This window comes from Lepidochelys kempii, chromosome 24, assembly GCF_965140265.1.
Source record: "Lepidochelys kempii isolate rLepKem1 chromosome 24, rLepKem1.hap2, whole genome shotgun sequence".
NCBI classification, from domain to species: domain Eukaryota; kingdom Metazoa; phylum Chordata; order Testudines; family Cheloniidae; genus Lepidochelys; species Lepidochelys kempii.
In genome coordinates, this window is record NC_133279.1 from 14,980,178 (window position 1) to 15,045,414 (window position 65,237).

At 59.1% G+C, this 65,237-nt stretch overlaps 2 protein-coding genes across 7 annotated transcripts; one reads left to right on the plus strand and one right to left on the minus strand.

Moving 5' to 3' along the window:
• The first annotated feature begins 1,779 nt into the window (after nucleotides 1–1,779).
• Nucleotides 1,780–16,492, plus strand: LOC140902949 (B-cell receptor CD22-like). The gene is made up of 7 exons (XM_073323533.1): nucleotides 1,780–2,058; nucleotides 3,186–3,410; nucleotides 10,448–10,747; nucleotides 12,175–12,329; nucleotides 12,821–12,927; nucleotides 13,714–13,804; nucleotides 15,681–16,492. The coding sequence occupies exons 1-7, from the start codon at nucleotides 2,013–2,015 to the stop codon at nucleotides 15,786–15,788; spliced, it is 1,032 nt and encodes a 343-aa protein (XP_073179634.1). The 5' UTR covers nucleotides 1,780–2,012; the 3' UTR covers nucleotides 15,789–16,492.
• Nucleotides 16,493–20,432: 3,940 nt separating this feature from the next.
• Nucleotides 20,433–41,998, minus strand: LOC140902810 (sialoadhesin-like). Of its 6 annotated transcripts, none has more exons than XM_073323296.1 (11): nucleotides 40,438–41,522; nucleotides 38,572–38,627; nucleotides 37,366–37,434; nucleotides 35,866–36,219; nucleotides 34,288–34,551; nucleotides 33,590–33,871; nucleotides 32,484–32,747; nucleotides 24,759–24,855; nucleotides 24,336–24,375; nucleotides 23,229–23,319; nucleotides 20,433–20,956 (listed from the first exon to the last, which is right to left on the minus strand). In XM_073323296.1, exons 3-11 carry the CDS (start codon nucleotides 37,403–37,405, stop codon nucleotides 20,529–20,531), a joined length of 1,860 nt encoding a protein of 619 aa, XP_073179397.1. In that variant the 5' UTR covers nucleotides 37,406–37,434; nucleotides 38,572–38,627; nucleotides 40,438–41,522; the 3' UTR covers nucleotides 20,433–20,528. The 6 variants fall into 6 exon arrangements, 5 of the variants coding, with proteins under 5 accessions (XP_073179397.1, XP_073179398.1, XP_073179393.1 ...); XM_073323297.1 differs by having other exon boundaries at nucleotides 41,432–41,508; XM_073323293.1 differs by lacking the exon at nucleotides 38,572–38,627 and adding an exon at nucleotides 21,242–21,285 and having other exon boundaries at nucleotides 20,807–20,956; nucleotides 41,432–41,998.
• Between the last annotated feature and the right edge of the window lie 23,239 nt (nucleotides 41,999–65,237).

Sequence of the window (65,237 nt, forward strand, 5' to 3'; positions counted from 1 at the left end):
ACCAGTGGGGCTCCTCCTGCAGTCAGGGCCTCTGGCCCAAGGGCCAGACACCAGCTATCGGCGGGGGGCGGGGGGGCTGAACTGAGAGGGGATGAGGGGTGCACTGAGGGGCGATATGGGGACCTGAGTTGAGGGGGGATGGGGAGGTGAACTGAGGGTGGCTGGACTGAAGGGGGTGGAAGGTGAACTGAGCAGGGTTTTTGGGGGACTGAACTGAGAGGGGGTGAACTAATGGGATGCAGGGGACGGACTAGATGGAAGGGGGGCTGGGCAAATGCGGGGAGGGGGTCAGCCTGGACTCATGGGAGAACTCGGGGGGGGGGCAGGCATGATTTGGGGGCCTGGTGTGATTAATTGCTGGGCTGGAAATGGGCTGATGTTGGGGGGGGGCACCTCCAAACTCTCCTTCCCCAATTCACAGGAGAGAGCTGGCTGGGCTCTCTTTCCCCTCCAAATCCTCCCCAAACCCTACCCCCCCTTTCCTGGGGAAGGCTTGATAAAGATCCTCACCAATTTGCATAGGTGAACACAGACCCAAACCCTTGGATCTTAAGAACAATGAAAAAGCAATCAGGTTCTTAAAAGAAGGATTTTAATTGATGAAAAAGTAAAAGCATCACCTCTGTAAAATCAGGCTGCTAAATACCGTACAGGGCGATCAGATTCAAAACAGAGAGAATCCCTCAACCTGAAGTTACAAAAAGACACAAAAACAGGAATCTCCATTCCATTCAGCACAGCTTGGTCAACACCTCGCTGTTAATGCAGCCTCACTCCACAAGGCAGCAGGAATGGAGGGGGGCGAGGGGAAGACAGCAGGGCAGAGAGAGACACAGAGACACACACCCTGTGTGTGAGGGAGAGACTTTGAGACAGCAGCTGCTGCCAGCAAGCCCCCTCCATTCTGAGCCCTGCTGTGTCCTGTCCCCCCCGTCCTCTGTGGAGATGGGGGGGCAGGAATGGGGGAGGGGGACACCCTGACTCAGCTCCCCTCTTCCCCCTCCTCACCTGCACATAGGGTGACCAGACAGCAAGTGTGAAAAATCAGGACGGGGGTGGGGTGTTATAGGAGCCTATATATGGAAAAGACCCAAAAATCGGGACCGTCCCAAGAAAATCGGAACATCTGGTCACCCGCCCTGCAGAGCGAGCAGGAGGCTCCCGGAGCAGCTCCCCGGCAGAGGGCAGGGGCAGCACAGGGCCGTGTGGGCAGGGACGGCTGAACTGCCGGCAGTTGGGAGCCTGAGGGGCGGCGGGTGCACAGGGAACTTAGGGGAGCTGATGGGGGGGCTGTCGGCCCACCCTGGCCCCACCAGCTCGCTCCAAGGGGCTGCTCTTTCTGCAGGCAGTGGGCAAAGCCGGCGGCTGCCAAACAACCCGACAAGGGAGCATTGGGCAACTTTAAACCAGCATGTTCTCGAATTTGGAGCTTCTCAAACTGTGGTCCACGGACCACCAGTGGTCCGCGAGCTCCATTCAGGTGGTCCGCGGCTAGTTCCCTCTCAGGTGCACTCCTGGGTGACCGCACAGGAGAGAACGAGGGGCCACCCCCTCATTAGTGGAGCTGCGCAGGCCTGGCTCCGCTAATTAGGTGCGTGGACCCTGGACAAGATGCACACGTAAGAGAGGTGGTGGCCTTGGGGGGAATAGGGGGTTGGTAGGAGGGGGCAGTGGTGTGAGAAGAGGGGGAGAGTGGGCCCCTCACCCCCTGACCTAGATCCCTTCCCCCCTCTGGGCCAGGTCCCCCCACTCTGTCTCTCTCCATTCACGCCCCGTGTCTCCGTCTCGCCCCCCAGATGCCCCCACAGGTGTCCGCATTACGGCAGCGTCGGGCACCAGCCCGCAGGCAGGAGAATCGGTGACGCTAACGTGCAGTTACACCAGCAGCCTCCCCGCCCCCAACTCCTACACCTGGTACCGGGGCGACCAGCAGCTGGAGGGATCCCGGCGGGAAATGGTGTTGAAGAGCATCACGGTGGAGCAGGCTGGAGAGTATCGCTGCCAGGCCAACAATGGGATCGGCCAGACCCGTCCCCCCCATCAACATCACCGTCCTCTGTAAGTGCCGGGGACCTGAGAAAAGAGACCTCTGGGGTGGGGGAAGGGCAGGGGTTGTGCCTTTGTGCCGTTGGTCCAGCGGGTCTCTCTCTCCCGACTTTCGCCCTCCGTTGCCCCAAACGTGCCCAGGGTCGAGGTTTCGTGGCCGGCAGGGAAGGCAGCGCCTAGGGGAGGCGACAGTTTTACCCTGCGCTGCCAGGCTGCTGCCCTGCGGCCCGTCGCCGGGTACGTCTGGTCCCGCGGGGACGTGTGGCTGCCAGGAGCCGGGCAGGATTTATGTGTTGAGAAGGCAGCCGTCTCCGACGGAGAGAGCTGCGTGTGCGGGGTCTGGGTGTCCTGCCCCAGCTGGGGGTATCTGAGCCTCTCTGCGAGAGCTGGTGAGAGCCTCCTCCCTCGCAACCCCCGGTACTCCCCACACAGCATCCTGGAGCAGCCCCACGTGCCCCCACCTTGTCCCCCCTGCTTCACCCCACCCCGCCCATCTTAGGAGCCCCTGCCTCATATTCCGCCCCCGCTTCCTAATAACCGGGTTTGCTCAACCCAGTGCTGCTGGCTCTGGGCTGGGCCTCCTGCTCCTCTGCATCGCTCCGGTGGCTGGGCCCAGCAGAAACAAATTCAGTTTGCATCCCCATCCCACCTGCCCCGGGGCCCCAGCCCCCTTTGGGCCACTGCTTATCCCCCCCACCTGCCCCGGAGCCCCATTCCACACTGAGCTCGGCCCTGTCCCCTCCCACCTTCCCGGGTGTCCAGCCGCCTCTGTGCCAGGCCCTGCCCCTCCATCTGCCTTGTGTCCCCAGACCCCTCTGGGACAGTCTCTGCCCCCCCCTCAGCTTCCCCAGATCCCCAGCCCCTTATGGGCCAGACCCTGTACCACCCCTCACCTGCTACAGGCCCCCAGCTTGCTCTGGGCCAGACCCTCTCCCCCGCAGCTGCCTTGTGCTCCCAGAACTTTCTGGGGGACTCCTCCCCCTTATCCCCATGCTGCCCTGCCTGTTCTCACCCCCTGGAGCCACATGGGCCAGGCCCTGCCCCTCACCCCCTGCCCTGGATCCCTTCCCCCCTCTGGGCCAGATCCCCCCACTCTGTCTCTCTCCGTTCACGCCCCGTGTCTCCGTCTCGCCCCCCAGACGCCCCCACAGGTGTCCACGTTACGGCAGCGTCGGGCACCAGCCCGCAGGCAGGGAAATCGGTGACGCTAACGTGCAGTTACACCAGCAGCCTCCCCGCCCCCAACTCCTACACCTGGTACCGGGGCGACCAGCAGCTGGAGGGATCCCGGCGGGAAATGGTGTTGAAGAGCATCACGGCGGAGCAGGCTGGGGAGTATCGCTGCCAGGCCGACAATGGGATCGGCCAGTCCAGGTCCCCCCCCCATCACCATCACCGTCCGGTGTAAGTGCCGGGGACATGAGAAAAGAGACCTCCGGGGTGGGAGAAGGGCAGGGGTTGTGCCTTTGTGCCGTCGGTCCAGCGGGTCTCTCTCTCCCGACTGTCGCCCTCCATTGCCCCAAACGTGCCCAGAGTCGAGGTTTCGTGGCCGGCAGGGAAGGCAGTGTCTAGGGGAGGCGACGGTTTTACCCTGCGCTGCCAGACTGCTGCCCTGTGGCCGATTGGCGGGTAGGTCTGGTCCCGCGGGGACGTGTGGCTGCCAGGAGCCAGGCAGGATTTACGTGTTGAGAAGGCAGCTGTCTCCGATGGAGAGAGCTGCGTGTGCAGGGTCTGGGTCTCCAGCCCCTGCTGGGTGTATCTGAGCCTCTCTGCGAGGGCTGGTGAGAGCCTCCTCCCTCGCAACCCCTGGTACTCCCCACACAGCATCCTGGAGCAGCCCCACGTGCCCCCACCTTGTCCCCCCTGCTTTGCCCCACCCTGCCCATCTTATGAGCCCCAGCCTCCTATTGCGCCCCCGCCTCCGAATAACTGGGTGTCACGGAGTCCCCGGGCGATGCTCTGGAACTGCTCCCTGTGAAGCCAGTCAGGACTCTGGGGCAGTCGCCTTCCTGTGAGCAGCCTGTCTGCAGGACGCACAGCTCACACGGCTTCCACCTTCCTGGGTCTGACCTCGGAGCATTCAGCGTCCTCTGCCCCTCCGTGCGCTTCCAACAGCGAGTCTGCTTAGGCGGGGTCCTGGGGAAGCCAGAGGGTCCTGCCCCCCAACTCTGCAGTCAGATGTGACTCTCAGCCAGCCAGTGAAACAGAGGTTTATTAGACGACAGGAACATGGTCTAACACAGAGCTTGCAGGTGCAGAGAACAGGACCCCTCAGCTGGGTCCATTTTCGGGGGCAGTGAGCCAGACAACCACGTCTGCCCTTCACTCCATGTCCCAACCAGCCCCAAACTGAAACTCCCTCCAGCCCCTCCTCCTCTGGGCTTTGTCTATTTCCCGGACCAGGAGGTCACTGGATTCCTTTGTTCTCCAGCCCTTTAGCTCTCACCTTGCAGGGGGGAAGGGCCCAGGTCATCAGTTGCCAGGAAACAGGGTGTCAGCCATTCTCTGTGTCCAGACTCCTTCACACACCGGCCCTCTAGGGCTCTGCAATGATCATACACCCTTACCCCACCCCCTAGATACTTAAGAACTGCATAGGGGAAACTGAGGCACCCGCACACTATTCACAGGAAACATTAAGAATAGTCCCACTTCGTCACATCTCTCCCCCCTTCGAGATCAAACTGAGCGGGGTCACTTTAGCCGGTGACCTGGGGAAGTTAGAAGCCACCAACATTCCTATGGATGCCCCAGCATCTCTCCCATTCCTTGCTAGGAGTTACACCAGGTCCTTCCAGTTTCACGCCCCCCCTTAGGTCGGGGGTGGTCGATAGCACTTGCTGGCCGCATGTGGGAAGGTTTATGCAGCCTGTGCCCTTTGGCCACCCCAAAACCCCAGGGGGTCAAACTGGGATCGGGTCTTCTCCCCAACAAGCTGGCCAAGCACAGCCACTTGGTTAGAGGGCTGTTTAACTTTCTTAACAGCTTTCACTTCATCTGAGACCTTCTCAAAGCTCTCCACACTGGGTCTTTCAACAGGAAAGTCAGTGGATCCATTCACAACCGAAAATTTCTGGCTGTTAGGAACTGAAACTTTCTTGATTAAATCACTTTCACACCCTTCAGTTGCAGTCAACTGCTTGCAAAGACTCCCTGAGGATTCCTTGCCCTAGGGCTTTTCTATGCAACAATTCACCCCTCACAGAAATTCTGCTCTTACCCTTTTTACCTAGGGCTTGCTGTAGAGGAACACTTTCCTGAGCAACAACAGACTCTTTCTGGGTCTCCCTTACATCCAGAATTACCTCTGGCCCATCCAGCGGATTCCTCCACAATCCCCTTTCAGGCAAACTTACAGACTTCCTAGAGAAAAGGTCAGAAGCATTCTCCTTCCCTTTGCCACACACAAGTTCAGGAATCTTTTCCTTCTTGTTACAGGTTTCCACACCCTCAGCAGGTAACACAATCACATCATCTTCATGCTCTCCTTGTGCCCTGGCTAGGATCTCACCCTGATTAGACAGAGTTGCTCCACCCTTTCCCAACAACACACTAGCAACAGGCAAAATACAAGCACCAGAATTGTCTGCTCTCTAGGATTTTACATAGACACTAACTGGATGCGACCTAGTTACAGGGCCATTCTCCCGAGCAGACACAAACTTAGGACCCTTCCCTTCCTGGGCTTTAGCTGAATCCAGAGCCAGCTCTGAGACAACTGTATTACCCTCAACCATCACAGGCTGAAAGGCCCCTTCTGTCTGCTCCACAGACAAAGAAGAGCCGGACACACTTTCTCCTTTCCCAGACACACAGCTTGGGATCTCTTTCCCCTTGTCCCAGCACACAAGGCTGGTCACAAACAACTGCTTGGAGATCAGGGTAGCTCCCTCCATAGGCAAGTCAATACCCCTGACAGACACGGGCACGTTTCCTTCACTGTCCCAATTCTCCACCCAGCTAACAGGTAAGGTCCAGGGACACTCGTCTTCCACTCTCCTCCCCTTCCCACCCTGCTGACTAGACACAGCCATCAGCTCACAAGGCTGCCTAGGCTCAACCAGACTTTCCTTACCAAGCACCTTGCCACTCCCAACAGATCCCCTGCCCTGCCTGTGTCTCCCCCCACTGAGCTGGGGTCTCAGCTCCCACTGTGCTCAGCGCTGCCCTTGCTGTCCCAGTGGGGGTAGGCAGCGAGCTCGCTGCTTTCCTCACTGCATCAGAGCCAGCGTGAGCCCCCTCTCAGGTGTGCAAGGGGGCGGGGAGCATCTCTCTGTCCCACCCAGCCCCAGGGGTCTGGTTACAGGCAGGCAGGTAGCCTGAGCCTAGCCGCTCCTCCCTGCTGCCAGCCAGGTCATCTGCATTTTCACTGACCATTTCCCTCTCCGCCGATGGGTTCCCTGGATTCAAATTCAAACCCTTGGCAGTTACCAGAGCATGGCCTGGATCCTGCCCCAAAGAGACACAGCCACCCCACAACAGGGTCTCGCAGCTGGTGTCCTGGAGAACCCCAACGGCCAGCCAGCCCCACCCCTCCTGGGTCTGGGCCATAGGCAGGGTGAGGGGCTTCGTCCCTGGGACCCTCACCCAGCTCACACAGCCCCTCAGCATCTGAGGCTGCACCACCCAGGGCCTGACAACAGTTCTCTCTGTCCCAGGATCTCGCCACCCCAGGAATGTCTCCCCATTGACCATCACCGTCCGCTCCCACTGGAGGTCCGAGGGGCCTGGCCCCAGGAAACTCCATACAGATGTAAGCAGTGTCAGGATGAGCTCCACCCTGACATCTGGTGGTGAGGTGTGGCAAGTTGTGGAAAAGAACTTCAGGGGCCGATCTCATTTGCATAGGCACACCCACCACGCCTAGAATGAGACCATAGCTGCCCAAATGGTCACTTTGGCTGCTGTGGGATCCCCAGTGTCTCTGTTATTGGGGCAGGAAGAATAAATTGTTATTACCCTGATTATGGGAACTGTGCTTGGAACTGTACTGGGCCTTTTGTTATGATGGAGGGATTCACCATCAACTAAGTAGCACTCGCTAGGCAAGGGTCATGGGTTCCAAAACTGTGTGACTAGAGAGAGATTGGGGATGAGTATTAATACTTGGTAGTATGGGCCCCTTGGTGAGGGCCTTATATGTTAATTGCACTTCCTCCTCTCTCCACTGTGGAATATCAGAGCTAATTTTGATTTCATTAGAAGTCTAGTTATAGGCTGCTGAGCTCACTTTGGGCTGACAGTGCACCAGCACTGGGGCTCCCCTATTATAAGCTGAATTCACCTAAGAGCTGAAATCACTGAGTGTTGTGTTAAGTAGTGGGGGAGCCTGAAGATATATTGTGGAGCAGTTCGACGCGGAGCAGTGTGTGGATGGCAGGAGCTGCTTGTGGGCCGTGGAGCTGAGCGAAGGAGTTTGTGGGGCGGCTGGCGGAGCGGGGGGCGGCTGGCGGAGCGGAGCGCAGCTGAGCGAAGGAGTTTGTGGGGTGCCTGGCGGAGCGGAGCGCTGCTATGGAGCTATGGGGTGGTCAGCTTCAGATCATGTAAGGTGCCTCTTACCCCCGTCCCATTTCCACCCAGGTTGGGAGGTAAAGCTCTGCAGATAAACTTTTGAACTCTGGGGCTGCCCTGACCAGAGACAGAGACTTTTGGGGCATTGGACTTTTGGGACTTTGGGTGATTTGGGGTTGCTGGACTCAAGAACCAAAGGGAAAGGGCATGCCCCAATTTGCCTGGGGTGGGTTTTTTTTTGCTCATGGGTTGTGTTATGAATCCTGTTGGTGGTGTTTCCCCAACATAATGCCACATTGTTTCTCTCTGTTATTAAAAGGCTTTTGCTACACTCAGACTATGTGCTTGCGAGAGGGGAAGTATTGACTCTTGGAGGCGCCCAGCAGGGGTGGTATATATTTGTCCCAGGTCCCTGGGTGGGGGCTCGAGCCGGTTTGCATTGTGTTATTGGAATGGATCCCCTAGATATTGAACCCGGCCCTTGTTGCTGCCAACTCTGATGGGCAGAAGGGTTACACAGACATACAGGTTGGGGTCAGGAGTGGGAGCCTGTCCACCACCCCACTCATCTGGCTGACGGAGTCTACAGCTTTGGGACCCAGCAAGGGAGCTAGACACCGGGGCTCTTCCGCAGGGTCCCCCTGGTTCAAATCGCCAGCCTGCTCAAAGGCAGTGAGGTGGCATCCACATCCCCCACCTCCCTTAACCGGGGCAGCAATTTAGTCTCGAGGTTCCCTGCAGAACTGGCCCCCCAAGGTCTATCCCCACTCACCCCTGGGAGGTCCCCTAGGCCTCTCCGCTCCCCCATCGCCAGTTCATGCTGCTGCTGCAGCTCTTTCTCGGGCTCTCGCTGTCTCTCACAGTCCTCTTGCTCTCTCGGACTCAGCTCCAACCCATCCATCTCCGATCCCTGGATGGGGATCCCGGTCCTGAAGACCCTCATCTGGTCGGGGACAGGAGTCTTGGGAATGCCTGGCTACCACTCCAGCTGCTCCCAGATCCTGCTGTAGCCCCATCTGGGTCAGGAATCTGTTCCTTAGAGCCGTCATCCTCCTCCAGCTGCACGATGAACTGTGCCTTGGTGAACTTTCCAATGCTCAACCCTCTCTTTCTGTACAGGGTTACAATGTCCTTCTTAAGGAGACGGTGACAGGCCATCACTCCGCTCTTCCCAAGTTGTTGTGGACTCACAGGCCTGTGTGCTCTCTCGAGGTCACCACCTCTTTGCCAGGGTCAAGCGGCAGACTCCTCCGCCCCTTGGACTGCTTGCTGCAATCCCCAGGGGAACCCTGTTACTGCAAAAGTCCTTCTCTCTCCCAGGGCCAAGCCGCAGGGTCCTTCGCCGCTGAGACTGCTCACCGCAGTCCCCAGGGGGACCCTATTACTGCACAGTCCTTCTCGCTGGTCACACACTCCCAGGGGTTAACCGCCCCCCGAAACCGCTCCTCTCTGACCCTTCAGCACTCCTGGTCCTCGTCAATCCCCCTTCGTTTTACTGTTCCCCAGTCACTTCCTGCAGGAAGCGCCATCCACGGGGTGCAGTACATCCCACCGCTGACACCAGTTGTCACAGGGTCCCTGGGTGATGCTCTGGAACTGCTCCCCATGAAGCCAGGCAGGACTCTGGGGTAGTCGCCTTTCTGTGAGCAGCCTGTCTTCAGGACACACAGCTCACCCAGCTCCACCTTCCTGGGTCTGACCTCGGAGCATTCGGCATCCTCTGCCCCTCCGTGCGCTTCCCACAGCGAGTACGCTCAGGTGGGGCTCCTGGGGAAGCCAGAGGGTCCTGACCCCCAACTTCACAGTCAGACAAGACTCTCAGCGAGCCAGTAAAACAGAGGCTTATTAGACCACAGGAACATGGTCTAAAACAGAGCTTGTAGGTGCAGAGAACCGGACCCCTCAGCTGGGTCCATTTTGGGGGCCAGTGAGCCAGATAACCACGTCTGCCCTTCACTCCATGTCTCCAACCAGCCCCAAACTGAAACTCCCTCCAGCCCCTCCTCCTCTGGGCTTTGTCCCTTTCCCAGGCCAGGAGATCACCAGATTCCTTTGTTCTCCCACCCTTTAGCTCTCACCTTGCAGGGGGGAAGGGCCCAGGACATCAGTCTCCAGGAAACAGGGTGTCGGCCATTCTCTGTGTCCAGACCCCTGCACACACCTCCCCTCTAGGGCTCTGCAGTGGTCATACACCCTTCTCCCACCCCCTAGATAGGGGAAACTGCATAGGGGAAACTGAGGCACCCGCACACTATTCAGAGGAAACATTAAGAACAGTCCCACTTTGTCACACTGGGTTTGCTCAACCCAGTGCTGCTGAGTCAGGGCTGGGCCCCCTGCTCCTCTGCATTGCTCCCGTGGCTGGGCCCAGCAGAGACAAATTCAGTTTGTGCCCCCCACACACACCTGCCCCGGGGTCCTAGTCCCCTTTGGGCCACTGCTCATCCCCCCACCTGCCCCGGGGCCCCATTCCACACTGAGCTAGGCCCTGTCCTCTCCCACCTTCCCAGGTGTCCAGCCGCCTCTGTGCCAGGCCCTGCCCCTCCATCTGCCTTGTGTCCCCGGACCCCTCTGGGACAGTCTCTGCCCCCAGCTGCCCCAGCCCCCCAGCCCCATATGGGCCAGGCCCTGTACCACTACTCACCTGCTCCAGGCCTCCAGCTTGCTCTGGGCCAGACCCTCTCCCCCGCAACTGCCTTGTGCCCCCAGACCCTTCTGCGCGACCCCTCCCCCATATCCCCATGCCGCCCTGCCTGTTCTCGCCCCCTGGAGCCACATGGGCCAGGCCCTGCCCCTCACCCCCTGCCCTGGATCCCTTCCCCCCTCTGGGCCAGATCCCCCCACTCTGTCTCTCTCCGTTCACGCCCCGTGTCTCCGTCTCGCCCCCCAGATGCCCCCACAGGTGTCCATGTTACGGCAGCGCCGGGCACCAGCCCGCAGGCAGGGGAATCGGTGACGCTAACGTGCAGTTACACCAGGAGCCTCCCCGCCCCCAACTCCTACACCTGGTACTGGGGCGACCAGCAGCTGAAAGGATCCCGGCAGGAAATGGTGTTGAAGAGCATCACGGTGGAGCAGGCTGGGGAGTATCGCTGCCAGGCCAACAATGGGATCGGCCAGTCCCCGTCCCCTCCCATCAACATCACCGTCCTCTGTAAGTGCCGGGGACCTGAGAAAAGAGACCTTCGGAGTGGGGGAGGGGCTGGGATTGTGCCTTTGTGCCGTAGGCCCAGCGGGGGAGGGTCATTGTGGCGATCGCGGTGGATCACGAGCTCACCAGGAGCTCCCAGTGCCGCGGTGGCCAGCAGGGCTAGTGCCATCCCTGGGTGCAGGGACAGGGCAATCTGGAATCGAGCAGAGAGGGGATTTTACCTCTGGATCTTGCCCTGGTGCAACCACGTCTGGGATCCTGTGCCCAGTTCTGGGGCCCACACTCCCAGGAGGTGCTGATCAGCTGGGGAGGGGTCAGAGAAGAGCCATGAGAAGGAGTCAGGGGTTGGAAAACCTGCCCTAGGGTGAGAGACTCCAGGAGCTCCGTCTGTTTAGCTGAACCAAGGGAAGGGGAAGGGGTGACGTGAGCCCCATCTGGAAGATCCTACACGGAGAAGAGAACATTGATAATGGGCCTGGCGGCCGAGCAGACAGAGATCCAGGGGCTGGAACCTGAAGCTAGACAAATTCAGACTGGCATTAAGGTGCAAATGTTGAACAGGGAGGAGAATTTGCCATTGAAAGAATGATCTCCGGACGTGGTGGATTCTCCGTCCCGGGGAATGTTTAAATCACTCTGGGATGTTTTGCTAAAGGATCGGCTCTCGTTCAAACGGGAATGAACTGATGGGAGTCCTGTCGTTCAAATGGGAATGAATTCAGGGGAGTCCTGAGGCCTGTGTCACCCAGCTGGTCCTTCTGCCCTTAGATTCTATGGATCCTCCTTCCCTTGGCCCATCATTGCCTTTGCCGAGGTCTTGGGGAGGCTGGCTGTGATTCCTCCAGCACTTTAGTCCAGCCCTATCATCAAACAGGGAGGGGTTGGACTACATCTCCCATGATGCATCACAGCCACGAATTCCACTGAAGCGCCCCTCCCCGCACCAAGAGGGGACCAGGTGGTGCATCGTAGGAGTTGTAGTTCAGCCGGACACCCCGGCCAACAGATGAGACTGAGAACGTGAGGCACAGGAACTGCAAGTCCCATGATGCACCACACCGAAGGACTCCTATGACACACATGGAATGATGGGATTTTGTGAGATCTTGGTATTCATTTAAAAAAAACAAAATTTCTAGTAGAGCTGGCCAGGAAATGGTTTTTTTTTTCCCAAGTGGGAAAGCTTCACTTTTCATAGAAATGTCAAAAACCGAAATATTTCAATTGAAAATGGCCTGATGGGAGTTGTAGTTTGAGTGCCTTGTGCTTCCATTCCCTTCTGTGGGCCAGAATCTGTAGCCGGACTATATCTCCCATGATGCACCTTGGCGTAGGATTCCTGTGATGCACGCCCTTCCCCCACCAAGAGAGGAGCTGGTGGGGCATCATGAGAGATGTAGTCCAGACAGACACCTTGGCCTATAGTGGAGAATGAGGATACAAGACTCTGAAACTACATCTCCCAGGATGCACCTTGGCTATGGATTCCTGTGAGGCACCCTTCCCATCACCACGAGGAGAGATAGTGGTGCATCATGGGAAATGTCATCCAGCTGGGCAGCACAGCCTACAGAGGAGGCTGGGGGTGCTGGGACGGGAGGGCTTCGCATCTGAGCATCAGGTCTGCTGACTCCAAAGCCACCACGTGTAATGATCCAGCCCCATGCAGCCTCACTGTGGGCTTGTTACCCGGCTGCCGTCCCTCAGCAAATGAGGTTCAAAAATCTGCTGCAGGGTTGATCCAAGAACCCTCCTTTCTCCTTTCCAGCCACCCCCCTTGTGCAGGCTGCCGCCTACATCCTGGGACCTGCAGAGCAAGAGGTGCTGGGAGCCAGGACTCCTGGGTTCTATCCCCAGCTCTGTTGCTGACTCACTGCATGACTTTAGATGAGCTCTGTCCCTCAGTTTACCCCTCCATAAAAGAGGATTATAAAATTCCTCTCCTTGTCCCCTTCCCATCCCCGTCCCCGAGCAGGACAGAAGGTCTTTCCAATCCCCTGGGTAGTTTATCAGGTGTGGTGGGGGGGTCTGTGTGCATTTTCCTTTGTTGTTAGACATCACCGAGCAGTCCCAGAGCCGTGGCTCGCGGCCTCACTTCTCCCTGCCTTGCAGGACCAGCCGGGCCCGGGGGAGACCCCGATGTCTGAACGCATCTATGAAAACACCCAGCACTATGGCATGGGGAAGCCAGCCTGCCTGGCCCCACCTGGGGCCCCCAGGTAACAGCCGGGCGTGGGTCTGAGCTACTGTGTAGGGGCTGGGTGTGGGGCGGTGCCCACATGTTTGGAGAGCGTGGCCAAGGCTGAGCTTGATACGCCTCCTGCTGGGGTGTAGGTCAGTTTGTGTGTGTCCCTGGCGCCCCCTGCTGGAGGGATGAGCCCTGTTTGGGGCAGGGGCTGGATCGGAGCCAGCATTCCCTCGACAGGGGTCCACAACCATTTTCTGTTGCTCCCTCCCTTACCCATAATGGAAACTGTCCGTTCCCACCCCCATCCCCTGCCGGGAGTGGGGTCAGAACTGCAGTCGGGAGCTGGGCTTGGGACCAGGGCTGGAGCTGCGGCTGGGGCAGAGTGGGGCTGGGTGGTGCTCCCTCCCTGCCCCCCATGGGGGCTGGCCTGGCTGCACTGCCCCAAAAGTTCCTCCATGCCCTCCTAGGGTGGTGTGCCCCACAGTTTGGGGACCGCTGCTCTAGAAGCGAAAGGCCCCTTCTCTGCCCTCCTCCCTCCCGAGGAAGCCAGTCCCCCACTCCGGGGCTGGACTGGAGCCAGTGTCCCCTAGAGGGGAAAGGCCCCATTTCCCATTCCCCAAATCCATGACTCATGTCTGGTCTGGGGTGCTTTAGCCCAGGGGTCCACCCCCAGCCACTGACCCACAGGGGTTGTACGCTGTTGACCGACGCAGCCTGACCAATCTCCAGCCACGGCGCTGCAGCCGACCGAACACTAGCCACCCAAATGCCCTCGCGCCATCCCCAGCCCCCATAACGTTCTCTCTTTCCGTGGCAGCGCGCCCACCGAGGTGTGCCCGGGCTCTCCGGATAGCACCAGGGAATCCCACATCTACAGCCAGCCCATGAACACTGGCAAAGTACCACAGGTGAGAGACTCATTCCTCTGTAAAAAGAAAAGGAGTACTTGTGGCACCTTAGAGACTAACCAATTTATTTGAGCACGAGCTTTCGTGAGCTACAGCTCACTTCATCGGGTGCATACCGTGGAAACTGCAGCAGACTTTATATACACACAGAAATCATGAAACAATACCTCCTCCCACCCCACTGTCCTGCTGGTAATAGCTTATCTAAAGTGATCATCAAGTTGGGCCATTTCCAGCACAAATCCAGGTTTTCTCACCCTCCACCCCCCTACACACAAACTCACTCTCCTGCTGGTAATAGCCCATCCAAAGTGACAACTCTCTTCACAATGTGCATGATAATCATGGTGGGTCATTTCCTGCACAAATCCAGGTTCTCTCACCCCCTCACCCCCCCTCCAAAAACCACACACACAAACTCACTCTCCTGCTGGCAATAGCTCATCCAAACTGACCACTCTCCAAGTTTAAATCCAAGTTTAACCAGAACGTCTGGGGGGGAGTTTGTGGGGGGGGGGGGTGGAGGGTGAGAAAACCTGGATTTGTGCTGGAAATGGCCCAACTTGATGATCACTTTAGCTAAGCAATTACCAGCAGGACAGTGGGGTGGGAGGAGGTATCGTTTCATGATCTCTGTGTGTATATAAAGTCTGCTGCAGTTTCCACGGCATGCATCCGATGAAGTGAGCTGTAGCTCACGAAAGCTCATGCTCAAATAAATTGGTTAGTCTCTAAGGTGCCACAAGTCCTCCTGTTCTTTTTGCGAATACAGACTAACACGGCTGTTACTCTGAAACCTGTCATTCCTCTGTGTATATGCGGCCCGGGTCTCCGAGGTTCTGTCCCCAGCTCCAGGAGTAGGGTGGGGTCCAGTGGTTAGAGCAGGGGGGCTGGGAGCGTGGACTCCTGATTTCTATCCCCAGCTCTGGGAGGAGAATGGGATCTAGTGGTTACAGAAGTGGGGCTGGGAGCTAGGACATCTGGGTTCTATCCCTGGCTCTGGGAGGGGAGCAGGGTCTAGTGGTTAGAGTGGGGGCAGAGGGCTGGGAGCCAGGACTCCTGGGTTCTATCCCGGCTCTGCCCCCTGTGAGATCAGCTCTCAGCGGCAGCGAGACCAGGCTGGGCTGGGCGCTCTGGGTCAGGGTGAGCACAGCTGCGGGGCAGGGCAGGGGGCATCGCCCAGCAGCTGGAGGGCAGAGCGGTGGGCGGGACGCTGAGTGACGGGGCTGGGGGGGTGACATGAAGAGGCGAGTGCTCTGCGGGGGGGCCTCTGTGTCGCCGGGGGCAGCGGGACAAGCCCTGGGCAGCTGGCGTGTGCAGCAATATCTCGTCCACTGGCTGGGACAGGGAATGGGGCCTGGGGCCTTTCCCCTGTAGGGGGGCCAGCTCTGATCCAACTGCTGGTGCCTGAGTAGCAGCATTGCCGTGAGCTGGTGGAGTTGCTCCATTCGATGGCAGGAGGAGCAGAGCTGTTACCCCCAAGGTGGAGCTGAAGGAGTTGCTCCATTACCCAGCAGCAGTGGTAGGGCTGTTATCCTCCATGTGTATCTCCCATTACAGAGGTGATGCCCTCAGCCGATGTGTTTTGTGTCGATATAAGGGGTCTCCAGAAGGCCCGACGTAATGATCATCAAGGCTAAAATTGTGGGGGGGAGGAGTTGTTTTTTAGGAGACAGTGTTGCCTAGTGGATAGAGCACTGGCCTGAGACACAGGACGCCTGGGTTCTCTTCCTGGCTCTTCCACCTGCCTGTTGGGTGACCTTGGCTAAGTCACTTCCCCATCCGGTGCCTCAGTTTCCCCAGCCGTGCTTTGAGCTCTGCTGATGTAAAGCTCCCCGTCAGAGTCGGGCATTGTCATTATTATTCTTTACCCTAGAGTGACCCAGATGAGGTCCACTACGCGGCCGTCCAGCTGCAGCCTCTCACCCGGAGAGCGGAGCCTGTCGCCGACCTCACCTGCGAATACGCTGTTATTAAGAGCTAGGATCCAGCTGCGGCTCACCTGGCACTTCCCCCTACAGCCGCCAGCCAGCTGCACATGCTTGCTGCTTGCGCCGGCTTCTCAGCTAGGGATCCCGTGAGGCAGCGGAGGGGCAATGAGGAGACACGAGACAAACAGATTTCCAAGGCCAGAAGGGGCCAGTTTGATCGGCTGGTCTGACCTGGGCCAGAGCCGTCCCCCCACATTCAGAGGCGACCTCCAGTGGAATCCGACTGCGCGGCCCCCCAGTTCCAGACTCACAGAGATCACTTGGGGAGGGGTCAGAGAAGAGCCAGGAGAATGACTCAAGGATTGGAAGACAGGCAGGAGTCAGACTCCAGGGGCTCAGTTTATCCAGCGTCACACGGAGGAGGTTGAGGAGTGACTCAGTCCCCTCTAGAAATATCCCCCCCGAGGAACAGACATCTGGTGAGAGCGGGCCCCTTGATCTAGTAGGCCAAGATCCAGCAGCTCATGACCCGGCTCTAGGAGCAGGAGGTGGGGAGTAGAAACAAGTGAACGTGTTCACACGAAACATTTTGTGATCAGGAAACACAGGTTCGGCGCCACCAAATCATCACACGATTTCAGGAGGGTTTTGCCAAACTGTCTCAGGAGGAGATAAAACCCCCGAACCCTCGAATTGGTTCAGTCCAAAACGATTCTTTTTGTTGCAAAAAATCCTTTCATGTGTTGTTTTTAAATCAAAACCATTGAAAATCAGTCAGACTTGACAGGAATTTTGTTTCCGATTTTTCGGCGTTGCTGGCAAATCGGTTATTTGCCCAGCTGTGATGGGGGCTGCCCCACCCTGACCGTCCATTCCTGGCAAGGTCATTCCCACTGGTGCAAAGATGCTACAGAAGCTTGAGCCAGCTGCCCTGCTGAAATTGGAAAGGGACCCACAAGCGTCTCCGCTCTGCATGGATTAAGCCCGCGCTGAGCCGTGATGTTAGACTGAGGCCTGGCTCCTGTGTTAGGTCCAGCCACTGGGCGGTAACAGGGGCCCAATGGCAGGATCGGGGTCAAAGCGTCTCCTCCTGGCTCCGGATTAAAACGCTGAGCTGTGGATCCTGAAGGGGAGTGAGGGATCACAATGCTAGGAGAGCTAGAGGGTTTGGTTTATCAATCCACACATCTCAAGGGACTGTTCTGCACGGCCAGTTTGCCCTCGTGCCTAGCCTGGGCTGGAGGACTTCCCCCAGGGGTCCCTGCACCCAGCCCAGATCTGTACGGGTGGAGGGTCAAGCTAGAGCGCCATTAACTCCACCCCTTTGCATGTGTGTCCTTAACTCTGCCCCCTTTGCAGATTTCAAGCCCAGATCTGGGGGATGGAGCTGGAGCACTGCTAACTCCGCCCCCTTGACACTTGTGTCCCTAACTCCGCCCCCTTTGCAGATTTCAAGCCCAGTTCTGGGGGTCGAGCTAGAATGGGGGCTTTCAGTGAGACACCTGATCACCATGGAAGGACTCAAAGGTTTGGAGAACCTGCCCCCTCCCTGGGGTGGTTGTTGCGAGGGTCAAGTCCTCTCCTTGGGAAGAACCTGCCCCTTATGTCCGGTCTGGATTTGTCTGGCTTCATCCCCCAGCCATCGGAGCTCACTTTGCCTTTGTGGGGTGGGTTAACCAGCCTCTGCTCCCCAAAATCCCCTCCCCAGACAGGTGCTAATAGACCCGGACCAAGGCATCTCTCTGCCGCCTTAGAGAGAAACCGAACAGCTCCGGCTCCTTCTGTCTCTCACTCACCTACAGGAGTGTAGCAACAGCAGGCAAATTATCCCTCAGTTCCTGGCTAGTCCCTTCCACTGGCTTATCTAGTGGGGAGAGACGGGTTTCTCTGGCTCAATGAGTTCATTGTCCGGGGCTAAGATTTCCGCTCTAAGCAGCGTCCGGCTCACCCTGTCCTGCAGGAGGCTGGATCCCCTGCAGGCTGTCATTCTTCCCGCTTCCGCATAAAGCGCCAAAGGGGAGACACGGAGCCCGGCCCCAGTGTATTTCCTAACCCCCGCGTATTGTGTATTCGGTGTATGGGGGTAACACGTAGGCGCACCGCACGTGAGACAGCGTGCCAGGCGCTGTACAAACACAGAGCAAAACCCTGCTCCCCTGCCCCGACGAGCAGCCCAGCGAGCCCTGGGGCTGTCTGGACAGGAGAAATTGCCCCAGGATTTTCCGCAATCCTGGGGGTGGTTTAATTTGTGGGGTGCTGTACTTCAGCGGCTGCAGAGGGGCTCGGTTTTCGGCCGTTGGGGCGTTTGCTCCAAATCAGGCCTGGAGGTGGCGCCTCGTGTGGCAGCACCAAAATAATCGAATTCCCAGACCCCTGGGGGAGGTGAGAATCCAGGGCTGGTGAGCAGCTCAGCGGCACCCTCTGCTGGTCCCGGCGCTGTGGGAGACCCTGCTTCAAGCCTTTGCTCTGTTTGATTCACACTGGGGCATGGGGGCCAGCCCGGAGAGCCAGGGGAGAGCCCCCCCACACTCCCTGCAGCATAGCACCCCAAAGTGAAATTGACGGTAGATCTGAGGACCAGCTGGGGGTACCATTGATGCCTTCCAGCCTCACCCTCCCACAGCTCATCTCTGTCCAGTATCCCACAGACTGAGCCCTGGCATCGGGGGAGCTGGAATGGGGGAGGAGGGAATGGGAGGCCCAGAGGACCCCTGACCGAGGGGTTAGATTGGGGGACCCTGGTGCAGAGAGGAAACGGGGGGCACAGAGAGCCCCTGCTAAGGGGAAAGAGGTTTCAGGGAGTCCTACGGTTCTCCACCCCAGTGCACCCCAAGGCGCGGAGACTGTCTCTCACCGTGTCTGGGTGGCACTGGGCACAACGGGGCTGCACGGAGCTTGGAAAAGAACCCAGGAGTCCTGGCTCCCAGCCCCCCCGCTCTAACCACTAGCCCCCACTCCTGCCGGCTCGAGAAGGTGCAATTACCTTATAGTGCATCGTGCAGCCGCGGCTCCAGCAGCCGATCTGGCCAAGGGGGAGCTGAGCGATCAGTCCGGCACCTTTCGAAGGCGAAAGGGGAAGTGGCACCGGGGGGGGAGGGGGGGAGATTTCTGTGGGTCCCTCTGGGGTGAGCTGGGGGGGCAGGCGCCAGAGCTCCTTGAAGGGCAGCTCTAAACGTCCCCCTTTAACTGCAGGTGCAGGGGGTTGTTTAGCAACATCTGAGTCCTTTCACTTCCCTCTCTCTGGCTAAGCAGGGGCGGGCACGATCTGGGCACGGATGGGAGATGGGCAGGGAGCCGGGGTGGGGGCTCCCCCTGGCAGGCAGGGCTGACTCCAATGCCCCAGCATGGCACTAGGGGGCGCTGTGCCTCAGGGGAATAGAAAGGTCACTAATTGCTCAGCCTGGACCCGCAATCAGCCTGGGGCCCAGACAACAGGGGGCGATCGTGGCCTGGGCACGGGGGTGGGGTGGAATATACCATCCTACCTGTAACCTCAGCCCCGTTCCATTCAGAGGGGTCCTTCTCTGGCCCCGCGTCCACGTCCCCCCGACGTGGGCACAGACAGAATTACAGCGAGGGTCTGCCTGGCCTGGGCTGTCGGTTCCTTAGTACTGCCGGGCTGCGGTCTGGTCCCAGGACAGTGCTGACCCCTAGGGTTTGGGTTTCGCCCTGGCGGGCCGGTCCCCCTTTCCCGGCCCTGGGAAACCGCTGGCTGAAATGTGGCCGGAAAGAAAAACACCGTCTCTGGTTCTGTCTATTGGCCCCTCTCCCGGCCCAGCCCTTCCCGCCTCCATCAGCAGATGTCCTGGACCAGCCACAGATCCCCTGAGCATGCTCACGAGCAGCAATGCCGGAAACCTGGATGAGGAGCGTTTCTAGCACGACAAGCCAGACAGCCCTGCCCAACGCCCGGGGACTGGAGAGCCACGCAATGGGATCAGAACAAAGTACCCTGCGCTAACCACTAGACTCCCCTCCCAGCACCCAGGAGGCCTGACTCTTGTCCCTCCCCCAGCCACGGACAGAACCCAGGAGTCCTGGCTCCCAGCCCCCATGCTCTAACCCACTGGACCCCTCTCCCACCCCAGAGCTGGGGACAGAACCCAGGAGTCCCTGCTGCCAGGCCCCTGATCCCACCGCTCGTCGCCCGACTGCCCAAAGGGGCAGACACACACACACCTCAAGCTGGGGGTGTGATCACTGGTCTTCAGACTCTTTCCCACTGTGTGTCTTTCTGCGTCCCCAGCAGGAAATCCTGCGCTCCGGGGATACTGCCAGCCCCTCGGACAATCCTGGAGACTATTCGAACAGCCTGGGGACTATTGTAACAGAGCCCGGCTGAGGTCCCTGCGAGCCGTGGTCCCCTCTGCGCTGCCAGGACCCTGAACCCCATGAGACTCCACCGTCAACGCCCCGGCCTGTGTTCACCCTCCTCGAGGAGCCGGGAAAACCCTCTGAACCAAGCTCACGCCCACTGCTCGGCCCCCAGCTGCCGGGTTCTCCTAACTTTGACTTGAGCCTGGAATTTCCTGCCTGTCTCCTCTCTGGGATTTGAAATCTCCCTTGTTCCCCTCTCCTTTGCTCCTGGGAATTGCTCAGCACGTCTCACTTTTAACCCCAAGTTAACCGCTGTTTTTTGTCTCGGGATTGCCACTATTTTTACTAAAGTTGGTCTCGAAAAAGAATTACCCAATCCCTGCATTGCGGAGCTATTTATTCCCAGTCGAGTTCTCCAGTAGAGTGATGGCCACATCACCCCAGCTGGGGGTCTGGCCCCATTCATTCCAATGGAGCTACGGCCGCTTGACCCCAGCATAGGCGTCGAGCACCCACCGGCAGCCCCCCGTCAGTGCTTCCCCCTCCCTCCCCGCTCCTCCTGCCCACCGGGGCACAGGGGAGAGGAGCGAGGACGCAGCACACTCGGGGGGGTGGGAAGAGGTGGGGTGGGAGCAGGGCAGGGGTGTGGCCTTGAGGGAAGGGGTGGAGTGGGGATGGGGCCTGGGGCAGAGCCAGGGTTCGAGCACCCCCTGGCACAATGGAAAGCCGGCGCTTGTGGACCCCGCTGGGATCTGCCCCATTGAGCGATGGCTTCTCTTTGTGTTTAAGGTCCCGGCCGTGCAGAGGGGTCCCAGGCTGGTCAGAATTTCGGCGGAGCTCAGTGGGAACCAGCTTGGGGATAGACCAACTCGCTGTAAATATCCTGGGTCGGTCCTTGGAGTTCCTGTAGGCCCAAACAGAGAGCCAGTGAGATCCCTGCTCAATGGGCCCCAGGGCCAGCGGGGTGGGTGCTGCCAGGACCGGACACTCTGTGGCTGGGGGAATCTCCCCTGAGCCGGTAGCAGGACGGGGTCTCACACACACACTTAGGCAGCGCCGGTTCCACCCAGCAGGGGGCAGGGATTCACAGTGCGGGGGGTGGGGAGGCTGCAGCCGCGACACACTCCAGCCAGCAGGGGGCAGAGGGGCCCGGGAGGTTGCCGGGGAGGGTAACAGACCCTGCGCTCACCTCATAGGGTGACTCCGTCTCTGGCCTGCGGGAAAGCTCAGCGCCTCGTGGGAAAGGGAAAATAGTTTCTGTTGTTAGATCTGGGTCCCCGAAATCTCCAGCCTCCTGAATCCCCCAAGTGTCTCCCACCAGCCCCCCTAAACCACCGGCCTCCCACCCCTTGACTCCCCCCAAATGTCTCCCGTGAGCCCCCCACACCACCAGCCCCCTGAATATCGCCCTAGTGTCTCCCACCAGCCACCCCAAATCACCAGCCCCTGGATCCCCACAAGTGTCTCATGAGCCCCCCAAACCACCAGACCCCCACCCCTGTAGCCTTTATTTTTATTTGAAGTGAATGCCAGTGACACAGACAGTCGCGGGAACAAGGTCCCCTGTCTCTTCTCAACTGGATTAAAGTCGCCAGCTAAGTGACGACTGTCCCCGCGTATCCAGCTCCTAGAGCGATCCATGTACCAGTGAGAGCTACACACGTACTCGCAGCCTCCCACACGGGGCGAGGGGCTGCTGGGTCCCCCGTGGATCGATGGTCAGGAGGGGGATGGTTCCCGCTGGAGTTTTCCCAGAGGAAGCTCAATGTCCCCGCTCTGGGCACCAAGACCTGTAATAACCTCCCTGCCCAGCGGGTGGGCAACAGTTGTCCTGCGTTTAGCTGCCTCCCCTATTTAATGTGACGCCCCTTGCATCGCGCCATGCGTGACAAACCCATCTGGCAGCTAGTGAGTTAGAGCAGGGGGCCGGCAGCCAGGACACCTGGGTTCTCTCCCAACCCTGGGAGGGGAGGGGGGTCTAGTGGTTAGAGCAGGTGGGGGGTTCCCTGCAGTCCCCCCTCTAGCTGGTCTCTCTCCACTGCGGGTGGTTGATGTTGCTCTGGGTCATCACAGGAACCAACCAGCCCTTTGCCCTTTCCTCTGCTCCCCAGCGCCGCGGCTGCCCGGGGTCACCATGAGGTGTCTCCTCTGGCTGCTGTTCCTCCCGGGTAAGGCCCCTTTGCCTCGCCCTGAAGGTCTGGCTCCTTCAGACCCACAGAGCCCTGGGGGCAGGGGAGAAGGGAGGGGAGACCTGGCTGCGGGGGTCACAAGCTCAGAGGAAGGTTTTCCTCTGTGAGATTTACTCCACTTGCATCAGAGTGATGGGATCCAGTGATAGGGGGTTGGGAAGGTTGTGTCGGGATTCAGGATTCCTGGGTTCTCTTCATTGTGCAGATGGGGAAACCGAGGCACGGAGGCACACCATGAGCTGAACAGGGAGTTTAGTGCTGGGAATCAAACCCTGATCTCCTGAGTCCCAGTTCAGCACAGGAAGCGCCAGGCCAGCCTGCGCCTCGCTGCCATCTCAGTCTCTCTGCTGCTTCCAGGCTTCCTGTGTCACTGAGACCAACCCGCCGAGGTGCCCGCATCCCTGATCGCTTGGACAGGGGCCTGTCTGTCCATCCCGTGCTGCTATAAATCCTGCCTCCTGAACCCCAGAAGGCCAAACAACCCAACCATCAACTCCCTGGCCTGGTACCTGAACCCTGGGTATGACCCTGAGAAGAAAGATTTCAGTGACACCGTCCTCTATAAACACAACGCCTCCATCAGCCCGGCCTTTGCAGGGTGCGTGAGGTTCCTGGGGGACCTGGAGAGAGATTGCAGCCTGCAGCGGTGTGACCTGCGGGCCAGCGAGAACGGCTCCTACGGGCTGAGACTGATCCTCTCGAACCCCAGGAAGAAGCAGGAGGAGGAGAAGCGGATGACTTATCAGTGTGAACGTGATGGGTAAGAGGGAAAGTCCTGGGCTTCCTTGAAGGAACAGACTAAAGACTCATAGTCACCGCTCTAGCCACGAGACCCCACTCCCCTCCCAGAGCTCGGGAGAGAACCCAGGAGTCCTGGCTCCTGGCCCCCCTACTCTAACCACTAGACTCCACTCCCCTCCCCTCATGGAGCCAGGGATCGAACCCAGAAGTCCTGGGCCTCCTATAAAGGAGGAATGAATCACTCACCTGCAATATTTTTCCCATGTTCATGGGCTGGCTGCAGATGTGGGATTGCCCGGTGCCATCCGGAGAGCCCGGGAACACCTTGGTGGGCACGCTGCCACGGAAAGAGAGAACGTTACGGGGGCTGGGGATGGCGCGAGGGCATTTGGGTCGCTAGCATTGGGTCGGCTGCAGCGCCGTGGCTGGGGATTGGACAGACTGCGTCGGTCAACAGCGTACAACCCCTGTGGGTGAGTGGCTGGGGATGGACCCCTGGGCTAAAGCACCCAGACCTGACATGAATCATGGACTTGGGGAATGGGGCCTTTCCTCTCTAGGGGGCACTGGCTCCAATCCAGCCCCACAGCGGAGGACGAGCTGCCTCGGGGTGGTGGGGGCAGGAAGGGTGCACACGGCCTTTCCCTTCTAGAGCAGCGGTCCCCAAACTGTGGGGCACACCACCCTACGAGGGCATGGAGGAACTTTCGGGGTGGCACGGCAGGGCTAGAGCCAGCCCCCATAGCAGGCAGGGAGGGAGCGCCACCCAGCCCCGCTCCACGGCAGCCACAGCTCTGGCCCCAGTCCCAGCCCCGGCCCCAACCCCGACTTGGACAGATCCTATTATGGGTAAGGGAGGGCCACCCGCCGCGGCGCTTTTACGGACGGGGGCGGCGCTCTGGATTTTCGGTGGTGGGTCCCTCACTCGCTCCGCCGAAGACCCGGAGCTCCGCCGGGGCAGTAAAAATTAAAAAGGCGCTTAATTAATTAAAGGGCCCCCGAAATGGCTTTGCCTCAGGCCCCCTGAAGCCTCTCGGCGGCCCTGGACCAGAGCCAGGCCCTGCTGTTACCTCGGGAGCTTGTATGCAAAGGCAGGCAGAAGTGAGATTGGAAAGAGCTTCTGTCCTGCTCGGGGGGGGTGGGGGGGATTTTATAATCCTGTTTTATGGAGGGGGAAAGTGATGGACAAAGCTCGTCTAAAGTCATGCAGTGAGTCAGCAGCAGAGCTGGGGATAGAACCCAGGCGTCCTGGCTCCCAGCACCTCTTGCTCTCGCCTACTAGACCCCACTCCCCTCCCAGAACCAGGGAAAGAACCCAGGAGTCCTGGCTCCCAGCCCCATAGATGCACTTACCGGATCACTGCTCAGTCCCTGGCGTTCGCTCCGCCTCTTCCTACAAATAAAGGAGACCAACAGCTCGGAGGCAAAACGACATCTGCTTCGGTTCAGGAGGGGAAGGAACAGGACAAAGGCTCCCACAAAATAGAACCTCCTGCCTGGGCTTGACCCCTGCTCTCCTGACCACCAGCCCAGCCGTGTAAGCAGGAGGCCACCCAGCCCTTCCCAGGCCCCTGCGGGTGTCAGGTATCTGTGTGGGACCCAACCACCACCATTCAATCACCTCCCCCTGACTGGGTTTCCCTGCAGCCGAACTGGCTCTGCAATTCTCACTCCCGGATTGCGGGGTTCTCCGGCAAAGGCCAGGCGGGAGGAGCTGGGGATGGCCAGACGACCCGAGACGCGGATATCACCGGTTTGCAAAGCAAGCGCAAATACCTCCACGCTATGACGCCGACCAGCCCCACCAGCAGCAGCAGGATGAGTGCAACTGCAGGTCCCAGGATGTAGGCGGGAGCCCAAACACGGGGGGTGGCTGGAAAGGAGAAAGGAGGGTTCTTGGATCAACCCTGCAGCAGATTTTTGAACCCCATTTCCTGAGGGATGGCAGCCGGGTAACAAGCCCACAGTGAGGCTGCATGGGGCTGGATCATTACACGTGGTGGCTTTGGAGTCAGCAGACCTGATGCTCAGACGCGAAGCCCTCCCGTCCCAGCGCCCCCAGCCCCCTCTATAGGCTGTGCTGCCCAGCTGGATGACATTTCCCATGATGCTCCACTATCTCCCCTCTTGGTGATGGAAAGGGTGCCTCATAGGAATCCATAGTCAGGGTGCATCGTGGGAGATGTAGTTTCAGAGCCTTGTATCCTCATTCTCCACTCTAGGCCAAGGTGTCTGTCTGGACTACATCTCTCATGATGCCCCACCAGCCCCTCTCTTGGTGAGGGAAGGGCGTGCATCACAGGAATCCTACGCCAAGATGCATCATGGGAGATATAGTCTGGCTACAGATCCTGGCGTACAGAAGAGAATGGAAGCACAAGGCACTCAAACTACAACTCCCATCAGGCCATTTTCAATTGAGATATTTCGGTTTTTGACATTTCTATGAAAAGTGGAGCTTTCCCACTTGGGAAAAAAAATCTATTTCCTGGCCAGCTGTACTAGAAAGTTTGTTTTTTTTAAATGAAAACCAAGATCTCACAAAATCCCATCATTCCATGTGTGTCATAGGAGTCCTTCGGTGTGGTGCATCATGGGACTTGCAGTTCCTGTTCCTCACGCTCTCAGCCTCCTCTGTCGGCCAGGCTGTCCGGCTGAACTACATCTCCTACGATGCACCACCTGGTCCCCTCTTGGTGCGGGGTGGGGCGCTTCATTGGAATCCCTGGCTATGGTGCATCATGGGAGATGTAGTCCAGCCCCTGCCTGTTTGATTAAAGGGCTGGAGGAATCACAGCCAGCCTCCCCAAGACCTCGGGAAAAGGCAGTGATGGGCCTAGGGAAGGATGCTCCATAAAATCTAAGGCCAGAAGTGACACAGGCCTCAGGACTCCCCTGAATTCATTCCCATTTGAAAGAGAGCAAACACTTTATCAAAACATCCCAGCTTGATTTAAAGATTCCCCGGGACGGAGAATCCACCATGTCCTGAGATCGTTCTTTCAATGGCAAATTCTCCTCCCTGTTCAACATTTGCACCTTGTCACGGATGTCACGGAGTGTGGGGGAGTCCAGGCCCTGCACCCCTCTTCCTGGGATCCACTGAGACTCTCAGCCAGCCAGTAAAACAGAAGGTTTATTGGACAACAGGAACACAGTCCACAACAGAGCTTGTGGGTACAACCAGGACCCCTCAATCACGTCCTTCTGGGGGAGCAGGGAGCTTAGACCCCAGCCCTGGGGTTCCCTGTGTTCCTCTCCCCAGCCCCAAACTGAAACTAAACCCACCCAGCAGGTTCCCTGCTGCAGCCTTTGTTCACATTCCTGGGCAGAGGTGTTACCTCCCCCTCCCCCTCCTGGCTCAGGTGACAGGCTCTCAGGTCTCCCATCCCCAGGGCACATTCCCAGGTCAACACCTCCCCCTCCCTGCTGCGTCACATCGTCACATCTCTCCCCCCTTCGAGACTGAACTGAGCGGGGTCACGCTGACCAGTGACCTGGGGAAGTTCGGGGCCCCCTCTCCGGGACAGCGCATCCGCTATCAGGTTGGCACTTCCCTTCACGTGGACCACGTCCATGTCGTAATCCTGCAGGAGCAGGCTCCATCTCAGGAGCTTGGCGTTGGCTCCTTTCATCTGGTGCAGCCAGGTCAGGGGAGAGTGGTCGGTGTAGACGGTGAAGTGTCGCCCGAAGAGATAGGGCTCTAGTTTCTTGAGGGCCCACACTATGGCCAGGCACTCCTTCTCGATGGCCGCGTAGTGTTGCTCCCGGGGTAGCAACTTCTTGCTCAGGTACACGATGGGGTGTCTCTCCCCCTTTTCATCCTCCTGCATTAACACCGCCCCCAGTCCCGTGTCTGAGGCGTCGGTGAACACCACAAAGGGCTTGTCAAAGTCTGGGTTTGCCAGAAGTGGGCCACTGACCAGAGCCTTCTTCAGCGCCCGGAAAGCCACCTGGCACTGCTCGGTCCAGACCACCTTGTCTGGCTTCCCCTTCTTGCATAGCTCCGTGATGGGGGTGGCGATGGTGCTAAAGTGGGGCACAAATCTTCGGTAGTATCCTGCCATCCCAATAAAGGCTTGGACCTGCTTTTTGGTGTGGGGAGCGGGCCAGTCTCTGATCACCTCCACCTTGGCTGGTTCCAGCTTTAGGCGGCCGCTCCCCACCCGATGGCCCAGGTAAGATACTTCCGCCATCCCCACCTTGCACTTCTCCGCTTTTACAGTCAGCCCAGCCCCCTGGAGTCGGTCCAGCACTTGTCTAACCTGGGACACGTGGCCCTCCCAGGTCTGGCTAAAGACACAGATGTCATCAATATACGCCACGGCAAAACTCTCCATCCCCCTCAGGAGCTGGTCCACTAGGCGCTGGAAGGTGGCCGGCGCTCCCTTGAGGCCGAAAGGCAGGGTCAGGAACTCATAGAGCCCCAGAGGGGTGATAAAGGCCGATTTCAGTCGGGCATCTGCATCCAGCGGCACTTGCCAGTAGCCCTTTGTAAGGTCCATGGTGGTAAGGTACCGAGCTCCTCCCAGCTTGTCTAGGAGCTCGTCCGGCCTGGGCATGGGGTAGGCATCAGATACAGTGATGGCATTGAGCTTCTGATAGTCCACACAGAACCGGACCGACCCGTCCTTTTTGGGGACCAGCACCACCGGCGAGGCCCAAGGGCTGGCAGATGGCTGGATCACCCCCAAAGCCAGCATGTCCCGGACCTCTCTTTCCAGGTCCTGAGCAGTTTTCCCTGTGACTCGGAAGCGGGAGCATCTTATCGGCGGGTGCGACCCTGTCTGCACCCGGTGGACAGTCAGATTAGTGCGTCCAGGCTGGTTGGAAAACAGCTGTCGGTACGGATGCAGCACCTCCCTGACCTCAGCTTGCTGGGCAGGGGTTAGCTGATCCGAGAGGGGAATTGTTTCCGGGGAAAACCAGCTCTGGTCCCAGGGAATAGATCTACTAAAGGGTCATCTCCCTGCTCTTCCCACTGTCCACACACGGCCAACACCACATTCCCCCTGGCATAATATGGCTTCATCATATTCACATGGTACACCCGGCGGTGGTGCGCCCGGTTCGACAGCTCCACCACATAGTTTACCTCATTGAGCTGCTTGACGACCTTGAAAGGGCCCTCCCAGGCGGCCTGTAGTTTGTTCTTTCTCACTGGGATGAGAACCATCACCTGATCCCCGGTGGCGTAGGCACGGGCCCGCGCCGTGCGGTCATACCAGACCTTCTGCTTCCTCTAGGCTCTGGCCAGATTCTCCCTGGCCAGGCCCATGAGTTCAGCCAGTCTCTCTCGGAAGATCAGGACATACTCCACCACTGACTCTCCATCGGGAGTGGCCTTCCCCTCCCACTCGTCTCTCATCAGGTCCAGGGGGCCCCTCACCCTCCTGCCATATAACAGTTCGAAAGGCGAAAATCCGGTAGACTCCTGGGGCACCTCCCTGTACGCGAACAGCAGGTGAGGTAAGTACTTGTCCCAATCCTGTGGGTGCTGGTTCATAAAGGTTTTCAGCATCATCTTTAGCGTCCCGTTAAACCTCTCCACCAGCCCATTGGACTGGGGGTGATAAGCTGAGGCCCAGTCGTGCCGGACCCCACATTTCTCCCACAAGCACCGGAGCAGGGCCGACATGAAGTTGGAGCCTTGGTCTGTCAAGACTTCCTTGGGGAACCCCACTCGGCTGAAAATGGTCAGGAGCGCGTCGGCCACGGTGTCTGCTTCAATGGAAGCTAAGGGCACTGCCTCGGGGTAGCGGGTGGCAAAATCTACCACCCCCAGAATGTATTTCTTCCCCGACCGGGTCGTCCTGCTGAGAGGCCCCACGATGTCCATGGCCACCTTCTGGAAAGGCTCCTCTATGATGGGCAAAGGTCTCAAAGCCGCTTTCCCCTTGTCCCGGGCCTTCCCCACCCTCTGACAGGGGTCACAGGATCGGCAATACTGCCGGACCGTGGTAAAGACCCCGGGCCAGTAAAAGTTCTGTAGCAACCTCTGCCGGGTGCGCCGGATTCCCTGGTGCCCTGCGAGGGGGATGTCATGGGCCAGGGACAGGAGCCTGCGGCGATACTTCTGGGGGACCACCAGCTGCCTCCTGATCCCACAGGACTCTACTTCCCTTGTGGGAGCCCATTCTCTGTACAGGAACCCCTTCTCCCACAGGAACCTCTCCTGGCAGCCTCTCCTCATGGTCCGTACCACCCTGAGGTCGGCCAGGTCCCTGAGCTTCCGCAAGGAGGGATCTTTCCTCAACTCGGCCTGGAACTCAGCGGCTGGGGAAGGGATGGGGCCCGGTTCCCTCTCGCTGGCCAGGTCTGAGGCCTCCGCCTCTCTGAGCCGTGCCCCTCGGCGCTCCCTCCCCACCAGGGTAGGGTCCTGCGCCTCCGGTGTGATACCCTCCCCGAGGTCAGGGCGCAGTGCCCCTCGCCGGCTCTGGCTACGCGTCACAACCAGGGCGGCCTGGGGCTTGCTTGGCCAGTCCTCTAGGTCTCCCCCCATCAAAACTTCAGTGGGCAAATGGTGGTGTACCCCCACATCCTTGGGGCCCTCCTTGGCCCCCCATTTCAGGTGTACCCTTGCCACGGGCACCTTAAATGGGGTCCCGCCCACCCCTGTCAGGGTCAGATAGGTGTTGGGCACCACCCGATCTGGGGCCACCACCTCGGGCCGGGCCAGCGTCACCTCCACGCCCGTATCCCAGTATCCATTGACCTTCCTCCCATCCACCTCCAGGGGAACAAGGCACTCTCTCCGGAGGGACAGCCCCATGCCCACCCTGTAAACCGAGCACCCTGAGTCCAGAGCCTCCAGCCCTCTGGTGGAGCTGGCCTGGGGTACTCTTCCCTCCGGGGCAGGTGGTAAACTGGTAGGCCCCCTTTCCTGGGTCGTCTGCCCCTCGTCCAGCTGGGTCCCTACCCAGTTAACCCTGGGTAGGTTGGGTCTGCTCAGTCTGTCCCTGAGCCCGGGGCACTGGGACCGTACGTGGCCTCTCTGGCCACAGTGATAGCAGCTCAGGTCACGTTGGTCCCCTCGAGCGGGTCGGAGGGGCCCGACGCCAGGCGTTCCCCTTGGGAGGGGGTTCTCCCTATTTCCCCGCTGGGAGGCCCCCTGGTGACCCTCTCTCTGCATCGGGGGGGGCCTGTTCTTTTGGGACTCCTCCCGGCTACCCCCTGACCGACTGTTCAGAAACTCGTCGGCCAGCTGCCCTGCGTGCTGGGGGTTCTCGAGCTTTTTGTCCACCAGCCACAGCCTCAGGTCGGACGGGCACTGATCATACAGTTGCTCCAGTACGATTAGGTCCAGCAGGTCCTCTTTAGCTCGGGCCCCAGCTGTCCACTTGCGGGCATACCCCTGCATCCGGTTGGCCAGTTGTAGGTAGGTGACCTCAGGCGTTTTACGCTGACTCCGGAACCTTCTCCGGTACATCTCGGGGGTCAGCCCAAACTCACGGAGCAGGGCCTGTTTGAACAGTTCATAGTCGCCTGCCTCCTGCCCTGTCATCCGGCTGTACACCTCCACGGCTTTGGGGTCCAGTAAGGGGGTGAGGAACTGGAGCCTGTCCGCAGGGTCAACCCTGTGCAGCTCACAGGCATTCTCAAAGGCCGTCAGGAAGCTATCCATGTCCTCCCCCTCCTTCCGCTGGGCCAGGAAGCACTTATCAAAGCTCCTTGCAGTCTTGGGTCCCCCCGCACTCACCGCAGCCGCAGCCGGGGCCCCACTGCTCCTCAGCCTGGCCAGCTCCAGTTCATGCTGTCTTTGTTTCTCCTTCTCCTGACGCTCCCTCTCCTTCTCCTCCTGCTCATGTTGACGTTGTTTCTCCTCATGTTGACGTTGTTTTTCATGATCCTCCAGCTCCCTCATTTTCATCTCCCTCTCCCATTCCAGCCGCCTCCGCTCCAGGGATGGGGAGCTCCGCTGGGAGGATCCCCTGCTGGGTGCCGGGGTCAGGGTGCCCTCGGTATTCACTGGGCTTCCCCCAACCCCTTCCCCAGGCATAGGTAGGAAGGGTCTCAGGATGTCCTCGGCAGCAGTCTGACCCCTCCCAGCCCGGTCAGGCCCCAGGGCCCATGCTGCGTCTGCCGGGCGGCTTCCCTCAGGGACAGGGATCGGGTCATCCAAGCCATCCCTCTCCTCCAACTGGGCAACCAGCTGTTCCTTGGTGGACCTCCCGATGCGCAGCCCCCTCTGCCTGCACAGCTCCACCAGGTCGCTCTTAAGGCGTTTAGCGTACATCTCCCTGCTGGCCACTCGCAGGCCGGGCAGCTTCCCACGGTTTCCAGGAAAAGCCCTTAGTGTGCCAGTCCTTCTTGAGGTCACCACCTCTTTGCCAGGGTCGAGCTGCAGACTCCTCCGCCCCTGGAACCGCTCGCTGCAATCCCCCGGGGGACCCTGTTACTGCAAAAGTCCTTCTCTCTGGTCACACATTCCCAGGGGTTAACCGCCCCCCAAAACCGTCTCTCTCTGAATCTTCAGCACGCCTGGTCCCCGTCAATTCCCCTTCGTTTTACTGCTCCCCAGTCACTTACTGCAGGAAGCGCCGTTCACGGGGTGCAGTAGATCCCACCGCTACCACCAGTTGTCACGGAGTGTGGGGGAGTCCAGGCCCTGCACCCCTCTTCCTGGGATCCACTGAGACTCTCAGCCAGCCAGTAAAACAGAAGGTTTATTGGACAACAGGAACACAGTCCAAAACAGAGCTTGTGGGTACAACCAGGACCCCTCAATCACGTCCTGGGGGAGCAGGGAGCTTAGACCCCAGCCCTGGGGTTCCCTGTGTTCCTCCACCCAGCCCCAAACTGAAACTAAACCCACCCAGCAGGTTCCCTGCTGCAGCCTCTGTTCACATTCCTGGGCAGAGGTGTTACCTCCCCTTCCCCCTCCTGGCTCAGGTGACAGGTTCTCAGGTCTCCCATCCCCAGGGCACATTCCCAGGTCAACACTCCCCCCTCCCTGCTGAGTCACATCGTCACACACCTTATTGCCAGTCTGAATTTGTCTAGCTTCAGCTTCCAGCCCCTGGATCTCTATCTCCTCAGCCGCCAGGCCCATTATCAATGTTCTCTTCTCTGCGTAGGATCTTCCAGACGGGGCTCACGTCACCCCTTCCCCTTCCCTTGGTTCAGCTAAACAGATGGAGCTCCTGGAGTCTCTCACCCTGGGGTAGGCTTTCCAACCCCTGACTCCTTCTCATGTCTCTTCTCTGACCCCTCCCCAGCTGATCAGCACCTCCTGGGAGTGCGGGCCCCAGAACTGGGCACAGGACCCCAGACGTGGTTGCACCAGGGCGAGATCCAGAGGTAAAATCCCCTCTCTGCTCGATTCCAGATTGCCCTGTCCCTGCACCCCGGGATGGCACTAGCCCTGCTGGCCACCGCGGCACTGGGAGCTCCACCGCAATCGCCACAATGACCCTCCCCAGCTGGGCCTACGGCACAAAGGCACAACCCCTGCCCTTCCCCCACCCCGGAGGTCTCTTTTCTCAGGTCCCCGGCACTTACAGAGGACGGTGATGTTGATGGGGGGGGACCTGGACTGGCCGATCCCATTGTCGGCCTTGCAGCGATACTCCCCAGCCTGCTCCGCCGTGATGCTCTTCAACACCATTTCCCGCCGGGATCCCCCCAGCTGCCGGTCGCCCCGGTACCAGGTGTAGGAGTTGGGGGCGGGGAGGCTGCTGGTGTAACTGCACGTTAGCGTCACCGATTCCCCTGCCTGCGGGCTGGTGCCCAGCGCTGCCGTAACATGGACACCTGTGGGGGCGTCTGGGGGGCGAGACAGAGACACGGGGCGTGAACGGAGAGAGACAGAGTGGGGGGACCTGGCCCAGAGGGGGGAAGGGATCCAGGGCAGGGGGTGAGGGGCAGGGCCTGGCCCATGTGGCTCCAGGGGGCGAGAACAGGCAGGGCGGCATGGGGATATGGGGGAGGGGTCACGCAGAAGGGTCTGGGGGCACAAGGCAGTTGCGGGGGAGAGGGTCTGGCCCAGAACAAGCTGGGGGCCTGGAGCAGGTGAGGGGTGGTACAGGGCCTGGCCCATATGGGGCTGGGAGTCTGGGGCAGCTTGAGGGGGGGCAGAGACTGTCCCAGAGGGGTCCGGGGACACAAGGCAGATGGAGGGGCAGGGCCTGGCACAGAGGCGGCTGGACACCTGGGCGGGAGGGGACAGGGCCGAGCTCAGTGTGGAATGGGCCCCCGGGGCAGGTGGGGGGATGAGCAGCGGTCCAAAGGGGGCTGGGGGCCGGGGGCAGGTGCAGGGGGACACAAACTGAATTTGTCTCTGCTGGCCCAGCCACGGGAGCGATGCAGAGGAGCAGGGGGCCCAGGCCAGAGCCAGCAGCACTGGGTTGAGCAAACCCGGGTATTAGGAGGCAGGGGCGGAATATGAGGCTGGGGCTCATGCGTTGGGAGGGGTGAAGCAGGGGGGACGAGGCGGAAGAGGGTGAAGCGGGGGGGGACGAGGCAGGTGGGGCGAAGCAGGGGGGAGGAGGCGGGCAGGGGCAAAGCAGGGGGGACAAGGCAGGGGCACACGGGGCTGCTCCAGGAGGCCCTGTGGGGAGTATCGGGGGCTGCGAGGGAGGAGGCTCTCGCCAGCCCTCGCTACTTACGCTGAACTTCTACTGATTCCCTCGCAGAGAGGCTCAGATACCCCCAGCCGGGGCCGGACACCCAGACCCCGCACGCGTAGCTCCCTCCATCGGAGACAGCTGCCTTCTCAACATGTAAATCCTGCCCGGCTCCTGGCAGCCACACGTCCCCGTGGGACCAGACGTATCCAGTGATGGGCCGCAGGGCAGCAGCCTGGCAGTGCAGGGTAAAACTGTCGCCTTCCCTTAGTGGTGCCTTCCCTGCCAGCCACGAAACCTCCACCCTGGGCACTTTGGGGGCGACTGAGGGGAGAGTCGGGTGAGAGTTCGTCAGCTGGACCCCAGGACTGAACGAAGGGGCAGGTCCCTCCCCGTCCAGTCCCTCGGGGGGAGAATATTTGCTAGAGCCAGATGACAGTTTTTGAGGGAATAGAACCCAGGAGTCCTGATTCCCATGCCCCCTGCTCTCACCCACAGATCCCCTCCCCTCCCAGAGCTGGGGAAAGAACCCAGGAGTCCTGGCCCTGAGTCTCCTCCACTTTAACCCACTACACCAGCCCCCTCCCAGAATTGGAGATAGAAGCCAAGAATCCTGACTCCCTGTTCCCGCACTCTAGCCACTTGTCCCCAATCCCCTTCCTGTGTCAGGGATAGATCCCAGGTGTCCTGGCTCCCGCCGCCCCTCCTCTAACCATGCCATGTGTAGAAGCAGACCTCACCTGTCCCCAGGGGCTGGGTTTGGTCAGAGTCACACTCATCCCTGTATCCATCCACCTGGCATCTCAGCGCCGCACCGGGGTCCAGCTGGGACGGGGATATTCGCAGCTCGGTCGCCCCAGCCCCGCCCGAGGTTTGCCCTGGGCTCCGCCGTGCGCCATCTCGGTCGTACCACGACGGGGGATGGGGGCAGGTTGCCCCCACGGAGCAGGTGAGGGAGGGTCCCGGTTGTGTTCGGCGCCCCAGGGAGGGCTGGCACAGATCGTCTGTGAGGAGAGGAGGAGTCAGGAGCCATTGAACCCTGCTGGGGCCCTGGGGCTGGCAGCGCTCCCAGGGGTCACGGCCTGGCTGCAGAGCGGGGAATAGCCCCCAGGGTGTGGGCATGGCCCAGCCTGGGAGCTCGGCGGGCTCCAGCAATGAGGGCTCGTGGCCAGGAGGGAGAGCAGCAAAAGTTCCCCTGAGACACGGGGAGCGCTGGGTCTGCCCGGAGGGGCGCAGCCGCCAGTGGGGGGCACCACACGTCGGGCCTCAGACTGGAGCCCTAAGCGGGATTGTTTTTAATTCTGTCCCGTTCCCTTTATTCAAGTGCCCTGCTTTGGTTTTTGCATTTTCATCCCCCTCCCAGCCACAAAATCCTTAAATCCCGCAAATCCGACAAGAGAGACAGATCCCCCCAGGCTGCTAAACCAATCAACCACCCGACAGAAACCGGTGGGTGACGGTCTGATCTGTACCAACGGGATTCAGAGACAATTTTTACCACAAAGAGAAGAAAACAAATCTTGCTTGAACCAGGTACAAACACACTTCAACTCCTGTTATCCCAGAACGGGTCTGACCTGACTTGGGCGGGTGCATTTCCCCAGGTTTGGAGCAAGGCAGATAAACACGGAGAGGAAAGAGAAGCTGAAACAAAATATTTAGCTATTTCCCCAGTCGCCGACTCTTGGTACATTTATGAGATTTAGTGTTTTCCGGCCAATTAACGCAGCCTGGTTTTTTGCCCACCCCCAACAAAGCTCATTTTACCCGCTCCCACTGTTCTGGGGGGTCCTGCAGGGTCCCAGTCCCACTATAGTCTCCACCTGAGAGCCCCTCACGCCTGCTGCGTTATGCTGGCTGCAGGGTCAGTCCCAGCGGCTCTTCAGCACAGGCCAAGGGTTAGACAGAGGGACGGGGACGTGGGTCTGGCAACACAGCCTGGGAGTCTGACCCACAAGTCCCCCCCCCCCCCGCTCTAGCCACTCCCCCGCCTCCTCTGGAGCTGGAGAGAGAACCCAGGAGTCCTGACTCCCAGCTCTAAGCACTTGGATTTCCCAGCAAGGCAGAAATGGGGTGTGTGTGTTTGTGTGTGTTGCTGTTTTGATTTACTCGACCATCCCTCACTCGTGCCAGGGCCCTCTACTTCGAAGCGGAAGCTTGCGCCTGTCTGTGTGTGTCCGTGTGCCCGTGTCCCGGTGCTGCCCCCTGCTGGAGGGGACGAGCCCTGCTTGGGGTGTCTGCGCTGGCGTGTGGGGCCCTCTCTGCGGTTCTCCTCGGGCCCTGCCTGGACCCGGGGGTGCTGGACGGAACCTGGTTACCGGAGACATTGAGCCGCTGTCCTGGCTCACTCCCCCACGTGTCCGTCCTGCCATCGCGCGCTGCATGGAAGCAGAAGCGGTAGGTGCCCTGATCGCTGGGGCGCAGCCCCGACACCCGCAGGGAGCAGTCGCGCTGCAGGTCTCCCAGATAGCGGGCGCGCCCCTTGAAGTCCGCGTGGACACGAGCCTCGTCCCAGTGATAGACGGTTTGATCCTTCTCCCGTGTCCAGCTCACAGCACTGACCGTCCACCCTGCGGGGTAGGTGAAGGAGCAGGGGATGGTGACGCAGGAGTCGGTCCCTCCAGCCAGGGGCCCTGGTGCGAGTCTCACACCCCAGTCCTGGGCGTAGGCGCCTGCCGGGGACAGGAATCGGGGATCAGGCCGGCGCCCGGCCCCTGAGAGTTGGGGAACCCGCCTGCAGGCTGGGCTGCCGCACGGATCCCGCCGGGAGAGGCCAGCATCAGCTCAGCCCCCATCCAGGGGCTTTAAAACACAATCGGGGACGATAGGTTGTGGTTCTGTCTGAGCCCAATGAGCGCTCCCCTGTGAATTGGGGAAGGGGAATTTGGAGATGCCCCCCCCCACATCAGTCCATCCCCAGCAACTTATCACCCCAGCCGCTGAATCACTCCTGTCCCCCCCGAGTTCTCCCATCAGTCCAGGCCGACCCCCTCCCCGCATCTGCCCAGCCCCACTTCTGTCTAGTCCGTCCTTAGTTCACCCCCCCTCGCTTAAGTCCCCCTCAACCCCAGCTCAGTTCACCTCCCCATCCCCTCTCAATTCAGCCCCGTATATTGCCCCCCAGTGCACCCGTCATCCCCTCTCAGTTCAACCCCCACCCATAGTAGGGTTTCTGACCCTTGGGCCAGAGGCCCTGACTGCAGGAGGAGGCCCCCTGGTGAGGGGTCAGGTTAGGGTTGCCAACTTTGGTTGGACAAATTACTGCCGGTTTCATCACATAATAATCTTTAATTAAAATTTAATTGTTAATTCCTGGGCACTCCAGGACAGTCCTGGAGGGTTGCCAACCCTAGGTCAGGCACTTCCCATGCACAAGGAGCTGGGCGGACGGGCAGGGCAGGGAGCAGAGCTCTCCGGGCCGGCCCAGGAGACACCCTGACTCGCTGTGACAGCCAGAAGCCCGGAGGCAGGACGTGGCGGAGGGAAAACGGCAGCCCGGGGGACGAGAGCGGCTGAGGCCCTCGCTGCTCAGCTGAGGGTGGCTGAGGCTAGACCAGGCTGACTCTGCCATGAGAGCCAAGCGTGTTCTCCATCGGGGTGAAACCAGCAGCGAGGACCCGGCCACTCGGGGTCAGGTTCAAGGCCAGACGCCCCCTAGGCTTGAACTGGAGCCGCTGGTGCGAGTGGCTGGGATTTCTCTGCGATGGAACCCGGTTCCAAGCACCCTCCCGGCAGTGTAGACGCACTCCCAGGACTGGGGAAACAGTCCCCACCGGTCGCCTGGCTGGCAGCGCGTGGCGTCTGTGTGAATTACTCACCGCTCAGGAGGCAAAAGGCAGGGACCAGCACCAAGGCCATCTCCGTCCAGGGCAGAGCGCTCAGCCGGCCTGGGAGGGGAAAGGGGCTGGGAATGATTCACCTGCAGCATTTCTGGGTGACAGCTCGTTTACGCCGGGCGATGGCGTCCGGCCACGGGATCGGCTGCGTCACCAGGTATTTTACACCTAGGACCCTTCGAAAAAGACCTTCCTAACCAGAAGGGAGTAAAGCTTGGAGATTGGCCCGACGGAGCAAGGATTGGTTGTATTTCTATCCCCATGTGCTTTGCTGGACATGTGTGCTGGGCTCACGGCCTCAGGAGTGAGGTGCAGCCACCTCTGGGGAGGGGCAAGTGGCTCTTCGGCAGCTCACAGCAACACAGAGGGCAGTTTCAGGGCAGGACTGGAGGACAGTTCCTATGTGGAGCCGACATGTGCAGGGAGAGTCAGGGAGGTGGAACAGAACAAACCGCTTTGGGGTGTGGCAGGGACCCCAGGGGGACATTCTGACCCATTAGGAGAGAGCCATGTGGGGGAAGGGTATCACAGACACAAGGGGCAGGGCCGGGGTTCAGTGTCTCAGCTGGGAACAGCAAAGCCCCAGAAGCAGCGATCAGCGTGGTCTCCCCTATATGATCTCAGACACTTTCACAGCCTGCCCAGTTGCTGGTCTTTTCAACAGGCACTGAAATGCAGCCTGCTCTGGGGTAGGGCTCGGCAGCTGTTTAACAGCGCAGGGTAAAGTAGCCCTGCCGTGTTCAGTCCCCATCCTACACAATGAGCTCGTCGGGCAGATTGGCTCTCACACCGTGTTTGGGAAGCCCCAGTGTATTTCCAATGCTACCCCCAATGACGGTGTGACAGCGTGGCCCAGTGGCTAGAGCACGGCTGTGGGACACAGAGCCCTGGGTTCTCTTCCTAGATCTCTCAGGGAGCCACCATACAATAGCGGGCCAGTCACTCCTTCTCTCTGTGCCTCAGTTTTCCCTCCCACCCATTGTCTATTTTAATTATAATTTCTTTGGTGCAGGGACTGTCTCTGGCTGTGTCTGGGCAGCGCCTGCCTCACCAGGCCCTGGTCTCAGCTGGGTCCCCTCCCATAAGAAACTCTCACCGTTTAATCTCCTGTCAATGATTTAGAAATGCGAAGAATCATTCTCCCCCATCTGGCTTTTTGCCCCCAAAACAAGGAAAAGTAGCTCATACCTGGGACCTGGGCCTGGGTTAGTGGCTGGGACTCCGGTCTGATCCCACCGCTAACACTAAGGAGACAGCAGAGAGGTTGGGGGTAGGTAAGGAGAAATCATCTTCATTTGCATCTGTGGCAATAGCCCCAGGCGCCGTGAGTGGCTGGTGCCTCAGGGGAGGAAAGGGAACCGTGATCCTGTGTTCCTGGCCTTTAAAGGCAACCTACTTGCTGGTTTGGTAGCAATAGGCTCTAGTGGTTACAGTGACTGAGACTCAGGACTTCTGGTTTTTATCCCCAGCTGGGGAAGGGGAATGGGGTCTAGTGGTTAGAACAGGGGGCTGAGAGTCGGGACTTGGGGGTTCTGGCTCCACGCACTTCACTTTGTTGTCTGGCTGCAGCAGACAAACTTCCCCTTTCTCTGGAAATTGTGAAGCTCAACCCCAGCGCTGGTTACAAGGGGGGTGGGGAGGTGTGTGGTGTTGCCTGTTCCTTTTAACCCTGTCCAGCCCCAGAGACTCACCAGCCATGGGCTAAATGGGCCCACTGGGTCAGAGTTAGAAGGACCACAACACCCATGCTCAGAGAGACCCTGGTGAAGGGATGAGGCTCGGTCCTTTTCTAGCGCTGGCCAGCTGGGATCTCAAAGCATCTGAGGAGTCGCTCAGCCCTCGGAGTAAGAGGAGGGTCCCCATCCCCCATGGACAAAGGGCAGAACCAAGAATAGAACCCAGGAGTCCTGATTCCCAGCCCCACTGCTCCAACCCATTAGACCCCACTCCCCTCCAATAGCTCAGGATAGAACCCTGGAGTCCTGGCTCCCACCCACTGCGATGGGTTCCCTGGGGTGCAACCTGGAACTGGGGTACTGCTGAGCCCTCTGTCCCACCAACCTGGGCTCCCTCTCACACTGTGATGCTGTGACAAGCTACAAACCTCTGGCAGGTCCTGCCCTGACACAGCCATCCCCAGGCAGGGACACGCTCAGCTGAGTCCCATGAATGGTCTCCCAGCCCCTATGAAACAATAGAGGCTCCCGCCAATCCCCCCAGCTCTCCACCTACGACCCCAGGTCTGTACCGTCCTGCCCTGGTCCGAAGCCTGACCAGTGTACGTTTATTACCCAGTTGTGATGGGGTGGACTAGGCCCAAAGGCCCCCTGCGGGAGGCCTCAGGGTTCAACCCCACCCATCCCAGGAACAGAGCAGTGGGGCAGGGGGAGGCTTAGCAGTCGTCCCCCAGGAGGTCTGGAGGGAGGCTTAGCTGTCCTCTCCCGAGTGCCCGGCCATGTTTGGTCCCCGTATCTTACACCGTGAGCCTGTCCGGCAGGGACTGGCTCTCACGTTGTGTTTGGGAAGCACCCTGTACTTTGGCAGGCCTAGCACAAGCTGCAGGAGGATAGTGTCTCCAGGGAGGAAGCCCTGGGGATACGGCCCCGTACCAGGGCTGGGCTACTTTAAGACTCTAGCCCAAGGAGGGCCCGAGAGAGACACCACCAGCGGGGTCCTGAGATAGGCCCTGTGGACTGTATCCCCCGGAAGGGGTTTGCGCCGGCTAACGTACAGACAGTGTGGCTCGGCCGCAGGGCTGAGTCACTGCAAACCTGCCTGAGAACCACCGAAAGGGGGTCTCCAGACCTAAAAAACGCACACACGCCCAATCAGAAACGGGCACTCGTGAGAGGTGGGTGCCAACCCCGGCACACCGATCCACCGCTGCCACAAAGGAAAGTGGACGCACACCTGCCTTTGCGACCCGAGCAGATTTCCCAGGCACTTCAACCACAGCGCAGGGTTTTAGGTAAAATATGAACCAGGTTTATTCACTGCAGAACGATGGATTTCAAGTGATTGTAAGCAGTGAGCGTAGAGATCAAAGTTGGTTACCTGAGACATAAAAGTAAAATCGCATTCTGAGTTCTCTAAACTAGACAGGATTTGAATCAAGCCGTGTCTCGCGCTGATAGACAATAGAAGCATCTTCCATACACCGGCTGGGACTCCCCTTCAGGCGAGGAACCCGTCGCCCGTTCAGTCTTTGTCCTCCAGACATGTCTCCAGGTGTTGCATTGTGGGGGGAGTTGAGGCCAAGTGATGACGTCACTTCCCCCCCTTTAGAGTTTCTTCCAGCTTGCTGAAACCATCTTTTGCCATGACGTGAGTCAAGCAGCCTCCATTGTGCACCTGCTCCCTCTCAGGGCACGTCGACACTGGCAACGTTACAGGGCTGGCAGTTACTGCGCCCCTCAGAGAGCGCTGAAGGGAAACCGCTGTTGTGTGTTCACACTGTCAGCTGCCTGCACAACAGCGTGTTCACACTTGCTGCACTTGCGGCGGTATTCAGAGCGGTGCACTCTGGGCAGCTATCCCCAAGAGCACCTCTTTCTCTTCTGCCGCTAAGACTTGTGGGAAGGCGGAAGGGGTCACGGGGCATCCTGGGTCCTGTCTCAAGGCCCCGTGATGCATTGCTCCGCATCCCGGCAATCCCTGTGCTTCCGTCTACATTTGGCGCCAATTTTCAACTCTTTGTGTACTGTGCATCCTGCCTATTCGGGGAGGAATGGATCCTGAACTGTTGACCAGTGTGCCGCTCGCTCTGACTAACACGTCACGAGAGGCAGTGGAGTAATTCCTGAAACTACCAAGGCAAGAGGAGTGCGACATTGATCTCGCCACGCATAGGAGCTACGACAGGAGATTGCTTGTGGCATTCACGGAGGTGCTGACCACAGTGGAACGCCGCTGTGGGGCTCAGGAAACAAGCACTCCGTGGTGGGGTCACATCGTGGTGCACGTCTGCAATGGGAGACAAGCCTGTGTTCTGCAACCCTCCTGCCCCCAGCAACTCGCTTCAGCAATTCCCCAAATCAGGTCCACTTACCAGAGGACTCCTCTCCTGTTTGTGCTTTGCCAAGCTCCGACTGCTGTGACCGGCTAGGCTGCTCCGGGGTAGAAAAGAGCTCCTGACTGCCTGCTTCTCTGGTCTCCGAGTCATCCTCTGCCTCTGGGTCCTCCTCCCCGTCTTCGTCCGAGATTTCCTCCTCCTGGCTCAGTCCACTCTCGACTGGCACGTGAGCCAACGAAGTATCCACAGGGGCCTTCGCAGTGGAGGTGGGGTCGCCGCCAAGCATCGCGTCCAGCTCTTTGTAGAACCGGCAGCTGGTGGGCGCAGCACCGGACTGGTGGTTTGCCTCCCGCGCCCTGTGGTGGGCGTTCCGCAGCTCCTTCCCTGTGACCCTGCACGGCAGTGTGTCCCGGCCATGGCCCCTTTCTCTCCTGCAGCGTGAAATCTGTCCCTGGGTATCATAGTTCCTCCGGCTGGCGCGCAGCTGGGACTGCACAGCCTCCTCTCCCCAAGGTCCAGCAGCTCGGCATTGCTGCAAGCCGGGCATCGCCTGGTGCCTGGAGCAGGCAGGGCCACCTGGACAGATGCACTAGGACCACTGCACGCGTCACCGAGCAAAAGGAAGGGGACTTTCAAATTTGCAAAGGAACGTACGGGCTGGGGCTGATGGTTGGTCACCTGAGGGCAGGGCAGTAGATTTCAAACCGCTGACCAGAGAAGTGAGAACGGGCATCGGGGGACACCTCCCGGAGGCCGGTCGCAGCGCTGTCGTCAACCAGGGTGTCTACGCCGGCACCGCGGCTCTGTAGCCCCGGCGCAGGAAGCTCGACGCCTCTCGTCGGGGTGGCTTTTTTTAAAGCCCTACAACAGGGCAGGTTCTGCGCATGAAGTGGCTTGGCCGTGTGCACCTCGGGAGCGACGGCGCTCAAAGCTGCCTTACTGCGCAGACACTTGCCAGTGTAGCCAGGGCCTGAGCAGTCTCCACTGTAGACAGTTCCTGGGATATCCCTGGGAGTGTGGATTCCTGTAATGGGCCATCAGCCCCTCTGCCTGCTCCGTTGTTGGACCTGAAAGGCTGGTTGTGGGGGTTCCCAACATCGCAAGATATTTCAGTAACACACAACCTAGCAAAATATCACAGCTAGGAAAGGACCTGAGGTCATAGCAGGGAGAATACATCAGACTGAGCTACTGTTCAGAGAGGGAGCCTGGTATTTGGGTTAGGGCTGGGGCTGGGAGCCAGGACTCCTGGGTTCTGTCTCAGCTCTGGGGGCTAGTGGGTTAAAGGAGGGAAAGCTGGGAGCCAGGATTCCTGAGTTCTAGGCCCAGCTCTGCAAAGGAATATTTATTATCAGACACACCCGGGCCCTCAGACCCTTGCTGGCCCCTTGCACCATTCCCCAGAGCGAACGCTCTCGGAGCGGTTGGGTAACATCAGACGCTGGCTCTGCCCAGGCTGTGGTCACAGATACACACAGAGACGGGGCCCCCCTAAACAATCCAGCTATCGGAGAGGAAGCAGCAGAGGAAGTGCGAGCTGGTGCGGAGCTGCAGGACGGGTTGGGGGGGCTCAGTAGGGGGCGCTCTCCCCTTGTAGTCAGTGCTGGCCCCAATGCCCCAGGGTGGCGCGAGCGGGGGCAGTGCTGGAAGGAGGGGGGCGCTGTAGGGGGCTCTCCGCTCGCAGTCAGGGCTGATCTCTGCTTCTGGGGCTTTGCTGTTCCCAGCTGAGACAATGAACCCCGACCCGGCCCCTTGTGCCTGTGATACCCTTCCCCCACATGGCTCTATCCCAAAGGGTCAGGATGTCCCCCATGGATCCCTGCTGCACCCCAACATGGTTTGTTCCCTTCCTGCACATCTCAGCTCCATATAGGAACCGTCCTCCGGTCCGGTCCTGCCCTGAAATCATCCTCCCCGTTGCTGTGAGCTGCCAAACAGACACGCGCCCCTCCCCAGAGGTGGTTGCATTGCACCTCCGGGGGGTGAAGGCTTGCATAGACGGCCCGCAATAGACAATAGGTGAGAGAGAAAACTGAGGCACAGGGAGGAGCAGTGACTGGCCCGCTATTGTATGGTGGGTCCGTGACAGATCTAGGAGAAGAACCCGGGGCTCTGTGTCCCACTGGTGTGCTCCAGCCACTGGGCCACACTGTCACTGGGGGTGGCATTGAAAATACACTGGGGGCTTCCCAAGCACAGCGTGAGAACCAGTCTCCGCCCGACGCGCTCACAGTATAAGATATGGGGACTGAACACGGCTCGGCAACATTACCCGGCGCTGTTAAACACCTGCCGTGCCCTACCCCAGAGCAGGCTGCATTTCACTGTTCGTGAACGTGTCACTGAAGGTGTTTGAGATCTTTTGGGGGAGCCCATGCTAGACTGATCAACTGTTCAGAGAGGGAGCATCATGTTTGGGACAGAGCTGGGGCCTGGGAACCAGGACTCCTGGGTTCTATCTCAGCTCTGGGAGCAGGGTGGGGGCTAGTGGGTTAAAGGAGGGGAAGCTGGGAGCCAGGACTCCTGGGTTCTAGTTCCAGCTCTGAAAAGGGAAATTTATTTTCAGACACACCCGGGCCCTCAGACCCTTGCTGGCCAGTTGCACCGTGACCCAGAGGGAACGTTCTCGGAGCGGTTGGGTAACATCAGATAGTGGCTCTGCCCAGGCTGGGGTCACAGATACACACAGACGGGCCCCGATAAACAATCCAGCTATCGGAGACGAAGCAGCAAAGAAAGCGCTAGGGGGTGCGGAGCTGCAGGACGGGCCGGGGGGCTGTGTAGGGGGCTCTCCCCTCGCAGTCAGGGCTGATCTCTGTATCTGGGGCTTTGCTGTTCCCCGCTGAAACACTGAACCCCGACCCTGCCCCCTTGTGCCTGTGATATCCTTTCCCAACATGGCTCTATCCCAAGGGGTCAGAATGTCCCCCTGGGGTCCCTGCCACACCCCAAAGTGCTTTGTTCCCTTCCACCTCCCTGAATCTCCCTGCACATGTCAGCTCCACTTAGGAACCGTCCTCCAGTCCTGCCCTAAAAATGCCCTCTGCGTTGCTGTGAGCTGCCGAAGAGCCACTCGCCCCTCCCCAGAGGTGGCTGCATTTCACCCCTGAGGCCGTAAGCCCAGCTCACATGGCCCGCAAGGCACACAGGGATAGAAATGCAACCAGTCCTAGCTCCGCCAGGCCAATCTCTGGGCTTTACTCCCTTCTGGTTAGGAAGTTCTTTTACAAAGGGCTCCGGGTGTGAAATACCTGGTGACGCACCTGATCCCACGGCCAGATGCCATCGCCCGGCACAGATGAGCTGTCACCCAGAAAAGCTTCAGGTGAATCATTCCCGGCCCCTTTCCCCTCCCAGGCCGGCTGAGCGCTCTGTCCTGGACGGAGATGGCCTTGGTGCTGGTCCCTGCCCTTTGCCTCCTGAGCGGTGAGTAATTCACACAGACGCCACGCGCTGCCAGCCAGGCGACTGATGGGGACCATTTCCCCAGCCCTGGGAGTGCGTCTACACTGCCGGGAGGGTGCTTGGAACCAGGTTCCATCTCAGGGAAGTCCCACCAACTCGCACCAGCGGCTCCAGTTCAAGCCTAGGGGGCGTCTGGCCTTGAACCTGACCCCGAGCGGCAGGGTCCTCGCTGCTGGTTTCACCCCGGTGGAGAACACGCCTGGCTCTCATGGCAGAGTCAGCCTGGTCTAGCCCTCGGCCACGCTGGGCTGAGCAGCGAGGGCCTCAGCTGCTCTCGTCCCCCGGGCTGCCGTTTTCCCTGCGCCACGTCCTGCCTCCGGGCTTCTGGCTGCCGCAGCGAGTCAGGGTGTCTCCTGGGTCGGGCTGGAGAGCTCTGCTCCCTGCCCTGCCCGTCCGCCCAGCTCCGGCCCGGCTGGACCCTGCCCGCGTCCGCCCCCAGTTCCTTGAACAAGGGAAGTGCCTGATCTAAAGTTGCCAACCCTCCAGGATTTTACTGGAGTGTTGAGGAATTAAAGATTAATCTTCAATTAAAGACTGTCATGTGATGAAACCTGCAGGAATTTCTCCAACAAAGTTGGCAACCCTAACCTGACCCCTCACCAGTGGGGCTCCTCCTGCAGTCAGGGCCTCTGGCCCAAGGGCCAGACACCAGCTATCGGCGGGGGGCGGGGGGTGGGGGGGCTGAACTGAGAGGGGATGAGGGGTGCACTGAGGGGCGATATGGGGACCTGAGTTGAGGGGGGATGGGGAGGTGAACTGAGGGTGGCTGGACTGAAGGGGGTGGAAGGTGAACTGAGCAGGGTTTTTGGGGGACTGAACTGAGAGGGGGTGAACTAATGGGATGCAGGGGACGGACTAGATGGAAGGAGGGCTGGGCAAATGCGGGGAGGGGGTCAGCCTGGACTCATGGGAGAACTCGGGGGGGGGCAGGCATGATTTGGGGGCCTGGTGTGATTAATTGCTGGGCTGGAAATGGGCTGATGTTGGGGGGGGCACCTCCAAACTCTCCTTCCCCAATTCACAGGAGAGAGCTGGCTGGGCTCTCTTTCCCCTTCAAATCCTCCCCAAACCCTACCCCCCCTTTCCTGGGGAAGGCTTGATAAAGATCCTCACCAATTTGCATAGGTGAACACAGACCCAAACCCTTGGATCTTAAGAACAATGAAAAAGCAATCAGGTTCTTAAAAGAAGGATTTTAATTGACGAAAAAGTAAAAGCATCACCTCTGTAAAATCAGGCTGGTAAATACCGTACAGGGCGATCAGATTCAAAACAGAGAGAATCCCTCAACCTGAAGTTACAAAAAGACACAAAAACAGGAATCTCCATTCCATTCAGCACAGCTTCTTTTACCAGCCATTTAAAGAAATCAGAATCGAACGCGTCTCGAGCTAGATTACTGACTAAGTTCACAGACTCCATTCCTGTTCTGTCCCTGGCAAAAGCATCCCACAGACAGAGAGAGAGGCTTTGTTTCTCCCCCCTCCAGCTTTGAAAGTATCTTGTCTCCTCATTGGTCATTTTGGGCAGGTGCCAGCGAGGTTACCCTAGCTTCTTAACCCTTTACAGGTGAGAGGATTTTTCCTCTGGCCAGGAGGGATTTTAAAGGCGTTTACCCTTCCCTTTGTATTTATGACAGGGGCCCGAGGAGCACGTGCAATGGCAGTGGTGGGAGGTGAGTGTGGGGCAGGGGAGAAGTGGGGGGCCCCTCCCCCGGAGCTCACTGCTGCCTGTGGGGAGAGAGCTGGGGGGAATCCTCCTCTCTGGCCCTTGCCCCGGGACAGCCTGTCCTCATCCCCAGCCCTGTCCCACCCCAGAGCCCTCACCCCCTGCACCCCAACTCTCTGCCCCAGCCCTGAGCCCCTCCAAACCCATCATCCCCAGGCCCACCCCAGAGCCCTCACCCCCTGCACCCCAACCCTCTGCCCCAGCCCTGAGCCCCTCCAAACCCATCATCCCCAGGCCCACCCCAAAGCCCTCACCCCCTGCACCCCATCCCTCTGCCCTTGCCCTGAGCCCCCCCACACCCCAAACCCCTCATCCCCAGCCCACCCCAGAGCCCTCACCCCCTGCACCCCTACCCTCTGTCTCAGCCCTGAGCCCCCCGCACCCTAAATCCCTCATCCACAGCCCTCACCCCTGAACCCCAGCCCTCTGCCTGAGCCCCCTGCCACCCCAAACCCCTCATCCCCAGCCACACCCCAGAGCCTTCACATTTTTACATTATTTTTAAAAATTTACAGTAACTCCTCGCTTAACGTGGTCGTTCTGTTCCTGAAAAATGCTACTTTAAGTGAAACGATGTTAAGCGAATCCAATTTCCCCATAAGAATTACTGTAAATGGCGGGTTAGGTTCCAGGGACATTTTTTTTTGCCAGACAAAAGACTCTATCTATCTATCTACACATACACACAGAGTATAAGTTTTAAACGAACACTTCAATACTGCACACAGCGATGATGATTGTGAAGCTCGGTTGAGGCGGTGGAGTCAGAGGGTGGGGTGGTTCCCGGGGAATGCCTTACTGCCGAATGATGAACTCGCACTCGGCTCAGCCCCCAAGGGTCAACACCTCGCTGTTAATGCAGCCTCACTCCACAAGGCAGCAGGAATGGAGGGGGGAGAGGGGAAGACAGCAGGGCAGAGAGAGACACAGAGACACACACCCTGTGTGTGAGGGAGAGACTTTGAGACAGCAGCTGCTGCCAGCAAGCTCCCCCCATTCTGAGCCCTGCTGTGTCCTGTCCCCCCTGTCCTCTGTGGAGATGGGGGGGCAGGAATGGGGGAGGGGGACACCCTGACTCAACTCCCCTCTTCCCCCTCCTCACCTGCACATAGGGTGACCAGACAGCAAGTGTGAAAAATCAGGACGGGGGTGGGGTGTTATAGGAGCCTATATATGGAAAAGACCCAAAAATCGGGACCGTCCCAAGAAAATCGGAACATCTGGTCACCCGCCCTGCAGAGCGAGCAGGAGGCTCCCGGAGCAGCTCCCCGGCAGAGGGCAGGGGCAGCACAGGGCCGTGTGGGCAGGGACGGCTGAACTGCCGGCAGTTGGGAGCCTGACGGGCGGCGGGTGCACAGGGAACTTAGGGGAGCTGATGGGGGGCTGTCGGCCCACCCTGGCCCCACCAGCTCGCTCCAAGGGGCTGCTCTTTCTGCAGGCAGTGGGCAAAGCCGGCGGCTGCCAAACAACCCGACAAGGGAGCATTGGGCAACTTTAAACCAGCATGTTCTCGAATTTGGAGCTTCTCAAACTGTGGTCCACGGACCACCAGTGGTCCGCGAGCTCCATTCAGGTGGTCCGCGGCTAGTTCCCTCTCAGGTGCACTCCTGGGTGACCGCACAGGAGAGAACGAGGGGCCACCCCCTCATTAGTGGAGCTGCGCAGGCCTGGCTCCGCTAATTAGGTGCGTGGACCCTGGACAAGATGCACACGTAAGGGGAGGTGGTGGCCTTGGGGGGAATAGGGGGTTGGTAGGAGGGGGCAGTGGTGTGAGAAGAGGGGGAGAGTGGGCCCCTCACCCCCTGACCTAGATCCCTTCCCCCCTCTTGGCCAGGTCCCCCCACTCTGTCTCTCTCCATTCACGCCCCGTGTCTCCGTCTCGCCCCCCAGACGCCCCCACAGGTGTCCGCGTTACGGCAGCGCCGGGCACCAGCCCGCAGGCAGGGGAATCGGTGACGCTAACGTGCAGTTACACCAGCAGCCTCCCCGCCCCCAACTCCTACACCTGGTACCGGGGCGACCAGCAGCTGGAGGGATCCCGGCGGGAAATGGTGTTGAAGAGCATCACGGTGGAGCAGGCTGGAGAGTATCGCTGCCAGGCCAACAATGGGATCGGCCAGTCCAGGTCCCCCCCCATCACCATCACTGTCCGGTGTAAGTGCCGGGGATGTGAGAAAAGAGACCTCCGGGGTGGGGGAAGGGCAGGGGTTGTGCCTTTGTGCCGTTGGTCCAGCGGGTCTCTCTCTCCTGACTTTCGCCCTCCGTTGCCCCAAACGTGCCCAGGGTCGAGGTTTCGTGGCCGGCAGGGAAGGCAGCGCCTAGGGGAGGCGACAGTTTTACCCTGCGCTGCCAGGCTGCTGCCCTGCGGCCCATCGCCGGGTACGTCTGGTCCCGCGGGGACGTGTGGCTGCCAGGAGACAGGCAGGATTTATGTGTTGAGAAGGCAGCTGTCTCCGACGGAGAGAGCTGCGTGTGCGGGGTCTGGGTGTCCTGCCCCAGCTGGGGGTATCTGAGCCTCTCTGCGAGAGCTGGTGAGAGCCTCCTCCCTCGCAACCCCTGGTACTCCCCACACAGCATCCTGGAGCAGCCCCACGTGCCCCCACCTTGTCCCCCCTGCTTCACCCCACCCCGCCCATCTTTGGAGCCCCTGCCTCATATTCCGCCCCCGCTTCCTAATAACCGGGTTTGCTCAACCCAGTGCTGCTGGCTCTGGGCTGGGCCCCCTGCTCCTCTGCATCGCTCCCGTGGCTGGGCCCAGCAGAGACAAATTCAGTTTCCATCCCCATCCCACCTGCCCCAGAGCCCCCAACCCTCTTTGGGCCACTGCTCATCCCCCCACCTGCCCCGGAGCCCCATTCCACACTGAGCTCGGCCCCGTCCCCTCCCACCTTCCCGGGTGTCCAGCCGCCTCTGTGCCAGGCCCTGCCCCTCCATCTGCCTTGTGTCCTCAGACCTCTCTGGGACAGTCTCTGCCCCCCGAGCCTGCAACTGCCCCTGACCTCCAGCCCCATATGGGCCAGGACCTGTACCATCCCTCACCTCCTCCAGCTTGCTTTGGGCCAGACCCTCTCCCCCGCAACTGCCCTGTGCCCCCAGACCCTTCTGGGGGACTCCTCCCCCTTATTCCCATGCCGCCCTGCCTGTTCTCGCCCCCTGGAGCCACATGGCCCAGGTCCTGCCCCTCACCCCCTGCCCTGGATCCCTTCCCCCCTCTGGGCCAGGTCCCCCCACTCTGTCTCTCTCCATTCAAGCCCCGTGTCTCCGTCTCGCCCCCCAGACGCCCCCACAGGTGTCCATGTTACGGCAGCGCCGGGCACCAGCCCGCAGGCAGGGGAATCGGTGACGCTAACGTGCAGTTACACCAGGAGCCTCCCCGCCCCCAACTCCTACACCTGGTACCGGGGCGGCCGGCAGCTGGAGGGATCCCGGCGGGAAATGGTGTTGAAGAGCATCACGGTGGAGCAGGCTGGGGAGTATCGCTGCAAGGCCGACAATGGGATCGGCCAGTCCCCGTCCCCCCCCATCAACATCACCGTCCTCTGTAAGTGCCGGGGACCTGAGAAAAGAGACCTCCGGGGTGGGGGAAGGGCAGGGGTTGTGCCTTTGTGCCGTCGGTCCAGCGGGTCTCTCTCTCCCGACTTTCGCCCTCCGTTGCCCCAAACGTGCCCAGGGTCGAGGTTTCGTGGCCGGCAGGGAAGGCAGTGCCTAGGGGAGGCGACGGTTTTACCCTGCGCTGCCAGACTGCTGCCCTGTGGCCGATTGGCGGGTAGGTCTGGTCCCGCGGGGACGTGTGGCTGCCAGGAGCCAGGCAGGATTTACGTGTTGAGAAGGCAGCTGTCTCCGATGGAGAGAGCTGCGTGTGCGGGGTCTGGGTGTCCTGCCCCAGCTGGGGGTATCTGAGCCTCTCTGCGAGAGCTGGTGAGAGCCTCCTCCCTCGCAACCTCTGGTACTCCCCACACAGCATCCTGGAGCAGCCCCACGTGCCCCCACCTTGTCCCCCCTGCTTTGCCCCATCCTGCCCATCTTATGAGCCCCAGCCTCCTATTGCGCCCCCGCCTCCGAATAACTGGGTGTCACGGAGTCCCCGGGCGATGCTCTGGAACTGCTCCCTGTGAAGCCAGGCAGGACTCTGGGGCAGTCGCCTTCCTGTGAGCAGCCTGTCTGCAGGACACACAGCTCACACAGCTTCCACCTTCCTGGGTCTGACCTCGGAGCATTCAGCATCCTCTGCCCCTCTGTGCGCTTCCCCCCAGCGAGTCCGCTCAGGCGGGGTCCTGGGGAAGCCAGAGGGTCCTGCCCCCCAACTCTGCAGTCAGATGTGACTCTCAGCCAGCCAGTGAAACAGAAGGTTTATTAGACGACAGGAACATGGTCTAACACAGAGCTTGCAGGTGCAGAGAACAGGACCCCTCAGCTGGGTCCATTTTCGGGGGCAGTGAGCCAGACAACCACGTCTGCCCTTCACTCCATGTCCCAACCAGCCCCAAACTGAAACTCCCTCCAGCCCCTCCTCCTCTGGGCTTTGTCTATTTCCCGGACCAGGAGGTCACTGGATTCCTTTGTTCTCCAGCCCTTTAGCTCTCACCTTGCAGGGGGGAAGCTCCCAGGTCATCAGTTGCCAGGAAACAGGGTGTCGGCCATTCTCTGTGTCCAGACTCCTTCACACACCTGACCTCTAGGGCTCTGAAGTGATCATACACCCTTACCCCACCCCCTAGATACTTAAGAACTGCATAGGGGAAACTGAGGCACCCGCACACTATTCACAGGAAACATTAAGAATAGTCCCACTTCGTCACATCTCTCCCCCCTTCGAGATCAAACTGAGCGGGGTCACTTTAGCCGGTGACCTGGGGAAGTTCGAAGCCACCAACATTCCTATGGATGCCCCAGCATCTCTCCCATTCCTTGCTAAGAGTTACACCAGGTCCTTCCAGTTTCACTCCCCCCCTTAGGTCGGGGGTGGTCGATAGCACTTGCTGGCTGCATGTGGGAAGGTTTATGCAGCCTGTGCCCTTTGGCCACCCCAAAACCCCAGGGGGTCAAACTGGGATCGGGTCTTCTCCCCAACAAGCTGGCCAAGCACAGCCACTTGGTTAGAGGGCTGTTTAACTTTCTTAACAGCTTTCACTTCATCTGAGACCTTCTCAAAGCTCTCCACACTGGGTCTTTCAACAGGAAAGTCAGTGGATCCATTCACAACCGAAAATTTCTGGCTGTTAGGAACTGAAACTTTCTTGATTAAATCACTTTCACACCCTTCAGTTGCAGTCAACTGCTTGCAAAGACTCCCTGAGGATTCCTTGCCCTAGGGCTTTTCTATGCAACAATTCACCCCTCACAGAAATTCTGCTCTTACCCTTTTTACCTAGGGCTTGCTCTAGAAGAACACTTTCCTGAGCAACAACAGACTCTTTCTGGGTCTCCCTTACATCCAGAATTACCTCTGGCCCATCCAGCGGATTCCTCCACAATCCCCTTTCAGGCAAACTTACAGACTTCCTAGAGAAAAGGTCAGAAGCCTTCTCCTTCCCTTTGCCACACACAAGTTCAGGAATCTTTTCCTTCTTGCTACAGGTTTCCACACCCTCAGCAGGTAACACAATCACATCACCTTCATGCTCTCCTTGTGCCCTGGCTAGGATCTCACCCTGATTAGACAGAGTTGCTCCACCCTTTCCCAACAACACACTAGCAACAGGCAAAATACAAGCACCAGAAATGTCTGCTCTCTAGGATTTTACATAGACACTAACTGGATGTGACCTAGTTACAGGGCCATTCTCCCGAGCAGACACAAACTTAGGACCCTTCCCTTCTTGGGCTTTAGCTGAATCCAGAGCCAGCTCTGAGACAACTGTATTACCCTCAACCATCACAGGCTGAAAGGCCCCTTCTGTCTGCTCCACAGACAAAGAAGAGCCGGACACACTTTCTCCTTTCCCAGACACACAGCTTGGGATCCCTTTCCCCTTGTCCCAGCACACAAGGCTGGTCACAAACAACTGCTTGGAGATCAGGGTAGCTCCCTCCATAGGCAAGTCAATACCCCTGACAGACACGGGCACGTTTCCTTCACTGTCCCAATTCTCCACCCAGCTAACAGGTAAGGTCCAGGGACACTCGTCTTCCACTCTCCTCGCCTTCCCACCCTGCTGACTAGACACAGCCATCAGCTCACAAGGCTGCCTAGGCTCAGCCAGACTTTCCTTACCAAGCACCTTGCCACTCCCAACAGATCCCCTGCCCTGCCTGTGTCTCCCCCCACTGAGCTGGGGTCTCAGCTCCCACTGTGCTCAGCGCTGCCCTTGCTGTCCCAGTGGGGATAGGCAGCGAGCTCGCTGCTTTCCTCACTGCATCAGAGCCAGCGTGAGCCCCCTCTCAGGTGTGCAAGGGGGCGGGGAGCATCTCTCTGTCCCACCCAGCCCCAGGGGTCTGGTTACAGGCAGGCAGGTCTCCTGAGCCTAGCCGCTCCTCCCTGCTGCCAACCAGGTCATCTGCATTTTCACTGACCATTTCCCTCTCCGCCGATGGGTTCCCTGGATTCAAATTCAAACCCTTGGCAGTTACCGGAGCATGGCCTGGATCCTGCCCCAAAGAGACACAGTCACCCCACAACAGGGTCTCGCAGCTGGTGTCCTGGAGAACCCCAACGGCCAGCCAGCCCCACCCGTCCTGGGTCTGGGCCATAGGCAGGGCGAGGGGCTTCGTCCCTGGGACCCTCACCCAGCTCACACAGCCCCTCAGCATCTGAGGCTGCACCACCCAGGGCCTGACAACAGTTCTCTCTGTCCCAGGATCTCGCCACCCCAGGAATGTCTCCCCATTGACCATCACCTTCCGCTCCCACTGGAGGTCCGAGGGGCCTGGCCCCAGGAAACTCCATACAGATGTAAGCAGTGTCAGGATGAGCTCCACCCTGACATCTGGTGGTGAGGTGTGGCAAGTTGTGGAAAAGAACTTCAGGGGCCGATCTCATTTGCATAGGCACACCCACCACGCCTAGAATGAGACCATAGCTGCCCAAATGGTCACTTTGGCTGCTGTGGGATCCCCAGTGTCTCTGTTATTGGGGCAGGAAGAATAAATTGTTATTACCCTGATTATGGGAACTGTGCTTGGAACTGTACGTGGCCTTTGGTTATGATGGAGGGATTCACCATCAACTAAGTAGCACTCGCTAGGCAAGCGTCATAGGTTCCAAAACTGTGTGAATAGAGAGAGATTGGGGATGAGTATTAATACTTGGTGGTATCGGCCCCTTGTTGAGGTTCTTACATGCTAATTGCACTGCCTTCTCTCTCCACTGTGGAATATCAGAGCTAATTTTGATTTCATTAGAAGTCTAGTTATAGACTGCTGAGCTCACTTTGGGCTGACAGTGCACCAGCACTGGGGCTCCCCTATTATAAGCTGAATTCACCTAAGAGCTGAAATCACTGAGTGTTGTGTTAAGTAGTGGGGGAGCCTGAAGATATATTGTGGAGCAGTTCGCCGCGGAGCAGCGTGTGGATGGCAGGAGCTGCTTGTGGGCCGTGGAGCTGAGCGAAGGAGTTCGTGGGGCGGCTGGCAGGGCGGAGCGCAGCTGAGCGAAGGAGTTCGTGGGGCGGCTGGCGGAGCGGAGCGCTGCTATAGAGCTGTGGGGCGGTCAGCTTCAGATCATGTAAGGTGCCTCTTACCCCTGTCCCATTTCCACCCAGGTTGGGAGGTAAAGCTCTGCAGATAAACTTTCGAACTCTGGGGCTGCCCTGACCAGGGACAGAGACTTTTGGGGCATTGGACTTTTGGGACTTTGGGTGATTTGGGGTTGCTGGACTCAAGAACCAAAGGGAAAAGGGCATGCCCCAATTTGCCTGGGGTGGGTTTTTTTTTGCTCATGGGTTGTGTTATGAATCCTGTTGGTGGTGTTTCCCCAACATAATGCCACATTGTTTCTCTCTGTTATTAAAAGGCTTTTGCTACACTCAGACTCTGTGCTTGCGAGAGGGGAAGTATTGACTCTTGGAGGCGCCCAGCAGGGGTGGTATATATTTGTCCCAGGTCACTGGGTGGGGGCTCGAGCCGGTTTGCATTGTGTTATTGGAATGGATCCCCTAGATATTGAACCCGGCCCTTGTTGCTGCCAACTCTGACGGGCAGAAGGGTTACACAGACATAGAGGTTGGGGTCAGGACTGGGAGCCTGTCCACCACCCCACTCATCTGGCTGACGGAGTCTACAGCTTTGGGACCCAGCAAGGGAGCTAGACACCGGGGCTCTTCCGCAGGGTCCCCCTGGTTCAAATCGCCAGCCTGCTCAAAGGCAGTGAGGTGGCATCCACATCCCCCCCCCTTAACCGGGGCAGCAATTTAGTCTCGAGGTTCCCTGCAGAACTGGCCCCCCGGGGTCTATCCCCACTCACCCCTGGGAGGTCCCCTAGGCCTCTCCGCTCCCCCATCGCCAGTTCATGCTGCTGCTGCAGCTCTTTCTCGGGCTCTCGCTGTCTCTCACAGTCCTCTTGCTCTCTCGGACTCAGCTCCAACCCATCCATCTCCGATCCCTGGATGGGGATCCCGGTCCTGAAGACCCTCATCTGGTCGGGGACAGGAGTCTTGGGAATGCCTGGCTACCACTCCAGCTGCTCCCAGATCCTGCTGTAGCCCCATCTGGGTCAGGAATCTGTTCCTTAGAGCCGTCATCCTCCTCCAGCTGCACGATGAACTGTGCCTTGGTGAACTTTCCAATGCTCAACCCTCTCTTTCTGTACAGGGTTACAATGTCCTTCTTAAGGAGACAGTGACAGGCCATCACTCCGCTCTTCCCAAGTTGTTGTGGACTCACAGGCCTGTGTGCTCTCTCGAGGTCACCACCTCTTTGCCAGGGTCAAGCGGCAGACTCCTCCGCCCCTTGGACTGCTTGCTGCAATCCCCAGGGGAACCCTGTTACTGCAAAAGTCCTTCTCTCTCCCAGGGCCAAGCCGCAGGGTCCTTCGCCGCTGAGACTGCTCACCGCAGTCCCCAGGGGGACCCTATTACTGCACAGTCCTTCTCGCTGGTCACACACTCCCAGGGGTTAACCGCCCCCCGAAACCGCTCCTCTCTGACCCTTCAGCACTCCTGGTCCTCGTCAATCCCCCTTCGTTTTACTGTTCCCCAGTCACTTCCTGCAGGAAGCGCCATCCACGGGGTGCAGTACATCCCACCGCTGCCACCAGTTGTCACAGGGTCCCTGGGTGATGCTCTGGAACTGCTCCCCATGAAGCCAGGCAGGACTCTGGGGCAGTCGCCTTTCTGTGAGCAGCCTGTCTGCAGGACACACAGCTCACCCAGCTCCACCTTCCTGGGTCTGACCTCGGAGCATTCGGCATCCTCTGCCCCTCCGTGCGCTTCCCACAGCGAGTACGCTCAGGTGGGGCTCCTGGGGAAGCCAGAGGGTCCTGACCCCCAACTTCACAGTCAGACAAGACTCTCAGCGAGCCAGTAAAACAGAGGCTTATTAGACCACAGGAACATGGTCTAAAACAGAGCTTGTAGGTGCAGAGAACCGGACCCCTCAGCTGGGTCCATTTTGGGGGCCAGTGAGCCAGATAACCACGTCTGCCCTTCACTCCATGTCTCCAACCAGCCCCAAACTGAAACTCCCTCCAGCCCCTCCTCCTCTGGGCTTTGTCCCTTTCCCAGGCCAGGAGATCACCAGATTCCTTTGTTCTCCCACCCTTTAGCTCTCACCTTGCAGGGGGGAAGGGCCCAGGACATCAGTCTCCAGGAAACAGGGTGTCGGCCATTCTCTGTGTCCAGACCCCTGCACACACCTCCCCTCTAGGGCTCTGCAGTGGTCATACACCCTTCTCCCACCCCCTAGATAGGGGAAACTGCATAGGGGAAACTGAGGCACCCGCACACTATTCAGAGGAAACATTAAGAACAGTCCCACTTTGTCACACTGGGTTTGCTCAACCCAGTGCTGCTGAGTCAGGGCTGGGCCCCCTGCTCCTCTGCATTGCTCCCGTGGCTGGGCCCAGCAGAGACAAATTCAGTTTGTGCCCCCCACACACACCTGCCCCGGGGTCCTAGTCCCCTTTGGGCCACTGCTCATCCCCCCACCTGCCCCGGGGCCCCATTCCACACTGAGCTAGGCCCTGTCCTCTCCCACCTTCCCAGGTGTCCAGCCGCCTCTGTGCCAGGCCCTGCCCCTCCATCTGCCTTGTGTCCCCGGACCCCTCTGGGACAGTCTCTGCCCCCCTCCACCCCCAGCTGCCCCAGCCCCCCAGCCCCATATGGGCCAGGCCCTGTACCACCCCTCACCTGCTCCAGGCCTCCAGCTTGCTCTGGGCCAGACCCTCCCCCCCGCAACTGCCTTGTGCCCCCAGACCCTTCTGCGCGACCCCTCCCCCATATCCCCATGCCGCTCTGCCTGTTCTCGCCCCCTGGAGCCACATGGGCCAGGCCCTGCCCCTCACCCCCTGCCCTGGATCCCTTCCCCTCTCTGGGCCAGGTCCCCCCACTCTGTCTCTCTCCGTTCACGCCCCGTGTCTCCGTCTCGCCCCCCAGATGCCCCCACAGGTGTCCATGTTACGGCAGCGCCGGGCACCAGCCCGCAGGCAGGGGAATCGGTGACGCTAACGTGCAGTTACACCAGGAGCCTCCCCGCCCCCAACTCCTACACCTGGTACTGGGGCGACCAGCAGCTGAAAGGATCCCGGCAGGAAATGGTGTTGAAGAGCATCACGGTGGAGCAGGCTGGGGAGTATCGCTGCCAGGCCAACAATGGGATCGGCCAGTCCCCGTCCCCTCCCATCAACATCACCGTCCTCTGTAAGTGCCGGGGACCTGAGAAAAGAGACCTTCGGAGTGGGGGAGGGGCTGGGATTGTGCCTTTGTGCCGTAGGCCCAGCGGGGGAGGGTCATTGTGGCGATCGCGGTGGATCACGAGCTCACCAGGAGCTCCCAGTGCCGCGGTGGCCAGCAGGGCTAGTGCCATCCCTGGGTGCAGGGACAGGGCAATCTGGAATCGAGCAGAGAGGGGATTTTACCTCTGGATCTTGCCCTGGTGCAACCACGTCTGGGATCCTGTGCCCAGTTCTGGGGCCCACACTCCCAGGAGGTGCTGATCAGCTGGGGAGGGGTCAGAGAAGAGCCATGAGAAGGAGTCAGGGGTTGGAAAACCTGCCCTAGGGTGAGAGACTCCAGGAGCTCCGTCTGTTTAGCTGAACCAAGGGAAGGGGAAGGGGTGACGTGAGCCCCATCTGGAAGATCCTACACGGAGAAGAGAACATTGATAATGGGCCTGGCGGCCGAGCAGACAGAGATCCAGGGGCTGGAACCTGAAGCTAGACAAATTCAGACTGGCATTAAGGTGCAAATGTTGAACAGGGAGGAGAATTTGCCATTGAAAGAATGATCTCCGGACGTGGTGGATTCTCCATCCCGGGGAATGTTTAAATCACTCTGGGATGTTTTGCTAAAGGATCGGCTCTCGTTCAAACGGGAATGAACTGATGGGAGTCCTGTCGTTCAAATGGGAATGAATTCAGGGGAGTCCTGAGGCCTGTGTCACCCAGCTGGTCCTTCTGCCCTTAGATTCTATGGATCCTCCTTCCCTTGGCCCATCATTGCCTTTGCCGAGGTCTTGGGGAGGCTGGCTGTGATTCCTCCAGCACTTTAGTCCAGCCCTATCATCAAACAGGGAGGGGTTAGACTACATCTCCCATGATGCATCACAGCCACGAATTCCACTGAAGCGCCCCTCCCCGCACCAAGAGGGGACCAGGTGGTGCATCGTAGGAGTTGTAGTTCAGCCGGACACCCCGGCCAACAGATGAGACTGAGAACGTGAGGCACAGGAACTGCAAGTCCCATGATGCACCACACCGAAGGACTCCTATGACACACATGGAATGATGGGATTTTGTGAGATCTTGGTATTCATTTAAAAAAAACAAAATTTCTAGTAGAGCTGGCCAGGAAATGGTTTTTTTTTTCCCAAGTGGGAAAGCGCCACTTTTCATAGAAATGTCAAAAACCGAAATATTTCAATTGAAAATGGCCTGATGGGAGTTGTAGTTTGAGTGCCTTGTGCTTCCATTCCCTTCTGTGGGCCAGAATCTGTAGCCGGACTATATCTCCCATGATGCACCTTGGCGTAGGATTCCTGTGATGCACGCCCTTCCCCCACCAAGAGAGGAGCTGGTGGGGCATCATGAGAGATGTAGTCCAGACAGACACCTTGGCCTATAGTGGAGAATGAGGATACAAGACTCTGAAACTACATCTCCCAGGATGCACCTTGGCTATGGATTCCTGTGAGGCACCCTTCCCATCACCACGAGGAGAGATAGTGGTGCATCATGGGAAATGTCATCCAGCTGGGCAGCACAGCCTACAGAGGAGGCTGGGGGTGCTGGGACGGGAGGGCTTCGCATCTGAGCATCAGGTCTGCTGACTCCAAAGCCACCACGTGTAATGATCCAGCCCCATGCAGCCTCACTGTGGGCTTGTTACCCGGCTGCCGTCCCTCAGCAAATGGGGTTCAAAAATCTGCTGCAGGGTTGATCCAAGAACCCTCCTTTCTCCTTTCCAGCCACCCCCCTTGTGCAGGCTGCCGCCTACATCCTGGGACCTGCAGAGCAAGAGGTGCTGGGAGCCAGGACTCCTGGGTTCTATCCCCAGCTCTGTTGCTGACTCACTGCATGACTTTAGATGAGCTCTGTCCCTCAGTTTACCCCTCCATAAAAGAGGATTATAAAATTCCTCTCCTTGTCCCCTTCCCATCCCCGTCCCCGAGCAGGACAGAAGGTCTTTCCAATCCCCTGGGTAGTTTATCAGGTGTGGTGGGGGGGTCTGTGTGCATTTTCCTTTGTTGTTAGACATCACCGAGCAGTCCCAGAGCCGTGGCTCGCGGCCTCACTTCTCCCTGCCTTGCAGGACCAGCCGGGCCCGGGGGAGACCCCGATGTCTGAACGCATCTATGAAAACACCCAGCACTATGGCATGGGGAAGCCAGCCTGCCTGGCCCCACCTGGGGCCCCCAGGTAACAGCCGGGCGTGGGTCTGAGCTACTGTGTAGGGGCTGGGTGTGGGGCGGTGCCCACATGTTAGGAGAGCGTGGCCAAGGCTGAGCTTGATACGCCTCCTGCTGGGGTGTAGGTCAGTTTGTGTGTGTCCCTGGCGCCCCCTGCTGGAGGGATGAGCCCTGTTTGGGGCAGGGGCTGGATCGGAGCCAGCATTCCCTCGACAGGGGTCCACAACCATTTTCTGTTGCTCCCTCCCTTACCCATAATGGAAACTGTCCATTCCCACCCCCATCCCCTGCCGGGAGTGGGGTCAGAACTGCAGTCGGGAGCTGGGCTTGGGACCAGGGCTGGAGCTGCGGCTGGGGCAGAGTGGGGCTGGGTGGTGCTCCCTCCCTGCCCCCCATGGGGGCTGGCCTGGCTGCACTGCCCCAAAAGTTCCTCCATGCCCTCCTAGGGTGGTGTGCCCCACAGTTTGGGGACCGCTGCTCTAGAAGCGAAAGGCCCCTTCTCTGCCCTCCTCCCTCCCGAGGAAGCCAGTCCCCCACTCCGGGGCTGGACTGGAGCCAGTGTCCCCTAGAGGGGAAAGGCCCCATTTCCCATTCCCCAAATCCATGACTCATGTCTGGTCTGGGGTGCTTTAGCCCAGGGGTCCACCCCCAGCCACTGACCCACAGGGGTTGTACGCTGTTGACCGACGCAGCCTGACCAATCCCCAGCCACGGCGCTGCAGCCGACCGAACACTAGCCACCCAAATGCCCTCGCGCCATCCCCAGCCCCCATAACGTTCTCTCTTTCCGTGGCAGCGCGCCCAACGAGGTGTGCCCGGGCTCTCTGGATAGCACCGGGGAATCCCACATCTACAGCCAGCCCATGAACACTGGCAAAGTACCACAGGTGAGAGACTCATTCCTCTGTAAAAAGAAAAGGAGGACTTGTGGCACCTTAGAGACTAACCAATTTATTTGAGCACGAGCTTTCGTGAGCTACAGCTCACTTCATCGGGTGCATACCGTGGAAACTGCAGCAGACATTATATACACACAGAGATCATGAAACAATACCTCCTCCCACCCCACTGTCCTGCTGGTAATAGCTTATCTAAAGTGATCATCAAGTTGGGCCATTTCCAGCACAAATCCAGGTTTTCTCACCCTCCACCCCGCCACACACAAACTCACTCTCCTGCTGGTAATAGCCCATCCAAAGTGACAACTCTCTTCACAATGTGCATGATAATCAAGGTGGGTCATTTCCTGCACAAATCCAGGTTCTCTCACCCCCTCACCCCCCTCCAAAAACCACACACACAAACTCACTCTCCTGCTGGCAATAGCTCAGCCAAACTGACCACTCTTCAAGTTTAAATCCAAGTTTAACCAGAACGTCTGGGGGGGAGTTTGTGGGGGGGGGGGTGGAGGGTGAGAAAACCTGGATTTGTGCTGGAAATGGCCCAACTTGATGATCACTTTAGCTAAGCAATTACCAGCAGGACAGTGGGGTGGGAGGAGGTATCGTTTCATGATCTCTGTGTGTATATAATGTCTGCTGCAGTTTCCACGGCATGCATCCGATGAAGTGAGCTGTAGCTCACGAAAGCTCATGCTCAAATAAATTGGTGAGTCTCTAAGGTGCCACAAGTCCTCCTTTTCTTTTTGCGAATACAGACTAACACGGCTGTTACTCTGAAACCTGTCATTCCTCTGTGTATATGCGGCCCGGGTCTCCGAGGTTCTGTCCCCAGCTCCAGGAGTAGGGTGGGGTCCAGTGGTTAGAGCAGGGGGGCTGGGAGCGTGGACTCCTGATTTCTATCCCCAGCTCTGGGAGGAGAATGGGATCTAGTGGTTACAGAAGTGGGGCTGGGAGCTAGGACATCTGGGTTCTATCCCTGGCTCTGGGAGGGGAGCAGGGTCTAGTGGTTAGAGTGGGGGCAGAGGGCTGGGAGCCAGGACTCCTGGGTTCTATCCCGGCTCTGCCCCCTGTGAGATCAGCTCTCAGCGGCAGCGAGACCAGGCTGGGCTGGGCGCTCTGGGTCAGGGTGAGCACAGCTGCGGGGCAGGGCAGGGGGCATCGCCCAGCAGCTGGAGGGCAGAGCGGTGGGCGGGACGCTGAGTGACGGGGCTGGGGGGGTGACATGAAGAGGCGAGTGCTCTGCGGGGGGGCCTCTGTGTCGCCGGGGGCAGCGGGACAAGCCCTGGGCAGCTGGCGTGTGCAGCAATATCTCGTCCACTGGCTGGGACAGGGAATGGGGCCTGGGGCCTTTCCCCTGTAGGGGGGCCAGCTCTGATCCAACTGCTGGTGCCTGAGTAGCAGCATTGCCGTGAGCTGGTGGAGTTGCTCCATTCGATGGCAGGAGGAGCAGAGCTGTTACCCCCAAGGTGGAGCTGAAGGAGTTGCTCCATTACCCAGCAGCAGTGGTAGGGCTGTTATCCTCCATGTGTATCTCCCATTACAGAGGTGATGCCCTCAGCCGATGTGTTTTGTGTCGATATAAGGGGTCTCCAGAAGGCCCGACGTAATGATCATCAAGGCTAAAATTGTGGGGGGGAGGAGTTGTTTTTTAGGAGACAGTGTTGCCTAGTGGATAGAGCACTGGCCTGAGACACAGGACGCCTGGGTTCTCTTCCTGGCTCTTCCACCTGCCTGTTGGGTGACCTTGGCTAAGTCACTTCCCCATCCGGTGCCTCAGTTTCCCCAGCCGTGCTTTGAGCTCTGCTGATGTAAAGCTCCCCGTCAGAGTCGGGCATTGTCATTATTATTCTTTACCCTAGAGTGACCCAGATGAGGTCCACTACGCGGCCGTCCAGCTGCAGCCTCTCACCCGGAGAGCGGAGCCTGTCGCCGACCTCACCTGCGAATACGCTGTTATTAAGAGCTAGGATCCAGCTGCGGCTCACCTGGCACTTCCCCCTACAGCCGCCAGCCAGCTGCACATGCTTGCTGCTTGCGCCGGCTTCTCAGCTAGGGATCCCGTGAGGCAGCGGAGGGGCAATGAGGAGACACGAGACAAACAGATTTCCAAGGCCAGAAGGGGCCAGTTTGATCGGCTGGTCTGACCTGGGCCAGAGCCGTCCCCCCACATTCAGAGGCGACCTCCAGTGGAATCCGACTGCGCGGCCCCCCAGTTCCAGACTCACAGAGATCACTTGGGGAGGGGTCAGAGAAGAGCCAGGAGAATGACTCAAGGATTGGAAGACAGGCAGGAGTCAGACTCCAGGGGCTCAGTTTATCCAGCGTCACACGGAGGAGGTTGAGGGGTGACTCAGTCCCCTCTAGAAATATCCCCCCCGAGGAACAGACATCTGGTGAGAGCGGGCCCCTTGATCTAGTAGGCCAAGATCCAGCAGCTCATGACCCGGCTCTAGGAGCAGGAGGTGGGGAGTAGAAACAAGTGAACGTGTTCACACGAAACATTTTGTGATCAGGAAACACAGGTTCGGCGCCACCAAATCATCACACGATTTCAGGAGGGTTTTGCCAAACTGTCTCAGGAGGAGATAAAACCCCCGAACCCTCGAATTGGTTCAGTCCAAAACGATTCTTTTTGTTGCAAAAAATCCTTTCATGTGTTGTTTTTAAATCAAAACCATTGAAAATCAGTCAGACTTGACAGGAATTTTGTTTCCGATTTTTCGGCGTTGCTGGCAAATCGGTTATTTGCCCAGCTGTGATGGGGGCTGCCCCACCCTGACCGTCCATTCCTGGCAAGGTCATTCCCACTGGTGCAAAGATGCTACAGAAGCTTGAGCCAGCTGCCCTGCTGAAATTGGAAAGGGACCCACAAGCGTCTCCGCTCTGCATGGATTAAGCCCGCGCTGAGCCGTGATGTTAGACTGAGGCCTGGCTCCTGTGTTAGGTCCAGCCACTGGGCGGTAACAGGGGCCCAATGGCAGGATCGGGGTCAAAGCGTCTCCTCCTGGCTCCGGATTAAAACGCTGAGCTGTGGATCCTGAAGGGGAGTGAGGGATCACAATGCTAGGAGAGCTAGAGGGTTTGGTTTATCAATCCACACATCTCAAGGGACTGTTCTGCACGGCCAGTTTGCCCTCGTGCCTAGCCTGGGCTGGAGGACTTCCCCCAGGGGTCCCTGCACCCAGCCCAGATCTGTACGGGTGGAGGGTCAAGCTAGAGCGCCATTAACTCCACCCCTTTGCATGTGTGTCCTTAACTCTGCCCCCTTTGCAGATTTCAAGCCCAGATCTGGGGGATGGAGCTGGAGCACTGCTAACTCCGCCCCCTTGACACTTGTGCCCCTAACTCCGCCCCCTTTGCAGATTTCAAGCCCAGTTCTGGGGGTCGAGCTAGAATGGGGGCTTTCAGTGAGACACCTGATCACCATGGAAGGACTCAAAGGTTTGGAGAACCTGCCCCCTCCCTGGGGTGGTTGTTGCGAGGGTCAAGTCCTCTCCTTGGGAAGAACCTGCCCCTTATGTCCGGTCTGGATTTGTCTGGCTTCATCCCCCAGCCATCGGAGCTCACTTTGCCTTTGTGGGGTGGGTTAACCAGCCTCTGCTCCCCAAAATCCCCTCCCCAGACAGGTGCTAATAGACCCGGACCAAGGCATCTCTCTGCCGCCTTAGAGAGAAACCGAACAGCTCCGGCTCCTTCTGTCTCTCACTCACCTACAGGAGTGTAGCAACAGCAGGCAAATTATCCCTCAGTTCCTGGCTAGTCCCTTCCACTGGCTTATCTAGTGGGGAGAGACGGGTTTCTCTGGCTCAATGAGTTCATTGTCCGGGGCTAAGATTTCCGCACTAAGCAGCGTCCGGCTCACCCTGTCCTGCAGGAGGCTGGATCCCCTGCAGGCTGTCATTCTTCCCGCTTCCGCATAAAGCGCCAAAGGGGAGACACGGAGCCCAGCCCCAGTGTATTTCCTAACCCCCGCGTATTGTGTATTCGGTGTATGGGGGTAACACGTAGGCGCACCGCACGTGAGACAGCGTGCCAGGCGCTGTACAAACACAGAGCAAAACCCTGCTCCCCTGCCCCGACGAGCAGCCCAGCGAGCCCTGGGGCTGTCTGGACAGGAGAAATTGCCCCAGGATTTTCCGCAATCCTGGGGGTGGTTTAATTTGTGGGGTGCTGTACTTCAGCGGCTGCAGAGGGGCTCGGTTTTCGGCCGTTGGGGCGTTTGCTCCAAATCAGGCCTGGAGGTGGCGCCTCGTGTGGCAGCACCAAAATAATCGAATTCCCAGACCCCTGGGGGAGGTGAGAATCCAGGGCTGGTGAGCAGCTCAGCGGCACCCTCTGCTGGTCCCGGCGCTGTGGGAGACCCTGCTTCAAGCCTTTGCTCTGTTTGATTCACACTGGGGCATGGGGGCCAGCCCGGAGAGCCAGGGGAGAGCCCCCCCACACTCCCTGCAGCATAGCACCCCAAAGTGAAATTGACGGTAGATCTGAGGACCAGCTGGGGGTACCATTGATGCCTTCCAGCCTCACCCTCCCACAGCTCATCTCTGTCCAGTATCCCACAGACTGAGCCCTGGCATCGGGGGAGCTGGAATGGGGGAGGAGGGAATGGGAGGCCCAGAGGACCCCTGACCGAGGGGTTAGATTGGGGGACCCTGGTGCAGAGAGGAAACGGGGGGCACAGAGAGCCCCTGCTAAGGGGAAAGAGGTTTCAGGGAGTCCTACGGTTCTCCACCCCAGTGCACCCCAAG

What these genes read in the sequence shown, in the direction of transcription:
- LOC140902949 (XM_073323533.1), top strand. Translation starts at nt 2,013, where the DNA reads ATGGGATCGGCCAGACCCGTCCCCCCCATCAACATCACCGTCCTCT. An exon ending in CCAGGCCGACAATGGGATCG is followed by an intron (nt 3,411 to 10,447) that starts GCCAGTCCAGGT and finishes CTCGCCCCCCAG; the next exon opens with ATGCCCCCACAGGTGTCCAT. An exon ending in GCCCCACCTGGGGCCCCCAG is followed by an intron (nt 12,928 to 13,713) that starts GTAACAGCCGGG and finishes TTTCCGTGGCAG; the next exon opens with CGCGCCCACCGAGGTGTGCC.
- LOC140902810 (XM_073323292.1), bottom strand. Translation starts at nt 41,942, where the DNA reads ATGCCCGGCTTGCAGCAATGCCGAGCTGCTGGACCTTGGGGAGAGGAG. An exon ending in TGCCTTTTGCCTCCTGAGCG is followed by an intron (nt 36,220 to 37,365) that starts GTGAGTAATTCA and finishes TGTCCCCGGCAG; the next exon opens with GCGCCTACGCCCAGGACTGG. An exon ending in GGAATCAGTAGAAGTTCAGC is followed by an intron (nt 32,748 to 33,589) that starts GTAAGTAGCGAG and finishes CTCGCCCCCCAG; the next exon opens with ACGCCCCCACAGGTGTCCAT.